Raw genomic sequence first — 72089 nt, forward strand, 5'->3', positions numbered from 1 at the left:
AGACTTTGATGTTGGGAAAGTGTGAAGGCAAGAGGAGAAGGGGACGACCGAGGATGAGATGGCTGGACAGTGTCATTGAAGCAACCAACATGAATTTGACACAACTCCGGGAGGCGGTGGAAGATAGGAGGGCCTGGCGTGCTCTGGTCCATGGGGTCACGAAGAGTCGGACACGACTAAACGACTGAACAAACAAACAAAATGAAATAAATGAATTAAAATGAACAAAAAGGAGAGAAATGTCTGCTTTGCTGCCACAGAAGTGAAGAAAGCACAGCCACAGCTAGCAAGCAAGTAGCACACAAGCACCAGCCAACAGCAACTGTTCTCACTCTGGAGAGAATCAGAACAGAAATGGGAAATGGCTGTAGGGGAAAAGCTTATAAAGCCTCTGTAAAAGTTACACCCTCCCACAGCACTTTCAGCAGCACTATTGGCTGCATAACATGCCAGTCCAGGGTCTCCTGGTGGATCAGAGCTTCTAACTGGCATCAGCAAGCTCAGAGATGGCATAGAGAAGCCCTCAAAAGGATAATGAATATAGACGAATGTTGACGAATTGTTGACGAAAAGTTATTTTATTGGATTAAAACTCCTAGACTCCTAGCCAGCATAGCTATAATAAATAATAATAATAATAATAATAATAATAATAATAATAATAATAATAATAATAATAATAATAATAATAATAATAATAATAATAATAATAATAATAATAATAATAATAATAATAATAATAATAATAATAATTATTATTATTATTATTATTATTATTATTATTATTATTATTATTATTATTATTATTATTATTATTATTATTATTATTATTATTATTATTATTATTATTATTTTCAAACTCTGTGAATTTTAACTGGTCCCAGACTCTAGCTTGTTTTTTCTGTAATTATCTATGATGCGTCTCAAGACAAACAGTCCCATGAGTGTGAAGAGGCAATCTGAAAAGGAATGGAAAAAAAAATTCCAAAACCTTATGTTAATGCTGCAACTTTAAATTAGATTAATTGTTCGATGAGTCAAGCAAAGTGAGAGCTGATTAATCAGCAGGGCGAATTCAGAGCTTGGAAGTAACACGTGAATATAGTGCATTAACATTTTTACTTTCACATTAAATGAGAAGAGAGTATATCGGCTTGGAGAAAATAACATTGTAAAAGTACTGCACTAGCACTAAATCTGGAGGCATCCTAGTTTCTCCTCTTTAATGCAAAAGCAATTGTCATTAATGCATTAAATGAGCACATTACTGCTAAACTCTGGGTAAATTATACAGTGGGGTCTTGACTTGAGAACTTAATCCGTATTGGAAGGCGGTTCTCAAGTCAAAAAGTTTGTAAGTCAAGTCTCCATTGACCTACAGTGCATTGAAAACCGATTAATCCCGTAACAGGCCGTTTTTGTTCCATTTTGTTTTTTTTTCTGGTCTGTAAGTCAATTCTCAGGCTGCAAGTCAAACCTAAATTTTGTGGCCAGAGAAGTCTGTAACTCAAAAAGTCTGTAAGTCAAGCCGTCTGTAAGTCAAGGGTCCACTGTAACTGTTGAAGGTAAATCTTAAACATGCAGGCCTAGAAATTAAGGAAACATATTTCACTTATGATGGTTCTAGTGAGGAATGAACACATATTAAAGATGGATTTTCCTGATAAGATTGATTGGAATGTCTCTCCCAGTCTTCCTAAACAGAGAGCTGGCAATCATTCAGCACCGTGGTGTTGGTTGAATGACTGGCAACTCTTTGCTGACATGACTGGGAGAGAGATTTCAGTCAGATGAAATCTGAAACAGCACCTGTGACTTGAACTCTGCAGCCCCCATTTTGAAACTTACTTTTGACAAAGGAACCTGGCCTGCACACTTGGCTGTTTTTGAACTTGCATGGAACTTTTTTTCCTGCACCATCCACTGCTCCAGGGTGCCCGCCCTGATGAAGAGCTCTACAAGTTGAAAGTTAACTTCTGTTTGTACTTTTTTAAGTGATCCAGTATATCACCCACCCTCACCTACGGATTCTGCAAATGACCACATTGTTTTTTGCTTTTTTTAAATCTACAGTACAATAAACAGATGCACTTATCTGAGTAATTCTTTGATTAGTTAAAACCCAGATGGCTGATCAGCTAAAAGTATTTAAATAATTGACAGAACAGATTTATATCCTATTCCACCTGTAAGGGCTGAGAAGGGCAAGCTACCAAGAGGTAAATTTTAAGTACATATAAACTAATGACATAAAATTTAAAGTTACAGCTAACTGGTTTGTGTAGCTGATTTGAATATGGATACTCAGGTGGAAATGTCCATCTCCTCCTGTCAAAGCATCAGTACACAACCTTCAGCAATGACAGAATTTGTTAATGTTCTTGGGAATTTTAACCAACCATTATGTGACCCAAGTGGAATCATAAAGATGGATGCAAATACAAGATACATTTATTCAAACAGAAAAGCAGGAAATGTTAACAGAACAAGCAAAAGAAAAAGCACTACCTGCATGTGTGTTCTAAGTTCTTACATGGGTTTAAATTATGACTTGCCCAAACATCACATCAAAAAGTTTTCAGAAATCAAGAGAATAGATCAGTGATGGTGAACCTTTTTGAGCCTGAGTGCCCAAATGGCAACACAAAATCAACATTTATTTCAAAGTGTCAACACTGCAATTAAAACCCAAATACTTAGGTTTTAGTTTAGAAGAAACAACTGCTTCTGTACTGCAAGGGATAAATGCTTGGGTTCCCCCCCCCCCCGGGGCAGTATTAACAAAGAAATACTTACCAGTACTCCAATCCCCCATTGGGCTAGACCGGTAATGGTCACCATTGGACCCCTCCGCCGGACCACTGCACCAGCACAGGGGAGTGCCAAAATCTAGGATCAGAGGATGGGTAAGTATTTCTCGATGGAGACTTACAGCTTGCGTGCCCACAGAGAGGGCTCTGTGTGCCAGCTGTGGCATGCGTGCCATAGGTTCACCATTGCTGGAATAGATGATCCCCAAAGTACTTACAGTACGTGAAATTAAACATCTTGCTCATAACTTGTGTGAGTGAGATAAGAAAGAATGTGAAACTTAACCAGCTCTATAAGAATATTGCAAGGTAAGGAAGCAAGTTGTACCATAGCAAATGTCAAAGAAAGATGACTACATAAATATTGATTGCACATTACCTCCAGGTGGCCCTTTTTTCACTGAAAATGGGTTTCGTTTGCATTGGTTCACCAGGACGTATTAACTGGGCCATGGGGTAGGAGCAGCTGTTCCATGTATCACTCATTTACTTGAGTAGGTGCATGATAAGGAAGGTCACCACATCACTTCTTCAGTCGTTGGTGGCAGGATCAAGGATGAATGCCCCCGGGGCCAAAAGCAACAATCACAGCCACTGCAGACAGAGAGGAAGGGGAGCCCCTACATGCAATGGGAGAGCTCCGTTGAGCTGGGAGGAAGCAAATGTTAGCACTGCCAACAGAGACTATTCTGCTGGCAAGAATTTATTGTCACTGTCAGGAATTAGTCACTACTCCATTGTTGTTATTCTAAAAAAGGACAGAGCTGGTTGCTGCTTTTTCCTTGGTTGACCTTAAAAGTGGATAGTTGTCATCTTTTAGAGAGAGAAAAAGAGGCAGGAGCATTTAAACAAAAATAAAATTTAAGTATTGTGGCTGTCTTACTTAATGTGCTCTCTTAGTCAGGAACAGAAGACAAAGCTGTGGATCTGCATCAGCCTAAAACTTAAGGCTAGACCTTTGAGATCCAGATATCGAAGCTCTAGTTTAATATTAATCCCATTAGCTAGATGCAGTCCCATTGCCTGGATAATCATCTAAGTTTTGCTTTTGGGGGACACATTTTTAATATGCCTTCTTGGAATCATCATATCACAGGTTTCCATTTCTCCATCCTGCTGCACTTCAGCAGTTTAATGAAAAGAATGCACATTATGGTTACTTCATTACCACATTTGCTGCACGCAAAGATGGCTGTCCATGTTTGTTTGTTTAACTTCAGTTCCCAGAAGCTCCCAACCAGCATAGCCAAAGGCAAAAACTTGAGAAATTGTAGCCCAAAACATCTGCAGCCACCAAATAGTTTCCCTCTTCTATAGCTGCTGAGGTATATTTTTAATTATTAACATATTGTCAATATTATTACATTTGCACATTTTTAATCCAAAGGAAAACATGTCTCTGGTTTTACAATCAGCAGAGGCCAGACTATAAAAGTTTAGAAGAATACAACACGGTCAAAGGAAGAAAATCTTCCACAATGTGTCATGGTGGTTGAAGAGTCCAGAGAGATCTTTTCAGGAGAGACACGGGTCCCTATTTTTATCTTTAAAAGCCTGGAGATGTGACTGAGCAGAACATTTTGTGTAGGTTTTAAAAACAGAGCTTATTACACTGTCGGGAAATGTTTTGTTGACGCTGACCACAGTAAAGTGTAAAATGAAAATGGTGCTTCTTATAGTAAAATGATTTGAAGTCTCAGGAGAGCAAGAGAAGGCAAGGCGCATGTCACACCATCTGCTCCGAGAGAAGAATTTTGCAAACAAATCATTCTTCTCTCTTTCTAAACTCAGTGTCCATAGATGGGTTCCATATACCACAGGATTTTGGACCTTGCCTACTGCTTCATCAGCAAAATGTTTTTGCAGTCATAGCATCCAAGGAGATGTTACATTTCCTCCTGTAAGATAGGTGCTAAAAACAGTTAGTGCTATTGGAAGACCACTGAATTTTGACAATTTCAGCAGCATCTCACCGTGCTCAAATTAAAATGCTAATTAGCCACATAGCATGTACACCCAGGCAGCCAACTGGTTGGGTTCCTTCAAAAGGCATACAACTGTATTATTATTTTACTCTGCTAATCTTACATTCCTGTTGCTTCTTATATGTATTTCATTTTAGATGAGATTTCTGGCATTTTTGAGCTATGGGTTTTCTCGCCCTGGCTGTTCAGTCGATGCAAAGACAAGCTGGTAACAACCTTTGTAATTGAATTCAAGGTAAGACATATAAAACCTAATATTATTTTTCAGTCATTTTTACAACCCAGCATTTTGCAATGTTTACCAGCCTCACAATGTCCCTGAAAGACTACTGAGATTCTCTCTTCATAAATGGGAACCGGAAGCCTGAGCCTATTCCTAAACACTTGCATGATGCTCAAGTGGGAGTAGATTCTAACACTGACATCTGAATCATTTTGATTCAGATATGAAGTGGACCAATTTTAAGCCTACTTTGACTTGAAAAGTGCTATTTTCAAACATATGGAAATGTTAAATAATACAGAGTGGCCTCAAAGCAAATGCCCTCACTGCTCCTAAATATGGTGCACTTACTACCACAACCCCTCTCCTCCTCTGTCATTGTTAATGCTCTTCCAGCTCACAGTGAGTAGAGCCATATTTATTTAGTCAACTAGCCAAGCAGCAGGAGTGGTTAGTGGTCAATGAAGACACACAGAGAGCCCAAACACCACCCTCTTAGTCCACTTTAATTGGTAGGGGTTGCTTGTACTTTTTCCTTGTTTTAGGTTTTTCTACAGATACTTTAACACTGATTTGATATAGCACTACCGTGTTTCCCTGAAAATAAGACAGGGCATTATATTAATTTTTGCTCCCTCAAAAAAAAGCATTAGGGCTTATTTTATTTTTATTTTCAGGGGATTTTTTTAATTTGGAGTAGGGCTTATATTACGAGTATCCTGAAAAATCATACTAGGTCTTATTTTCAGGTTAGGTCTCATTTTCAGGGAAACAGGGTATGTATTTGCGAAGGCTTTCACGGCCAGAATCTAATGGTTGTTGTGGGTTTTTTGGGCTCTTTGGCCGGGTTCTGAAGGTTGTTCTTCCTAACGTTTCGCCAGTCTCTGTGGCCGGCATCTTCAGAGGACAGCACTCTGTGCTCTGGTGTAGTTTGCTTGGGAGTGAAGTATTTATGGCTGTGAGATCAGCTTTTGTCCTTTTCAGGAGACGGGTGATTAGTGTGTCTTGTTGTGGGTGTATTGTTGTGATGAGGAGGAGAGATTATCTGTCACTGTGATTGATGGATGTAATTAGGTGGTCTTTTGTGTGTAGTGATCACCAGTCCTTGTGGCTGGGTAGAGTTCGTTGACCTTTTGCACACTGTATTTTTCAGAGCTGGGAGCCAAGTTTTTTGAGTTTCAAACTTTCCTCTTTTTTGTTGAAGTTCTGCTGGTGCTTGTGGATTTCAATGGCTTCCCTGTGCATTCCGACATAATGATTGCTGGTGTTGTCCAGTATTTCAATATTTTGAAATAGAATTTCATGTCCAGCTTTAGGGCATGTTCAGCTACGCAGATTTTTCTGGTTGTTTTAGTCTGCAGTGTCTCTCATGTTCTTTGATTCTGGTGTGGATGCTTCGTTTTGTGGTTCCAATATATACCTGGCCACAACTGCAAGGTATCCGATATACTCCTGCAGTGGTGAGGGGGTCCCTTTTGTCCTTTGCTGACCGTAACATTTGTTGTATTTTTGTGGTGGGCTTGAATACTGTTTGTAGGTTGTGTTTTTTCAAAAGTTTCCCCATGCGGTCCGTGACCCCTTTGATGTATTGCAGAAATACTTTATTTGTGGGCGGCTGTTCTTCTTCTTCAGTTTGGTGTTGTTTTCTTGGTTTGATGGCTCTTGTGATTTCATTTTTGGAGTAGCCATTTGCCTGTAGGGCCCAATTCAGATAGTTGAGTTCAGTGCTGAGAAACTGAGCTTCACAGTTCCGATTTGCACGGTCTACCAGTGTTTTGATTATGCCTCCTTTTTGCTGTGGATGGTGGTTGGAGTTTTTGTGTAGGTACCGGTCTGTGTGGGTGGGTTTTCTGTAGACCTTGTGTCCCAGTCGGAGGTCAGTTTTGTGTAGGACCATGACATCTAAAAACAGGAGTTGGCCCTTGTGGTGACGTCCCTCTTTCACGTCACAATGGTCAGGACACTCTCTCATTCACACTTTATTTACGCTGCCACCAACCACTCCTTCGTAAGATTCTTCAGACAAATGTATGATTTTAAAAATAAAAACTTCTATTTTATTGATAACAACAGAAGGAATGGTAAATCACTTTATCAACTAAAATAAAAAGGCAATCAGTAATAATAAAGTATCCCCTCATACACACTATCACTCAGACCTTAACTCTTCATAACTCTCAACTCTAACTCTACCTCTCCATAACTCTTAACTCTCTAAAAACTGTCTCACATCATTCACTCCCCCCCCCTTATATACACAGCTCCACCTCCTGGAGTCCCACCTCCTGCTCTGCTATAGGCAGATGGGTTCCAGCATAACCATGATAGGCAGGTGACGTCATCGCAGCCGTCACAGCCCTCTATTTCTTTTTCCATAGTGAATTGTATATTTGGGTGGGTGCTGAAATTCTTCCAATTTTTCTTCACTGTGGCTCCAAATTGCAAAGGTGTCATCCACATATCGGAACCAGACTGTAGGTGCAAGGGGTACCGAAGCCAGGGCAAGTTTTTCGAAATGCTCCATGTAGAAGTTTGCTATAACCAGGCTGAGGGGGCTCCCCATGCCCACTCCATCTGTCTGTTCATAGAATTCATCATCCCACTGGAAATAGCTGGTCAACAGGGTATGTCTGGCAAAAACACAGACCAATGTTCCTGCACCTGAAATCACATACAAAGCACGGGGGGTGGGGGGCAGCATGTGGGGACTGTGAAGCCAAAGCAGCTAAGGAAATCCTGGGAAGACATCAGGGGACAGATGCAAAGAGATTCTTCCCAGCCCTCCAGCAACCAAATGATCTAGCAATCATTCTAACAATTAGACAAAGTTAAAATTATTTTGGAGGGGACAGGAGAGAGCCCCCAGTCACAGAGAACATCCCCCACTTAAAATATTGCCTTCAACACCACCCTGTACCTGCTTGGATTGCTCTTCTACAAGCAGTCACACACCAGTGTGATCCAATGTGAATGTGTTCCCTTTTTTTAAAAGTGGAAGTCCTAGCAGTGGAGGAAAAGATCCAGATAAAAAGATCAGGCTGATTAATATTGAACTGTACTTTGTGTGGCCAGCGGAAAAGACTACCAATCTGCCCATGTCAATCCTGGACCAACCCTGCACTATTTTTTGGGCAGTGGAGTTGTCCTTTTCATGCTGGATAACCACATATAGGATTGCACTGCACAGGGCCTTATGTGGAGAAGGAAGAACCCCCTGAAATCAACAGTATTTATTTCCAAGTAAATACCTAATTTGTGAACCCATAAATAGGAATCCATTCATGATTCATGGCCTGCAATAAACCTCTTCAGCAGACAAGCTAAAGGCAGTGAAATATTTCATTTGTTGCGTGAGTTCCTTGTGTTTAATCTTGTGTCAGTTACCTTGTGACCTTTCTATGTCTGTTCTGTATGTACTGTACAGTATATGTCATTCCGTCTCACTCCTCTCCACAAAAGCTCCTATTACAATATACTGTAATAGTCTTTAAGGTGCCACGTTCTTATCTTTTTGTTTTGTTTCTTTGGATGTTGCCTGACAGGCTTGCACAGATTAACCCAGCGACCTTTTCCAAAACTTCCTTGTTTGTTTTTCCAGAGACGTTGTTGCGTTTGCTCTGTTGCCCTATCCAAAATAGATTTTCAGTTTTATCACATTTACTGTCATGTTTCCAATGATTGGATGGTTTTGTTGCATCTACAGCTTCTTTTCCTTTCAACTGTGGCTATCTTGATTTAGATTTGCGTCCAAGTTTCTTTCTTTTTCGGTTTTTTTTTGGGGGGGGGGCACCTTGGATTTTTCATGTTTCTCGGCTTTCTAATTTATGTCTTTGTGGGTGGTGTTGAATTTTAATTGTTGTTAGCCGCTCAGAATTGTTCTTTTGCTTAGTTTTGATCGTGTGTTGCAATTTTGATTTTGACTTTTTGAATAACTATTTTGGCCAATATTTTCTTTTAAATGTGATTGATTGTTTTATTGTTGCAAACTACACAGAGTGGCTTTGGAGACAGATGGGCACTGTAGACGTCGGATAGATACACAGAGAGGTGCCCCGGCCTTTTGCAAAGCTTCCCGGCCCCCATTAACATCTCTCTGCTCCTGCCTCAGAAAGGGCCACCAAGGCCTCATCCTTCTGTTCTGGGCAGTCGAAGGAGTCTTGTCGCGCAGCATCTTGGGAATTGTAGGCTGAGAGAGCGCGTGTATCCACAGGGAACGTCGGGAAACGGAGTCAATCCGCGATGGCGCAGAGAACCCTGGGAATTGTAGTTTATTAAGTTAAAAGAATGCATACTCCACACCGTCCTAGCCGAGTGTTTTGAGGACGTTGGGACCCCGCTCTGAAAGCAAGATAAAGGAACCGCTTGAAAGAAGTAAATCCATCTTCAGAAGAGCGAGGGGGAGGGGAATAAAAAAAAGAGAGGATGTCATCCAATCAGCGCACGGCTTCGCGCAGAAGTCCTGCCTCCCGTCTTCCCTCTCATTGGAGGGCCTGCGAGCGGAAGTGGCGTCGTCGTTGTATCGGGGCGGGCGCTATGGCGGAGCTCGGGAGGTGGAGGTAAGTGGACGGGAAAGTGCGGAGGGAGAGGGTTAGCTGGGAGGGGGCTGTTTGGTCTCCGCCAGAACCTGGGCCTTCTCCGTTGCCTTAGCGACGGGAAGCGGAGTGATTTTCCGACGGGCCGGGAGGACCACTGCTCAGGCCTCTTCCTCGCTTGGGCGGCCGAGGCGGAGGAAGCCGTTCGGGCCTTCCTCTTCGTGCTCCGTGCTCCAGGATGGCTTCTTGCGGGAAGCGGTCTCTTCGTATGTCCCGCCAACACGTGTAGGTCAATACACACGTGGGCACGCATACGGCCGGGAGGCGACCCCTCCTGGCTTTGGTAGGAGGGCGGCTCCTTAGCTGCCCCCGCCTCTCTCTTCCGTGCCCCTGTGATATTTATTTATTTCATATATTTTTACCCCTCCTTTCTTCTTGAAAAGGACCCAAGGCGGCTTACATTATTAAAAAGACAACATTTAAAAGCTAAAAATAAGGAGTATCCCACGGTGGTTTACCTCATTAAAAGACCATGTGTAAACCTAAGAACAAGGAGTATATAATTAAAAAAACTTATTGGCACATTTTTTTTCTCTCCCGCTTCCCCTTTTTCTTTCCTACCTAAGTGGGTGCTCTTCTTGGGTCATTTTAAGGAGAAAGGCGGGGTGAAAATATTTTAAATGATAATGATGCTCATGATAATAACTGATTGTGAGCGTAAACATAGGTGATTTCTTTTTGCACTGCATATTCTATCTCCGGCAGGCAGTGTGGTCTCATGGACAGAGTGGTCGATTACGACTCAGGAGACCTGGGTTCAAATCCCTGGATGCTCACTTCTGGGGAGGAGGAGGGGTAGAAATGGTAAAACTTTTCCTGAACATCTCACACACCCTGAAAACTTTATAGGCCTTGCCCTAAGTTGGATGTGACTCAACATATGCTATCCCTCACTCTGGGTTGATTTACCTTGGCAAAAGATAGTTTTGCATTGAAGAGGAATTTGGCAAAAGTTAGATCAGCAGAAAAAAGTGTTCCTGAATGCAGAGACCTAGATTCAGAATAATGAGGACTTGCACTGTTTCCTTGGAAACAGCAGTCTTCTTGCAGGGAAGCAGTGCTTTTTTGGGTGGCCCTATTAGTAATGGCAGCAGCTGATTTTTGTAATTCAGACTGCTTTCAGTGGTTCTTAACCTTGTTACTCAGATGCTTTTGAACTGCAACTCCCAGAAACCCCAGTCAGCACAGCTGGTGGTGAAGGCTTCTGGGAGTTGCAGTCCAAAACTCCTAAGTAACCCAAGGTTAAGAACCAGTGCTTTAAATGATGGCTTGTTGTATTTCTCGTTAATATTTTCAGTGGAATATTGTCCTTGCTATGTTGTGCTTAAGCAGAAATGGGCAGGTTGTGATGTTTCTGATGCTTTGGACTGCATCTCTCATCATCCATCACAGTTGCCCATGGTGACTAAGGTCAGCGGGAGTTGCTGTCCATAGGCCATGTATGTATAAAAACATAACTTAAAATTAAACAACAATCACAAAAAAATGGTTCCAGTAATTGTGTTGCAAGTTTTATATTCTGCAAATTATTTAGTTTCTGCCATTAGGGCAACATTCCTATTTTTCAGTATCATCCAAGTATTTTGTGTAAGAACCATCTTCATCAATCTTTATGAACATGAACCCACAAAATACCAAAAAAACAGAATCTTGGACTATTTCCTCTGTCACCCCTATTCTCCGTTGTTATTGCTATAGAGCTTGGTGGCAATCCAGGGGAAGGGGAAGGGGGAGCAGGTGCTGAGTTGTTGCATTACCATCCCTTAAGTAGGAAAATTGGAGACCACACTGAAAAGGAGGAGAAAGTGATGAGAAGATACTGTGAGCAGATAGTAGGAAAGCAGCTTGGCACATTTGGGTATTCAGTGTCTCAAAATCAATTTTATTTTTATTCTCGCATGCAGTGATGTACCTAGTGTTGCCTCTCTGATTTACATCACATACCTCAAATATGGGCCACCACGACAAACCTATCTTCCCAATACTTGTTGAGAGTTTCTCTCTCCTGTGCTGTTTCTTACCTTCTCTCAATTCTCTGAGAAGTTTGTCTGCAAAATTATAAGGATGATATTTGCTCACACAGAGAGACTGTTAGGTATACACCCTTCCTCTCAGACTTTGCTAGTAAGATATTTTTCCTGGCGTTACAAGGCAACAGGCAGAACACAGAGCTGTTTTCTTCTTGCAGGTTAGGATATCATTAGATTCCGACCGAGGTTTCTCTCACTTCTGGAAAGTTTGGGGAAGGAACAGCTTTGCAAAACTTGTTTTCCTCTGCACTCCTTTTTGCCACATCCTCACAACCCTATACAACAGATATTAGGGGATGGACATACTATAGGGGGGAAGCAGAATTAGTGAAGATTACTTCCTTCTGTGTTCAATCAACAGAAGAGTCCCACTTGATCAATAATAATAATAATAATAATAATAATAATAATAATAATTTATTGTCATTGTAAGTATATGCACAGTATACCCATACAATGAAATTCACAGACACCCAGAGACCAGACACATGCACACACATAAAATTCCCCAAACACTCCCCACCCACTAAAAAAACCTCTTGCTGATGGAAGGAGCTGTGCTGTCTCTGGGAAACGTTTGATAAACCAGCACAAAATCTTTAAATTGCCACTGTTCAGACATTTCACTCCCCTTCTCCCCAACCTTGGAATGCTGTGATGTGCAGTATCTTTAAAAATATACTTTATGTATGCATGTATGTATTTGATTTTTATACTGACCATCTAATGGACAAACTACTTTGGACAGTTTATAAATTAAGCAAAGCAAAGCATGCTGCTTATATACTGACCCATAGCGCTTCAAGCACTTTCTGGTAAAAGGCACTCCTGGACACAGCTGATATACATGCTTCCATAGATAGTGGCTTAAACACAAATGAAATGGATCCAGACTATCATTTTCTTCCAATAATGCCTGCAGCTGATCAGAGACCACCCTCTCAATTAACTTGCCCCAAAAATAACTATTTGTGATGGTTCTGTAGTTGTTTAGATCACTGGTTCTTAACCTTGGGTTACTCAGGAGTTTTGGACTGCAACTCCCAGAAGCCTTCATCATTAACTGTGCTGGCTGGGGTTTCTGGGAGTTGCAGTTCAAAAACATCCGAGTAACAAAGGTTAAGAACCTAGGGTTTAGATCATCCATCACCAGATTTGTTTTCTTAAGAATTGGCCTTATTATCATGTATTTTAAGCAGGAGGGCATATGGCCTTCCTGAAGAGACAATTGATGACATGGGTGGCCCGTTCTACTGTTATATTCTTGGCAGATTTTAACAGCCAAGATAGGCAAGGATCTAAAAAAAGAGGTATTAGCTTACAGTTGTTCATTTCCTGAGGCCTTAATAATTGAAACTGATCCAGTAAACCCCGACTAGATGGTGCATGATTACACTGTTCAATGTGATCTGTTGGGCTAAATGACTCAAGGTCTTGACGGATGCATTTAATTTTTCAATCTGAAATGGGCTGCCAGTTGGTTGCAGTTCTGTATACTTTGTTGTAATGTTTGCATCTGTCTAACATTTATAAAGTTGCAGATAACTCAAAGGTGAAATAGTTGTGTGTAAGAATGAATTGTAGAGGGTGGTAACTGTGTGTACTTAGTCCTTATTTTGAATGATGTTCCTGACAGCTTATAGGCCGTCTCTTTGGGGGAACTTGGTATAAAGAGCTTCTACATCCATCATAGTTAGGATGGTGTTGTCAGGGAGATAATGAGTGGAGTGAAATTTCCTTAGAAACTGTGGTATCTCTTACATACAGTAGCTAGGTGCACTGGTGGCATATGGTTTGAGGATGGAGTCCACAGTGACAGTATTAATGTTCGATACAGTGGCTGTGGTGGGGTTCCCTGGTTTGTGTATGTTTGATAGCAGGTGGAAAGTGGCTGGTTGAGGTTCTTGCAGTGTGTTAGTCAGAATGTGTTCATATATATTTTCAGGGAAGTTTTTCATAAGGTTTTGTAATTCCTTTTGATAATTGTCATTTGGGTCTCTAGTTAGGAGTGAGTTGGTAGTGTATCCGTTATTATTATGGAAACATTGAGCTACACACAGAAGAGTGAGAGACAAGTACCCAATTCTAAATTTTTCCAGAGGCCAAAAAGTAAATGGTCCCTACCTGGAATGGGACTGCTTGAACCAGGTGGTGGATTGGTAATCAAATTTACTGTCACCATAACGTCCTGAGAAACAGTACTTAAATTACCAAGAATATTTGTTTTGATTCTCATCTAAAAAATCTTTAATGAGGGTTCATGCTATATGCCCTGTTTTCCCAAAAATAAGACAAGGTCTTATATTAATTTTTGCTCCTAAAAAAGCATTAGGTCTTGTTTTCTGGGGATATCTTTTTTTTCATGTGCGGCATTCTATATTTATTCAGATACAGTCCTGTCATCATCTTCTGGTTGCTGCACAATGATGGAGGCTGGGGTTTCACTCAACTGGGGCTTATTTTTGGGATAGACTTATATTACGAGCATCCTGAAAAATCATACTACAGCTTATTTCCAGGGAAACAGGGTATTAAACAAAAGCTAAATTTGTTAGCTTGTAGGTGATCTACTTTCAGAGCATAGTTATTCCTGTTTTAAGAATTTTAAGAATTTCAAATAAATTTTGCTTTAAAATTGCATTCACAGGTGAACTGTTTTTGGCAGAAGAATAACATAGATTTCCCAGCTTGATTTCTGTAAAGTGATTAAAATCCTGAAGTACATTGAGAAGAAAACCATGAAGAGTGGAGTGGCACAGGTTAACGTAAGTAGTATTTGTAATAATAATAGTAACAGTTAAAGAAAAGGGTGCATTCTTTGTTGACTCATGGATTTTGCTTCTTGAGGACACTTTCACATTGTGTTAGGGCTTGTTTGCCTTTCAAGCTCTTTTCTAAATTGAATCAATTTAGAAATCATATGGTGTCTCTTGGGAGAATTTTATATTGATAAGCTGTGTTGTATCTTGGTTGAGTGGTCTGCACTGGCTTTGTCCTCTGCCCACCCTGCCCTCATCCTGAACACTCACCCTTGCTGCTGGGGGTGGGGGTCTGCTGGCTAAGCTCTTTGTCCCATTAGAAAGTTTGATTGTTTCTGTCCCTTCAAGAACGATGATGCAGTTGTCAGCTGCCCAGTTTTCCAGGCAGCCCTACTGGTTTTTCCTGGCTTCTCTCTGCCCATTTTAAACTTTGTTCCATGAAAAGCTGCCTGGTGAGGAAAAGTAGGAACAAATAAGACAAGGACCTTCTCCCTGCCTCCCAGGGAACAGATGGAACATTCTTAAAGGGGTAGAAGCAGCTTGCCCAAGGAACAAGCAGCTTTGAGAGCAGACCCTTCCTCTCCTGTGCTCATCCATACCTCCTTCCTTCCTGCTATCTGTTCCACCACCTCCACTGGTTACCCAGAGATAAAATTTGCAGGGATGTACGTATGCATAAGTGAATCCAGATTAACGTGTGCTAAATTAGATGACCCTCTGGCAGAACAGTAGTCTAGGTCACTTTTCCAACCAGAAAACATGCTTCCTTAGCAAAATAATTCTGTTTACATCATGGAGACACTTTATTTTAAACATTTTTTTGAGAAGCATTACACAGTTCTTTTTGTCAGTGGGACCAAGCCCTTACTTGGACTGGAGTTTCTCTTCATTTCTAGGTGGGGGAAGAGTGGGGAGAAATTCAGTGGTAAAGGTAGGAAGAGCAGCACAAGTCTGCAAATTTATCTTGCTTTCTTATGCAGACAGTATTTCTTGATGGGAAGGCTTGTGTGTCCTGAGAATCATGAATCCTTCTGCAAAAATGGAAACCTGGGAAAGGACAAGGGAGTGAAAGCCAGAAGCCAAGCAGTGGCTTCAGCTGTTCCTTTCTTGGTGCTGTTGTGGAGGAAGTTCAAGCTGATGGGTGGCTGAGGAGCATCATATGCAATCTGCCCTATTTGCTCATGTGCCCTTTCTCTGGAAAACATGAACACTTGCTTGAAAGCAAATAAACAGAAAGCCTAGCAGGACAATCAACAAATGGCAGCTGCTGCTTGTCTTCATTAAAATTTATGATTTAAATGGTAGAGGCCTGACCAGGTTACCCATTAAACCCAGCAATGCTGACAGTAGGAGCTGAAGGTGCATTTTGTGTGGGGGGGTGGGGGGGCTATCATGTGGTACAAAGAAAGCTGAAACATGCCATTTATATCATAATGTGCAGTTACTAGCATTGGAAAGGAAGGATCATTTTCTGCCCTGTGTGTGGATGCCAGTCTTTGCCCTTGGGACCTTTGTCCTGCAGAACAGGTGTTCTATTGAGCATCATCCTATTGTGCTGTAGGATTGGCCTGAAAAGGATCACACGTTCATGTGTATCCACGCTGCTTGAAAACATCATGTCGTAAAGATTTTCTCCTACATTGCTATATGCCTCTGAAAGTGAATTGTCTGGTAAGAAGTAGTGTAAACTTATGAAGGAATGCAGGATGGGAACAAAAATCCAAGTATTTCATGTTTTATCTGAATGTGTTACTGCTTATGATAGAACGGGGCTTCAAGCTTAGTTATCTCTTGTATAATTTTTCTACTTGAAGTCTGGTTCCAGTTATGAAAGGAGAGAAGCATCCAGTCCTCGCCAGAGAAGTTCTTCTCCAGAAGACAGGTAAAAATTATTTTTGAATTATTGCTTGGTGTTGCTGAGATGCTATAGAAACAGTGATTTTGGAGATGGGTTTTTTGGTTGATTATAAGAGGAATGGTTTTCCTAAAATGGGCCAGTTTGGGGGCTGTGGACACATTTGGAAGCAGTTATCAAAGTTAATATGTATTAAACAACAATAGTGTGTATTACTGTTTCAAGAATCAGATAATTTGTGGCATGAAGTAAATTACATGCTGCCTCTCATCTGTTACTGATATGAAAAATCAAGAGCACATGTGCAATGCTTGTCTGGTGGTTCCCCTATCCCTTTCAAAGAAAGCTAACCACAAAGTTTTGCCTTCAATCTCAATACAGGTATGCAGAGCGTGGAAGATCTCGGTCACCACAAGGCAAAAGTTATTCCAGCCATAGTAGACCTGACCGGGAACATTCAGAAAGGGGACGTTATAGTGACAAACACTCAGAATCAAGGTGAATGTTGAGTGCAGAAGAAAGTAAAGTTCATTGTTTAGCTTTTAGCAAGACTGATTTTTTTGTTCTGTTTCACTTTCAAAATAAGTATAATAGAGTCTTTATGTAGCCCCAGTGTGGGATTTTTCAAATATTACAGAATTGGAATCTGTCCAAAATATTTTTTTTAACCAGAGCACTAGGAGTACCAAGGTTACTTCCATTGCCACCATCCGTTCTTAGATTTCATGCTACTCTGTGGGTAGTCTTGCTAAACAAGCATCTATTCTGTTCTGGCTGCCTTCAGATCGTGTTCCCTGTAGCCTTACCACCACTCTCATTGCCCAGTGAAGAAATGGGAAGGGACTCCCAGTCAGCTAAGACATCCACAGCTAAATCAAAGCTGGGTTACTCCCCAGGCTATCTCCACAGGAGTGCATATGAGTCAGCCCGAAAATATATCATTAAAAGATTATATGATATTAGTATCCAGACTACCATGGCATCTGTAGCTAGCTGCAGTTCCATATGATATACAAAGGCCTTTCCTTGCCTTTTGGAAAGCTGCCCCCATATTGATCATTTATTAGTACTCACGAGCGAAGACACTAACTCTTGCAATATATGGTATTTTCCTACCTTTAGGGGGAGAGAGAGACAAGAAAGAGAGAGGGAATCTGACCGAGTAAGGTACAGGAAATCCCCTTCCCCTGACAAAAGAAATGCTATGGAGAAATCAGCTGTATCTCATGATGAGCCGCCTCCAAAGAAGAAGAAGGAAGGTTTGGATCCAATTCTTACCCGCACTGGGGGTGCCTACATTCCTCCAGCAAAGCTTCGGATGATGCAAGCACAGATCACTGATAAGAACAGGTATGTGAAATGTCAGCACTGTATTTTAAAATTGGAGTTGTCCACGTACTACACCTAGGTGTGTTTTGGTGCTTGGTGCACCTGATGCTCCCACCTAAACTGGAAAACATGGAGCTGGGGTTGCAGGAGGGGGTGGGGGCAAAGAGTTGGCTGCATGGAAGCAACCTTGTAGCCTGGCATGACAAGAGCTTGGAATGTGAACTTTAAAAACCAGTTCATTTAACATTGGTAGTTGGAATTGGAGAAATGATTTTTTATTGTTTATGGCAAAGAGGCATGGAATCCAATTTTTATTATTAGTAACCCTTTGATTAAATTCTTAGAGTTTCTAAAATGAGCTGTGAGATTTACACAGAATGGGATGTTTGGTTTCCCCTGTTGCTAGCTAGTGGTATTTCTTGCTGTTGATTCCTTGAAAAGGGCTAGTTATCTTGTGTTAAAGATGCCTTCCCTAACCTGGCACTTAATAGGTGCATTGGCATGCATATCTTTCCGTTTGATGGCTTAGGCTGGTATGATTTGTAGATAAAGACTGTCTCAAAGTATGAGATCTGGCAACTTGTTCAATCAAGGTTTTGTCTCTGTTTTTCCTGTCAGTCTGCATGCCATTGATTCAGTGTCTGGACATCATGTATCATTTTGACTAGATTGGAAGAGGCAAATAAACAAAGGTGTTCTCCTTCTAGTTGGAAGACACTAATTGACTGTAATAGTGAAATGTAGCAATAAGTAGCTGGAAAAAATCAGCTGGTGAATAGGGGGTGGGAAACTCTTAATCAGAAATATCTTGACTTCCTCTGTGCACATGCATAACTTTGTGTGTATATGTATTATTGAATAGTTGTATCCAGTACCTCCTCACTTATTCAGAATCAAGAAACACAGCCTGCAGAAATAATTGCTAGAACACAGTTTTTTCAACGGCTGGGGTTCCTATGTTTAGTGATTGCCAGCTTCAGTTTCTAACACACACAGTTGTTCCCTTGCTGTCCTGTTCTCCTTGAAACTACTCTCTGCAATGAATAGCAAGGTAGATTTCTTACTTGTGGCATCAGAGAAGTAGTGAGTGATATTAACCAGCAAATTTAGTTTACTGGACCCCTTTGGGAAGAGGAGGAAATTAATTGACATATGATTAATTAAATGCTGTCGTTTCTGAGTTGTGATAGCGAGTGCCATTAGTCAACAGGTTAACTTGTTAGCCCATGTTGTGGAAGGAGAGAGAGAAGAGTCAAGTAATTACCTAGTTGTATTCGCGAAGGCTTTCACGGCCGGGATCTAATGGTTGTTGTGGGTTTTTCAGGCTTTTTGGCCGTGTTCTGAAGGTTGTTCTTCCTAACATTTCGCCAGTCTCTGTGGCCGGCATCTTCAGAGGACAGAGTGCTTCAGAGGACCAGAGCACAGAGTGCTGTCCTCTGAAGATGCCGGCCACAGAGACTGGCGAAACTTTAGGAAGAACAACCTTCAGAACATGGCCAAAGAGCCCGAAAAACCCACAACAACAATTACCTAGTTATTTTCAAGTTCTGGGCAAGACTAATGACAGAGAAATCCTAAGTTGGGTCCCTACCATCGGTCTCTAGACACTGGTGGACTATAACTCTCAGAATCTCTGGCTGTTGTGGATGTTGGATGGGGCTTTTAGGAGTTGATATGCTGTGCAGTGTGAGGCCAACACTGCCCTTCTTGGTTCACTTTCCTGATAACACTTTTTGACAGAAGACAAGTTACAATTAGAGATGCTAGTTCATCCTTCGGATAAACAGGTGTTTTGTGGTCCCCAGCCTCCCCTCCTCTGGTGGGTGTCCACTCAGAATCAGCGCCCAGAGATGGCGGGGCAGGGAAGCCGGGGCGATGCATCTTGAGTGGGCGCCTGCCGGAGGAGGCAAGGCTTGGAATCGCCAGACACCTGCTCATCTGGAGGACAGACTGGCATAAACTACTGGATCAATAGTTCATGCCTGTCTCTATTCAGTGTTAACGATGATATTTATTTACAATGAGTTTTAATTGATATAGTTAAGTACTCTGCCATTTGCGGATATAAAGCTGAAGTGGTAGAAGACAACTCAAATCGATTCTATGTAGTATATAAAAATACCTGAAGATGTGCAATAATATATTGAGCTGACTAATTGATATCATTTCTAACTAGTTTGACTCTTAACTATTTGAAACAGCTTGGCATATCAAAGGATGAGTTGGGAAGCACTGAAAAAATCCATCAATGGTCTTATCAATAAGGTGAATGTTTCAAATATCGAGAATATTATCCATGAACTTCTTCAAGAAAATATTGTAAGAGGAAGGTAAGCATCAAGTTTATACAATGCAATCTTCTGCTCAGCTTATAATTATGGACTACGTTTCAAGCAATTAGAAGACTTTAATAACTGTAGGCTCTGTTCAATTCAAGTTAGAACTTCCACTGTACATACAATGGCATAATCGTAATTTGATGCTTCTGCATTTGAATGTGAACAGGGGTAAAAATATTGCAGAATTGCAAGCAGGCCTTCCAAAGCAAAGATATCAGGTTATTGATTACTGTGTATGAATGTTAAAGCTGGATGTGAAGAAAGCCAGCAGGAACAAAATGTATTTAGTTCAAATGTAGTGTGAGAGGAGATATTTACATGGGTTGCTAGCAAAACAAAATAAGTAGGTGCCAGATCAGATTAAGCCTAAACCCTCCTAGAAGCAATAAAATAAAATAAAAATGAGAACAGCTAAGCTGAGACTATAACAATTTGGGCACATCTTGAGAAGACAAGACTCATGACAGGAAAGGCAAGAAGACTGGGAAAAGTTGAAGGTAGCAGGAAGAGAGGGAAACCAAGAATAAGATGAATTGACTCAGGAAGTCAGAGCTTTGAGTTTGGATGAGCTGGGCAGGGCTGTCAAGGATCTAGGTCACAAATTCATGGGATTGCAGCCAATTTGACAGACCATAATAACAATGAAAGTGGGTGGTTCTTTTTTAAAAACCTCCAAATTAGTATTTAATTGGAGAGTTTTAAAGAAATCACTCGTGCTCCTGCCAATTAGAGTGGTTATATTCTGATTTAGGGTTACAGCATATTTTAGATCTTTGGAATGACTGGACGTAAGTACAAGGAGCTATTTGCTGCACTGCAGAAGATTAGAGAAGGATGAATTTTTAATCGAGAGGAAAATGACCTGACTGAAGGAAAATTAGTGGCAAACATTTAATTGGTGTTAACTGTACAATCACAGAACATACTGCATTGATGAAAACATCAGTGCACCCTTTACAGTGAGATGTTAATCGCCTTTACGGCCAATGGCATGGACTTCTAATCTGTTAATTATGCCCTAATTATCAGTATCAGCTTCATCAGCTGTCAGTTTTACTCTGCTTCTTCGAAATGTGATAGCATTGAGGTTTAAATATTGGTTGAAGCATCCCTTAATAAACTGTAAGGGGGTATTAAGAATGGTTTCATTTGGCTTTCTTGTCTGTTCTCCATTTGTAGTATTTTTAATAAAATATAGTAAATCTTCCAAAAGGTTGAACACTCTGATTTGTTAGAACAAACAGGCTCCAGTGGAGTAACTGGAATTGCTGGAAAGGGGATCCTCCTCCTTCCTGCATCTACCCCCCCCCCAATTCCTTAAAGCTTTTGCAGAGAGGTCTGAGGAATCCTTGGATCACTTTTTTGGGTACTGCAGAGTGTAGTTGGGGTGTGTGCGGGGGAGATAATATTTATGCTAGCATAGCTTTAGATGTCTATTTCCTGTTCTCTAGAACAACAGTGGACGGAAACTAGATTGGACTGTGCTAGATAATTTGCAGTAGATTCAGCAACCATGTCCAATTTCCAGTTGTTAATTTATTGTATTTAATTCTTTAAATTCCTCACATACCATCCAATTGGCAATGACCCCAGTATGGTTTGTGGAGGTGGAAATAAAAAACTATGCAGAATTGTAGATTGAGAAACAGGTAAATCAACTAAAACAGAACCAGACATTACAATACAGTGGTGCCTCGCATAACGGGCGCCCCATTTAACGTCAAATCCGCATAGCGACAATGTTTTTGCAATCGCTTTTGCGATTGCCTAACAATGTTTCCTATGGGGGAAAATCGCTTTGCGATGATCGGTAAGCTGTTTCGCTTACCAATTTTCGCATAGTGATTATTTTTCCCCTGCTGATTGGCAGTTCCAAAATGGCTGCCAGGTAAAACAGGGACGGATTCCTCGCTTACCGGGCAGCTAAAATGTGCCGTATGGAGGATTTTCGCTTAAGAGGTAAGTTTTAAGCCCGTAGGAATGCATTGAAGAGGTTTCAATGCATTCCTATGGGGTTTTTAATTTCGCATAGCGACGAAATCACTTTGCAGCGATTTTTGCTGCACGGATTATTGTCGCTATGCGGGGCACCACTGTATTGTGATATTAAATATGAATGCTTTGTAGAAACAGCAAAATGACTTACCAGCCAATTTAATGCTGCAAAATGAAGAAAGTACAGGAAAAAAAATTCTGTCTATGGCAAGACTGTGAATTGTATTCTGAGCAAATTCCTCAGTTCAGACTTCCTTACTATTAAAGTGTTTATTTTTTGTGCCCCCATAAACTAGTGCATCTCGGGGTAAGTTGAAACACCAAGCCTGAAGTCTACTTGCCCATTTTCTAAAGTTCCTTTGTTTATGTTTACAGGCAATGACAATTGAGTGAAAACAAGACCTATGCTCTGGAATGATTTGTTTCCTCCTGTAGTGTAATGTTCGGTCATTTGCTTGTCTCATTTTCTTAAATCATAATTAGCTCTCAGTGGAGATGACTGCTGTGTCACAGACTTATTGCTTCTGTAATAAGGCATAAGCAGTGGCATAAGATGAACTGCTAATCCAAAAAGATCCTCTTCTGACATGCTTCCTAAGTACTTTAATTAAAACAGATTGTCAACAAGCATGTTGCTCCAGGATGCTGGCAGCTTTATAAGTATCTTATAAATAAAGATTTAAATGTCATCATGAAAATAAATTTATAGCTGAGAAAGGAAACAAATTATATTTGCTGTAATTAATTGATTATTTAATTTTTTAAAAAAATCATGCTCCAGTTGTTTTCTGATTGCATAGTTATATCGTAGCCATACCATTTTTGTAGTCGATCTACAATATATAGCAGTATTGCTTTTTTAAATATGCAAAGTCAGTAATTGCTTCTTGTATTTGTTTTTAATTTAAAAGCAAAACCAAAATATTTTTAACCAATTTTCTTCAGTAGCAGAATTTTCTTTTTCTTTTTAATGGTGGAATTGCTCCAGTCACTCTCGACTCTGAATGTATTGTTTTTTAAATGAAGTAGTTTTTGCCATAAACTGGGTCTTTTCCATAAAAACATTAATGTACCTTTGATAGATGGGCAAACTATATGTAGTTATTTGGAAATACTTTCCACTAGGTTTTATTTGTTACTCCTGTTAGGATGATATACAGGAGTGTTTTTTGTTTGTTTTTTAAGCAAAGAGCAAAGAGTTGTTGAGCATTGCTTACTAGAACGCCCTGGTATATTATTTTGCCTGTCTGTGTTAGTGCTTGAGCAGTTTATGATTGCAGAATAGATCCATAGCGAGAGGGATAATGAATATTATGTAACTATAATTGGCAGTTCAGAGTTGATTAAATAAAAATCCAAAACAATACCACATAGAAGTACCTCTCCTTCAGGCCAGCTTGTTGAGACCATAGGAATACCCATTACCATTTTTTTAAAAAATGAGTTGGATCCAGGTCTAGGTACCAGTCCTCCAGTAGCCCAGAAGTGGCACTTGGAGAATATTGGGGTGGGGGGATGCATTTGGTATGAGGAAAGGGTGAGTCCCAAGTACTGGGCAGTGGTGCCTTTTTAAGGAAAGTCCCTCTTCCAGAACTGCATCTGTCTAGTTCTCATCCTCTGTAACCCGAGCCTGCTGCATTTAGCAGTATCCCACAGCTCTCTGAGGTTGGAACAGGAATTGTGAAGAAAGAGAGGGATCAGCATCTGGTAGCTCCATTACATGGGCCAGAATCTGGATCTGACCAAAGATATCTCTTCCCCCTCCCTCCTGAGAAAGTGCTTGCCAAGGCCTGTATTCCAATTGAGGTCATTCAAGATTCCTGTATTCTCATTTACAGGGGATTACTTGCAAGATCAATTTTGCAAGCCCAGAGTGCTTCACCAATCTTCACTCATGTTTATGCAGCAGTTGTCGCAATCATTAATTCAAAATTTCCAAATATCGGAGAACTGATTCTCAAGAGGCTCATTTTAAATTTTCGTAAAGGATACAGAAGAAATGATAAGGTATGTTAAGAAGAGCTACCATGCATAATCATAGGCTAAGGTTTATTAAGCTCTTCTGTTTGTAATACTTAAATACTGCTTTCTGGAAATGCCGTTCTACTCTGAGATTTTCCCCCCTCACATTACTGTGTTCTGAAATTGGGTATAAATTATGTGGTCATCAAGGAAACACAGATTATCATATTTTGAAGCCAAAAATAATAAAACATCCTACGGCCCTCAGCACTAGCAATATAACATAGATATAGATATAAAGGTAAAGGTTCCCCTTGACATTTTCAGTCCAGTCGTGTCAGACTCTAGGGGGCGGTGCTCATCCCGTTTTTCAAGCCGTAGAGCCAGCACTTGTCCAAAGACAATTTCCGTTGCCACATGACCAGTGTGACTAGGGAACGCCGTTTTACCTTCCCACTGAGGTGGTACCTATCTATCTACTCGCATTTGCATGCTTTCGAACTGCTAGGTTGGCGAGGAGCTGGGACAAAGCGACGGGCGCTCACTCTGTCGCATGGATTCGATCTTATGACTGCTGGTCTTCTGACCTTGCAGCAAAGTCTATGTGGTTTAGCCCGCAGCAGCACCACTTTCCCTGACAAACACACACACACACACACACACACACACACACACACACAAAAAAAATTTCAATACTTTTTAATGAATTTAGAGTTTATTGTAGTAAGAACAGAAAATCATCATCATCATCTTAGAACTGCAGAGGAAGGAACCCTATGAATCATTGAATCCAGTCCCTGGATTCTGAACCTCTGGCTCTGCTGCCAGAGACCTAAACGTATATATATAATTTAGCAAGTAAAATTGTATTATTAAATTTATTAAATTTAAAAGTATGAACATTGTAATTAATGAAGCAGCAAACCACTGTACCCTAAAGCAGTGGTTTCCAACGTTGGGTCCCCAGATGTTTTGAGACTGCAATTCCTTGAAGTCTTCACACTATATGTGGTGGCTGGGATTTCTGGGAGTTGCAGTCCAAGACCAACTGGGGACCCAAGGTTGAGAACCAGTGCCTTAAAATATAAAATACAGTTAGAGTTTGCCACTTTGAGAAAGGAGAGTGAAATAATTGAAGACGGGTAACATCAAGACTGTGGTAAAGAAAACAACATTTTTGCCATTTGGGCTTAGAAACAATGCAAACGTCCTTTAATTCCATTAGAAGACAGACAGTGGCATGACTTGCCACTGAAAAAGTCATCCCACTTTGGCTTGCATCGAGTGTACCCTTGACAAGAAGAGGTTAACAAAATTAGATTTGAGTTGTGTAAATCTACAGCACAGAGGGCTGTTGTTTACCAGTAGTGTAGATTTTCTAGCATATAACCCATCTACTCACTTGAGTGCACTCTGCTAACTACGGTTTCACTCAGGAGGCTCTGGCGTAGGCCTTGTCAGATGCTAGAGATGCTCATGCTATCCAGTTGCACTTCTTTGAGAGGGAGTCAGGATTCAGACCAGAGCAGGTTAAGGAGCATGGTCAGCTTGCCAAAGTTCTTTTGGGGCTGAGAGCCCTAGAAAATGGGGAAGGCTGCCTGGTAAGCTCATGTGTGGCCCCCAGGGAGGCAGTGCCTTTATTGTCACCATACTGGATGTGGACCTCACATCCCGCACGGAGGGATATGGTTGGGTGGTTGATAGAATGAATAAAACATGTATGACTTTGTGCTAAGAATTGAACCCCCCCCCCCAAAAAAAAAGAATGTTGTAACGTGTACTCTTAGGGTAAATCTGTTCTCAAACTTCCTTTAAGTATAAGAGAGATCTACAAAAACAATATGCAGTAGTACAGGAAGATCCTGTACTACTGGATCACCTAAATGTTTCCTGGAATCTGTTGCTACCTGAGTTAAAGCAGCCTGAAGAAGACTGACAATTGGTAGCTGATGAGTAGACTACTTCCAAGTATTCTCCATGCAGTCCGTTTCCACTGAGTCTGCATAACCTGTTTGCTGCAAAAATAATCATTGGTTTGGAGAAAAAACATTAACTTTCTAGAGCCAAGTAAATAGTGTTGGTTGTAACCTTTTAAAACATAAGAACAAATGCAATCAGTGTCTTGTATCCAGATGTGGTCATACTTAGAGTGGACCCACACAAGCTGCTGGAAATTCTTAGGCATAACAGACTTAAATCACATTTATTCAAGTAGGTCTGCTCTAAGCATGACTATTTCTGGATATGCTTCTCTGGCTGGGTAAAACAGATTCCCTGATCCCTCCCCTAAAAAATTCCAATAAAGGAAATTCTTTCTCCCCCCCTTTTTTTTTAATGAAAAAATGTTAGATTTTGGGGTAAACCACTTAGGGGTTTTGAATCAAAGTATGAAAAAGAATAAAAGCAGACAAAGAGAAAAGAATAGATACCGTTATGTTTCTGTTTTCCAGCAACTGTGCCTAACATCTTCCAAGTTTGTTGCACATCTTATGAATCAGAACGTGGTAAGAGAGTCTGTATTACTTATTAATAGCATATATGTAATCATTCGGTTTCTGATGCTAAAGCACATCTAGTGGATTTTTGCCTTCAGATATTCAAATGTGAGGTTTTGTATTTAGAGTTTAAGAAAACAGTCCTGGAGTTGACTTGTGATTTACTTTGCCAGGTGGCCACATACAGACACCCTTACCCAAATCAGACCAGTACCTTGCAAAACTCATGGCAGAATCAGACCACTAAGACTTGAGCATTATGCTTCAGCAGAAAAGTACCAGATACATTCAGGATGTTTAGTAGAAAGAGCAATTGTTAGTGTCTCTTACTTGATTATTTATTTATTTAAAATATTTTTATCCCACCTTTCTCCTTAAAAAGTCTTTCATAATGAAGAGCACCATCACTTTGCATTCTTGTTTATTGGACTTGCTGGTTTTAGTTTTCAACTCTATTGACTTCTTTATCGACCAGTGTCACAGACTTCAGATGTGTTTCTCAAAGATGGGCAGCTGTCCTCGTCTCTTTATGTGTCTGGGTTTCCAGGTCTAACTTGCTTGGTGGAGGAGGGCATGTATGTCCTCTGTTCTAGTATTAGAAATGAATTTGTTACAGCTTTTTATCATTTAAGCAAAATCAGCTCTGATAAATTCTGCTCTTGCTACGCAAGCAGATGATAGCAATATAGAGCAGGATAGGCAAGCCCTCAATCTCAGCTGCAACATTTATCATGCTCACTTATCAATTTCAAGAGCTGACTCCCCTCTCGCTGTGCCAGCCCACTGTGCACATCTGTCACTTTCTTCTGTGTTAAAACAGACTTTGACCCCTCTGCCAGGAGTGGAGAGACTTTGGTCCCTCCAAATGTTTCAGATTACAATCTCTGCATTTCCTTATGACCATCTGTGGTGGCTGGGGTTTTTGAGGGTTCAAGTCCTGCCCATTTTGGAGGGTCAGGTTTTCCCCAGTTATGCTCTCCACCCTGCTATGAGCAGCAAAGAATAGCTGCCTGAATGATGTTCCCTTCAACGAGTGACTTGTGTATGTGGGGCCAGAGGCATGCAAGTAACAGTGCATTGCCTATAGACTCTGCCAAAACCACTAGGAAGCAGGCAGGTTAAAGAAATATTTTGTCTTCATCTGTGGAAGTGCCTACCTGACTAGATCCAGTGTTGTTTGCCCTTGAGGTTCACCTTAAATTGGAGGTACAGTGGTGCCTCGCAAGACGATTAATTCATTCAGCAAAAACGCTGTCTTGCAGAAACATTGTCTTGCGAAACGCGGCTCCCCATTGGAATGCATTGAAATCTATTTAATGCATTCCAGTGGGGAAAAATCATCCATAGAAAACATCGTCTTGCGAAGCACAACAGCGGCCGCAAAAACCAATTGTCTTGCGGATTAATCCTCCCGCGAGGCAATCGTCTTGTGAGGCACCACTGTATTTTGTTAATTGATAATTATCTATTTGGATATGCCCAGTGGAGCCTGATTTTGAACTATCAATTCTTTGACTTAAAGGCATTGAGCAGTTGTGTGTGTGTGTGTGTGTGTGTGTGTATGTACGTATGTATGTGTGTGTATGGAGAACCACTGTGTCCACAGTCCCTCTTGGCGTATTTGAGCTACAGTGGACCCTCTACTTAAGGAATTAATCCGTATTGGAATGGTGGCTGCAAGTCGAAAAGTCTGTAAGTCGAATCTCCATTGACCTACAATGCACTGAAAACCGATTAATCCCATAACCAGTGGTTTTTATTCTATTTTTATTCCATTTTGGTTTTTTTTCTGGTCTGTAAGTCGATTCTCTGGCTGCAAGTTGAATCTAAATTTTGCAGCCAGAGAAGTTTGTAACTTGAAAAGTCTGTAAGTCGAGCCATCTGTAAGTTGAGGGTCCACTGTAGTTCCACTGCTCCCTGCAGTAGTGCTGTGTTTTTACTAGCCACTTCAAAGGTATATTTCAAATGCATCCTGTCAGAAGAATATGACTTGTAACAGAAGAGTTTGTGCTGTTCTTTCCGGAAAGGCCCATGAGGTGTTATGTTTGGAAATGCTCACATTGCTTCTGGAGAGACCAACGGATGACAGCATTGAAGTAGCCATTGGGTTTCTGAAGGACTGTGGTCTCAAGTTGACTGAAGTGTCTCCTAGAGGTGTTAATGGTATGTATCTATTGGAGAGAGATTTACAGTATTTTCTAACACCTGTGGTTTTGGTAAAATAACTTTTACTTTGGTTTCATTTTTGAATTGCAGCCATTTTTGACCGGCTTCGTCATGTTCTGCACGAATCGGAAACTGACAAACGAGTTCAGTACATGATAGAAGTTATGTTTGCTGTGCGTAAAGATGGGTTCAAAGATCACCCAATAATTCCAGATGGACTGGATCTTGTGGAGGAGGAGGATCAATTCACCCATATGCTGCCTTTAGAAGATGACTATAATCCAGATGATATTCTTAGTAAGGATGATGTTGAAAAGAATTTTTCATTCCATGTTATTTCTTTCCTGCTCTCCTACAATGTTGGTAACTTTCTGTTCTCTTTTTGTGAAGATGTGTTCAAGATGGATCCTGATTTTGTGGAGAATGAAGAGAAGTACAAAACGCTGAAAAAAGGTGTGTAAGTAATTTCTATTTCAGTTTTGCACAGTAGTTCTCCTAAGGAAACCCACAGTAACTCTGTAACCATTTTGTGCCAGATATTTTAGATATTTATACTCAAAAGCAGGTGACTTGACTATTTCTTTGGTTTACAAAAGTAATGCAGAAAACGAAAGGATTTTTGTTTGGGTCAAAATATAGGGAAAATATTTTGCTGGTCAAGCATTTCTTAATTGTTCTGCTCTTTAAAAAATCATCCTGTTTCTGTCAGGACTAAGCCCTCACTTTCATGCATCTCAGTCTGATACCCTGTGCTTTTATGGGTAGTACAATCCTGCACATATATGCTGAACAGTAATCACCTCTTAAGTTCAGTGGGTGTTGCTTTCAAATAAACAATGATAGGATTTGAGCCTAAGACTGCAGCCATTCTTGTTTCAGTTCCAAAGCATTCATCTGCTCGATTTGGAGGAAGATAATTCTAAATGTCTCACCTCTCCCAATGAAATGGGGCCTTAATGGTTTCCTTGAATTCTCTTCTTATTGTAGAAATTCTTGATGAGGGTGATAGTGACTCAGGATCTGGTGAAGATGTTGGAAGCAGTGAAGAGGAGGATGAAGATGAGGAGGCTAATGATGAGGATGAGAATGAAGAAGGTAAGAGGGCAGTTTAAAGAAGCAGTTGTAGGAACTAATGGAACTGTGGCATTGAAGTGTTACTGGACAGCAAAGTGACTTGTTTTAAATTCTATTGTTTCTTATTTTAGATATGATATAATTAATTAATGTATGCTACTACATCAGGCTGGAGTTAATATTTATGGGCTTGTTTGAAGGCTGAATGAAACATATTAATAATATATATATTTCACTGCCCTCTTTATCCTGAACAGGGGGCATTTCATGCATTCTCCATGGGTAAACTCCATCAAATGACTCATGATTGCCTTGAGTCAAAACACTACTCCAAGGGGTACCCAATGAGATTTTTTTAATTTGCAGGGTGGATTTGATTTAAATCAAATTCATTTAAATTTTAAAAATTGATTTTTGATTATTATTGAATCCTTGGTTTTTTTTTATCCACCCTTAAAATTTGGCTGTAAGGCTTCTGTGCCATGTCACAATCTGCTTTTGAAAACTCTAAAGTTCAAAACTGTTCTGCCATTTGATTTGAGGTTCTGATGTTCATGAAACATAAGCCTAATGGTTTCTTGGACATTTAAGAATTACTTCTATGTTGTCTGTTTAAGAAAAAAAAATCCAGCTTTCCATTTTCTTCAACTTCCATAGTAATTTCCTCCCATACACCAACCTGTTTGTGTCATTCCTTTATTATGATCAACAGATTAGATAAAAATTAGTAACATAATTTCATAATAATGGGAATTGTTAAATACAAATTAAATATACACTGTGTATGATTTGTGTCATTGTTTCTTATTTTTATGATGGGAATCATTTAGCTCATATGCTGCATACTAAGAGTATACAGTAGAACCTCAGTTTATGAATTTAATGCGTTCTGCAGGACATTATGTAATGCGAAAAATCCATAAACCGAAACGCGGTTTGCTATAGTGCAGGGGTGGCGCTATAAATCTCCAGGCACAATGCATCCTGGGGAAACTTCCATCATACTGTGGACAAAAACCGTAAACTGAGGCATTTTCTATGGATTTTCATTCGTAAACCGAAAATTATGTTAACCGAAGCGTTTGTAAATCAAGGTACAGTGGTGCCTCGCTTAGTGATCGCTCCGTTGAGCGACAAAATTGCTAAGTGACGGGGTTTAAGTGATCGCAAAAGCAATCGCTTAGCGATGGTCCCTATGGGGAAAATTCACTTTGCCACGATCGCAGGGAAGCGATCATCACAACGCCCCCATTTTCAGCCAGCTGATCGGTGGTTTCAAAATGGCCGCCGGAAAAACAAAATGGCCACCCGCTGTGTTGCCTTGCTTTAGAGGCACCGAAAATAGCCGCCCCTATGGAGGATTTTCATTCAAGGTTAGTTTTGAAGCCCATAGGAATGCATTAATGGTGTTTTAATGCGTTTCTATGGGCTTTTTAAATCCGTTTAGTGATGAAATTGCTTAGCTACGTTTTTTCCTGCACGGATTAACGTCGCTAAGTGAGGCACCACTGTACTACTGTAATTGTAATAGCCATTTTCACAAAATACTGTGCTATACTGTATTTTACTTATTTTTTATGCTATGGCTGAAACCCTGTTGCTTAGCTTAGTACATTGCACTAGAGTAGGCCCATTAAATCAGTGAGGATTTGGTGAGTCATATTCTCAGTAAGTTCATTGAGTGAAATGGGCCTACTATAGTTGTGACTTGCTAGGCTAAACAGCAGGATTTCAGCTTTTGTTGTATGAGCACAACCCTGCCCTAATCGATTGTTTTTTAGGTGTGTTGGATTCGCTGGAAGAGTTAAAGCTGTGTTTAAATTATTTCTCTTGCAATCTAGATATAAAAAGTGAAGCTTAGCTGGATGGTATCTGTTATGAAAACCACTGTCTTTTCCACACATGCATGAGCAAGAGGCATATTTCATTGAGTCTGCACTGACATCAAGGACATTTGCATTCTATAAATACAAACTTTATTTTTCTATAGAAAATGTTCTTTATGACTTTCGGAGTATGTTTGATACAAAAAAAGCAGCAAAACATGTCTTGTCAGTCAGCAATCAGTAAAAGTAGGTTTTGTTTTTAACTGGCTGCATTGTGGATATAGATCCTGCATATTGGCAAGGTCCTGTTCTTTTAGGAGTACTCTTGGGAAAGGAAAATAAACTTCTGATTCCAAGCAGAAAATAGAAATTAAAAACGGTAATTACAGAACCCTGTCATCACTTGCATTACTCATATGGAAACTCTGGAGGCCACTCCCATAAAAAGTAGGACAATTGACTTATTTCAGAGTCTTGGTTCTAAACGTGATATGATGTTCTGTCTCTATGTCTGATCCCTGATATTTGTTGGTAGAGGAAGATGCATGTACAGATGCCCCACACATACAGACACCAGAGGTATACTCATTATTTTCAATGTAGAACCGGAATTGCATGCACAGATCTTGGCTGTCCTTTGATGAATGGGGCAATCTCTGTGCCCAAGAAGATGCTTCTGCCTGAAAGGTTGGAAGCTTAGGGCCCATTCTTATTTGCAACAGGCAAGCAGTGGGGTCTTATGGAGGCTGATTTCCTTCTCCTTTATCATGTACAGCTATGTAGTCATATGTGTCAACAGCTGGTTCCTTGACATTTTTGTCAGTGTTTCTTCTATGAACACAATTCCAAGGCTGGTTATGCAACAAAGTTTCTCTCCATGGAAGAGAATGCATTAGTTTTGCTGATGCCGGTGAAGGAGCAGCAGGTCATCATGCTACAAGGTTTACATTCTTTTTAGTAATTTGACTTGAGATTATATGAAGGGGGTGCTGACCGGTATTGAGCCTTACCCAGAAAAAATTGAGCTAGGAAGCTGTAACTTTCACACTGTTCTACATATTCTCCCAGGAAGTCAATGCCCTTGCAACATCTGTCCTGCAGCTTCTTAAGTCCCTGCAAATAAAATTCTTCCGACTGCTGGTGTAACCACTCATTTGCAGCATTATTTGCCTCCAGAACACTCCCAAATTGTTGTCCCTTTAGGTGTTTTTTTTACTTTGGGGAACAGATGATAGTCAGAAGAAGCCAGGTTGGGAGAATAGGGTAGATGGGGCATCACTTGAAAGCTTGCAGGAGGTCAGTTTTGTGATTGTTTCACCTTCAGTGTGTGACGAGGCGTTGTCATGCAACAGGATGACACCTTCGGAGAGCTTTCCTCAATGTTTATCCTTGCTGCTTTTCCTCAACTTTGTCAATAAAGCACAGTAATATTTTGCATTAATAGTTGAACCTGTTGGACGTAGTCCACCAGCAGAACTGCCTTCTTATCCCAAAAAACTGTTGCCATTTGCTTCTGCACCGACCTTTGCACTCAAAACCCCACTCTTTGGCCTGGGGAAAACATTGTGCCTCCATTCCTTAGACTGTTCCTTTGTCTCAGGATCATAACAGTAGATCCAGGTCTCATCACCATTTACCAGTTTGCCCAGGAAATCTGACTGATTTCTTGCAAAATGTTCCAAAGCAGCTATTAATGACTGCACAAGTTTCATCTTTTGTCTGGTTGTCAAAGTTTGGGGACCCACTTTGCTGCCAGCTTTCTCATTTCCACGTTGTTGCGGATAATGGCACCAACTCTTTCACATATTCCTAGATATGTGGCAATACTTTTGGCTGATATTCGGTGGCCCTCCATGATCATGTCATGGATGGCTTTCACATTTGCAGGCACAGAGACAGAAACAGGCCTTCCACTGGGTTTCTCACTTTCAACACTGAAATGGCCAGTTTTAAAAATTGACAACCCAACATTTAACTGTTACAGATGAAGGGCCACTGTCATCCATAGTTTGTGACATTTCATCATGGATCTGCTTTGCACCTTTCCCTTGGAAAAACAGGAATTTGTTTATGGTCCTATGCTCTTCCACATTGAACATTTCTGGAGGTTCTGCCATGTTCACTTTGGGCCTGAAAATGAAAGAGAAGTTAAAATCATAGGTACAGTGGTGCCTCGCAAGATGATGTTAATTCGTTCTGCGAAAATCGCTGTCTTGTGAAAACATCGTCTTCCGAAATGAAGAAGTCCATTGAAATGCATCGAAACTGGTTCAGTGCGTTCCGATGGGCTGAAAACTCACCGTCCAGCAAAGATCCTCCATGGGGTGGCCATTTTCGGTGCCTGTAAAGCAGGGAATCCGTCCTGAAAACACAGCAGGTAGCCATTTTGCACAGCGTGCGGCTATTTTAGAACCACTGACCAGCTGTTTCAGAATCATTGTTTAGCGAAAAATCGGTTCCCGAAGCAGGGAACTGATCATTGTTAAGCGAATTTTTCTCATAGGAACATCCTTTTGCGATCGCAAAAGCGATTGCAAAAACTTCATCGTCAAGCAGTTTCGTCATTTAATGAGGCAATTGTTAAGCGAGGCACCACTGTAGTTGATTTTTGCACCATTGAATACAAATTGGCCAATTCACCTTGCAATTTACAGCTTCCTAGCTTATTTTTTTTCTGGGTCAGGCTCAATACTTGTCAGCACCCCCTCGTATAAATATTGACTTGTATCCAGCGATGGCTGTGTGCTACCAGAAAGCATTTGTGTGCATGCAAAAAGTGCATCTGTTTTTCACCTATTCCTCTTATGAAATGCTGCCTTCTGCGCCATGTTCACACACCTTTCAGGAGCAGATTGGCAGAGAGCATAAGAGCAATCTTCAGTCTGTAGAGGAAGTTCAGCCAGACTTTGGAGTCTCCCTTTTTCCCAGCAAAGCCATGACTAGATGCATAGTATTCTATTGTTTATTTTATGTGCAATTTATTTGCAAGCTCTTAAATAGTAATATTTGTAAGGCCTTGAAATATAATCTCTTACTGTATTTCTGAATGTTCTTCCCCACGTTTTTGCTCCCCCAGGACAAAAGGTGACCATCCATGATAAAACAGAAGTTAACTTGGTTTCCTTCCGGCGGACCATCTACCTTGCAATTCAGTCAAGGTATCGTTCTCAGTTCTGCATGGGGTCCCCCTAAACTAACACTGCAAATGCTTTTTAGGCTAGCACTTCCAATGTGAGCAGACTGAATTTTAATTCTAGAATTCTTAGATCTGAAACTTTAGGAGTAGAATGTGTCCCATGCCTTTAGGAATGGTGTTAAAAATTATAAATCTCTGGGGCAGGGGTGGGGGAGGCTTTGATCCTTCAAATATTTTGAACTACAACCCACAATTCTTTTAGAAGAGGTAGCGATGTTAGCCTGTGCTAGCATGTGAGGCAAAAACAAAACAAAAAGAAGACAAAAATGTGGCACCTTAAAAACTAACTGCTCTATTTTAATGTGAGTACTTGGGGGACATATCCACTCCCTCAGTCTGATTTTTTTTTAATTTTGTTTTTGCCATAATTCTTTATCACTGGTGCAGGGCACCCTAGCTGAAGTCTGAAGCCTCTAGATGGCCAAAGCTTCTCCTACCTCCGCTTTAGATTGGAGGAAGAGGGAATGTAAAATTTAAAAAATGACACAGGTAACACTAACTGTAAGAGGGAGGGATGAGATATACAGGAGAGATGTAAGAGTTTTGAATGAGTTAAAAAACTTTGTTAATTAACAGGATATGTCACATAGGAATATTTTTCCATGGGAGGACATGCTGAAGCATTTCAGATGTCCATTATGTTGTCATCTGTTTGGTTATTAGACTCAGTACATTTCTGTTTAGCATGATGTTGTAGCAATGATGACTCAACATAGGAGTCATCTTGTTTTTAGTCTGTCTGAAAATCTATTGGTGTTGGACATTGTTCATGTAATGAATGCGAGCTGGCTACAACAGAATTGTTTTTCAACAAATGTTGTTAAAAGCCTGCTAAATTCGCTATGCTTTTTAAAATTAAATGTGAGAGAAGGAGAAATGCTGTGGTAGAGATTTTCAGTTAACTGCAGTGGCAGTACTGAGTTGTGCATATTATCTTTTTAAACAAACTGCCTGCAGTTGTACCCATGATAGCTTGCTTACTCCAAAGAGTCTAAAGTCTGTAAAGTAGCAACCGTCTTCTAGGCTTAGGTCAGATAAATGGAAATCTGAGGCAGGGGACTGTGGTGTGGAGCTTCTGATACTCTTCAAAGGGCTTTTTTACATTTAAAACTTGGGGGTAGTTAACATAATTCCCCTGTGTGTCTCAGAGCAGCTGTCAATTTGAGGTGCTTTTCTTTTTAAAGGAAGTGTCTTTTAGACCCACAGAATTTCATCAATCCAATGCATGTCAGCACAGAAATGTTTTAAGCTGGTACCATAGCAGGTTCATTCTAAATACATTCCTTTTTCCCTCTTTCCAGTTTAGACTTTGAAGAATGTGCTCACAAGTTGCTGAAGATGGATTTTCCAGAGAGCCAAACGGTAATTCTCCCTTGGCTTGCTTTTCTTTTCTTGGGAGAAACCTCTCCAACACCCCAGTTCGTATATTGACACAGTTAATCATATTACATAAGATACTGGCCAAATCAGCTATCTTGCAAGTCAGCTACCTTGAAATTAAAATGGTATATTTTCCGGAATAATCCTATTTTTGGCTCATGGAGTAAGCGAAACAGTAGTTAATGTTGTTGATTTTTGCTTCTTACCCATAAAATGCCCTTAAAATAGAATGCTTAAAGATGACGCGGCATTGTTCTGGTTGTGAAAATGTTTGCTTTGCTGGAATGCCTTTGTGTAACAGATGAAAAGTACTGAGGCTGAAAATTTTTAGTTCTGAGAACAAAAGAGAACTTTCCTCAGAGCTGCATTTTGTATGTTACTTTGCTGACACCACTTGATAGTGTCACAGTATTCCACTCACCTGCAAGAAGTCAGGATGAACTCCAAAGCTGTTTTACAGCTTCCCATGGAACATACACATACTTTATCTCTCTCTCTCTCTCTCTCCTCCTCCTCCTCCTCCTCTTAGGCCAAAGGAGGTATGCTTATATGTGAGCCAGCACCCCTCAATAGCCATGGGGTCTGTCTATGTGCATGTATTGGAGAATACTTGTTCAGGACTTTCTTGGCCTTCTGCCCATTATGAATCAGTGGCTGAGATCCAGTAGAAAGTCACAACTAGAGTAGGCCCATTGAATTATTGGGGATCTGGTAAGTTAACTTCTCCATAAGTTCCATCGATTCAATGGCTCCACTCTAGTTACGACTTACTAATGAATTTCAGCCAGTGGCTCACAATTTAGTGCTCAAGCAACCAGCCTCAGAACTATATGCTTCTTCAGCTTACCTCTAGAGCAGCTGGGTGGAGGAGAGTGAAAGCATCTCCTTCCTGTTCCTCACTGATCATGGTTTTCATTGTGTCCAAAAAGGACAAACTGTGACTGAGTTAAATTGTTCTTTATAGAAACAAGCCAGAATAAAACTGGTCCTGATTCGTAGAATCATGCTTCAGCATTATCTCTACAGTCTGAGATGGCACAATGATGTGAAATCTCTACCAAGGCATCCTTTCCTCCTTCCATTTCTCTCATTTCCACTTTTATCACTCATTTGTATAAGCCCCCCTCCCTCCGAAGTAGTTACTAGCTGGATATCTACTATAGTGGGCATCTCCTCTCTTTGTGGATGGATAAGTGTGAACAGTGGGCACAGCTTTCCCAACTCTGTGTTATATTTTCTGAGATAAAGGCAGCAGACTTGTAGTGCCTGCATGTATGTAGCTATTGTAGTACCAAGATGGGAGAGTGGTGGGGGAGCCTCACAGACGGCATTTCCTTTTTCCTATGTCCCCCCCCCTCTTGATCAATGCAAAGGACTATGGAGTGTGAGCTCTCCAGTGGTGGCTGAACTACAGTTCCCATCATCCCTCACCATTGGCTGTGCTGGATAGAACCAAAGGGCATGGTAGTCTAGCAACACTTGTGAGGTCCCATGTTCTGCAGCCCTGTGTAAAGACCAGCAACCATTGCCCAGCCAAAGCTGTGGAAGTGTTAGATGTTAAAATAACCGGCTGGACTGAGTAATATTAGATAACCACATCTTGAACACACTTCTAAGATTATTTATATGGTATGAACTCTTCTCTGTGTGCTAAATCTATATTACTAATAGTGAAAGTGCATCTGTGTTCAGTTAGCCATTAAGCATGCAGATGATTGTCACTTGCCATGCTTATAGAGCCCAAACATTTAGCAAGTTTAAGCTGTTTTTCAATAATGTTCCCACTCTTTTTTTAGTCATCCATTTGTATTTCTAGTTTCAAGTTTTTAGTGCTTCATTCCTTTGTGTTCTGTTTGAGAGGAGTGTGTGGATACAGGAGATCTGTGGGTTCTCCTTCTCTGGAATGCAAGAGCTTTGCTGTATGATTTGTCCTCACAGTGATTCCAGCATTAGTTGAAAATACTGAGGCAGAAGGGATTAGTTGCATTTATTTTAAAGGTATGGGGAATATGATAATTCTGTCTCTTTTAGAAGTCAGTTCCGCACTAGTGGGTAGCACGCAGCTCATCTGTGCATGTGAGTCATCCTAATACTCCGAGTCTTGTGGGCAGCTCTCAAGTCCTTGTATGCCAGACCTGCAGCTCTTTTAATTTAGGCAATCTTGATAATGGTACTTAAATAATTCAAAGCTTTTTTGTGGGCAGAAATGGGGCCACCTATAGTATAATGTGAAATATAATGTAACGTGGTGCTGCTTAACCTTTATGTTTCTGAATGTCACTGCCAAAAAACTTGGATCCGGACTTTGTTCTCATCAGTGGGAGAGAAACAAGCAATGTGTGTTGATACCTTCTGCAACCCTTTGAATCTGGTAAACTGTTCAGGAAACCTGGCTAGAGCAGGGTAGGAGACTGACTGCGAGCAGGATCTCTCCATTGGATCAGAATTGTTCCATGGGCAGCAGAGCTCCTCTGATTGTGGAAGGCAAAGTTGGAATCCAACCTGAAATACAGTATTTTCAAATACAGTGGTGCCCCGCTAGATGCTTACCCCGGTAGACGACAAAATCGCTTCACGATAAGTATTTTGCGATTGCTATAGCAAAACGGTGTTTAGATGGGGAAAATCTGCTTGACGATGATTGGTTCCCTGCTTCAGGAACCGATTATTCTCTTTACGACGATCAAAACAGCTGATCGTCAGGTTTCAAAATGTCCGCCCGCTGTGTTTCCCCACTGTGTTTCCTCGCTTTACAGGCACCAGAAAATGGCCGCCCTATGGAGGATCTTCACTTTACGATGAGGTATTTCAGCCATTGGAACACATTGAACAGTTTTCAGTGCATTTCAGTGGGCTTTTTACTTTCGCTTGATGATAATTTCGTTCTACAACGATTTTGCTGGAACGGATTATCGTCGTCAAGCAGGGCACCACTGTAGTCCCATTGTATTGCTACTATTGAGCCTAAGGTCGGTTCTTTACTGAATTGCTAGAATTATGGATCTCATTTGCAGTTGGAAGGAAGTAGCTGACAATTCAGTTCAGTTCTGCTCTGATTGGTCAAAAGTAGAAATTAAGTTATGAACAAAGGAAGATGCAGTTAAGTAAACAGAATATTATAAGGGAAATGGCCAGTAGAAGTAAGCAAATGAGAGTCCCAGAGGCAGTAAATTAGCGGTGCCTGCACACTTGACCAAGTAGCCAGATGCTGTTTGGCATTGCCTCCTCTTAATCTGAGGATCATCCTCGATGCTTAGCAAGAATGAAGAGTGACCTGATGGTATAAAATACTTCAGGGAGCAACTTACTCAGTAAAGAAAACCAGGTGCTTGCAGCTTCAGTTAAAAAAACCGAGTGGAGAAAATTTAGAAATAGTGTGTAACTGCAGTTGCAAAAAATCCTGTACTTTCAGTTCTTGCTTTGAGTCTTGTAACTTAGCAGTGTTTGTGTCAAATGTGTTAAGTCAATTTTGTTGACCTCTGACTTAATGGCGACTCTATGAACAAGTGATTTCCAAAACGTGCTGTCCTCAACAGCCCTGCTCAGCTCTTGTACAGCTTCCTTCAAGCCATCTCGTACTTGGTCTCTTACTTCCTGCTGCCTTCAAGCTTTTCCATCAATATTGTCTTTTCTAGAGAACCTTGTCTTCTCATGATGTGCCCAGAATAGGACATCCTCAGTTTCATCATTTTTGCCTCCAGGGATAATTTTGATGTGATTTGATTTAGGACCCACTTGTTTGTCTTTTTGGCAGTTTTTGCTATACACAAAGCTCTCCTCTAGCACCATATTTCAAACACACCATTTTTTTACTTTCAGCCTTCTTCACTGTCCAGCTTTCACCTCCGTACAATTTCATTGTTAGATATTCCATTTCATTTTGTTCCAACCGATATCCCACTAGAAGGACTCGAGGCAGCTTGTTGTTGTCATGTGTCATCAAGCTACCTTGGACTTCCAGAATGTCGTATCATCAACAGCCCTGCTTGGCTCTTGCAAGGTTACTTGTTATGCAGCTTTATGAATGACTGAAAAACCTAACAGGAAAAAATAATAATTTACAAGATTAAAATATGTCAGTAGTAACAAGCCACTTATTCGAAACAGTTTAAAACCAATTAAAACAACCTCATTGAAAAGTAAAGTGTACTGTCCACTATAATCCTTTTTTTACCAGGCCGTCCAGTTACCAAAATTGTGTTGGGAAAAAAAATGCCTGCTGATTGAGGGGCCAGAGGAATGGAGCTTATCTAGTCATGTATGGGAGACGCTTCCATAGTCTGGGCACAGCGACTGGAATGCCCTCTCTTGTGTCTGCAGATCTCAAATGCTTAGGATTTTGTGGGGAAATAGGGTTTTTCAAATAGCCTGGGTGGAAGCTGTAGAGGGCTTTACCTATAGGTTACTTTGACTTGGGGCTTACAGTGGACCAGTAACTAGTGAAGCCAATGTAAGAAGAGTTATGTGATTCCTGTAATCAACCCTGATCAAGCAGTCTGGCTGCAGTATTTTGTACCCACTGAAATTTCCAAACAGTCTTCAAAAGGAGCTTCATGCAGAGAACTTTACAATCCATTCAGGATGTGGCTGAACCTTAATCATTTGTGATGCCTGTGAGTTTTATCACCACAGCCAAGACTCCCCCAATACAGATTGACTTCCTGTTCCACAGTCTTCCTTTTGTTAGACCATGAGCATCTATCACCCCACAGAGTCCTCCAGAGAATTAATTGTAGGCAAGGGCGAGCTTGCTTTAGTATGAATTAGTATTAGTTATTGACAAAAACTGCAAGTTGTAATGTAATCAAGATACAGTATGTGATGCCAGCTATGGTTTAAGAGGAATCACAGTTACTGTTAACATAGTTAAGGTTGTTGGGTGCGAACAAGCCGGGGAGAGGCTAGAAGAGAGAACAGGTGGTGCTGTGGCCCACCCACTATCTTTAAAACTAAGGAGAATTGGGAGCCTTCTGCCCAGTGATATCCTGCATCTGGGAGTAAAGGAAAAAATTAGCAAAGACCTTTCCACTGACATGCTCGCCAGCGACATCAGTGTCTAACCCAGTGAATAAAGCTCTCAGTTATAGGAGAAGGCACACACTTAACATGGTTTTGTCGCTTCTCTTGTCAAATAGCTCATCTGTATATTGTGGGTAGGGTGGGGTGGGATGTACCCTAAAGCAGCGGTCCCCAACCTTTTCGAAACCGTGGACCATTTAGGGGAGCGGGGCAGGGGGCACGCTCACGCACATGCATGAAAGGGCAGGGCGTGGCACACTCACAAGCATGCGCTAAAGGGCAGGGTGCGCTCACCCCAGAACAACATGCAACATGACATTATTTTGTTCTGTGACTTTGCAACATAAAGCTTACACATGGCTAGCAAACATTGAAGTATTTGTTTATTCCTTGCATGTATATGAGCTCAATGACACCGCGCTCGCTTTGTGCTCGCTTTGAGGTGCCCCGCCACCCTGCGCATGGAGCTTGCTCCTCCTACCCAGTCCATAGCCCCAAAAAGTTGGGGACCACTGTTTTACACGATTCAAAACACGTCCAAAGTCAGCAAGTGAGTTTAATGGCTCAGCAGGGTGTAAAACCTTAATCTCCCAAATCTTGGTACCAGTAGACTATGCATCATGAATATGTTCAGCTGTTTGTGCTGGTTCAAGAGTTTGCTTTACCATAGCATTTTTATTTTTAATGCATTCTGCTCACAGACCTGCCAGTAACTTCATAAAGCCAAAATAGGATTAGGCAAAAGCATTTGGCAACTCAAGCAGAAGAGAAAGTTAATCTTTTAAAGCTGCAGTTTGCCACCACAACAGCTGTGTGGCTTCTTTCACATCATTTCTTCAAAATAATTGAAAACATTATAATATTTAATCTAGACGACTGATGCTTTGGGTCTAACCTCTGCTTGTTTGTTGTTGTTGTTTAAATAAGCTTCCAAGAGTGTCTTTCCAGGCAAATCTGTTTTTCTGTGAAAAAAGGAAAACTTGTTTACTGAAAATATTCTTTTAGGAAATTGTTGTAATATTTAATTAAAATGTTAAATATTGAATTACTTCAGTTCAGTTAAGAAGGCAAAAAGTGATTTGTTCTGCAAGTCAAGCTGACTTCATCAGCAATAGCATCAGCACTTGGCCTGTCTTGTTGTATGAAAACTGATTGACTGCAACATTACTATAATTAATAATAATGTTCCGTCAACTCAATTCTGGTTTTTTGGCAACTCCTTCCAGGGTGTTTTAGGTAGAGAATTACTCAGAAGTGATTTCCCATTCCCTTCTAGGGGCGCCCTAGGACTGTGCAACTTGCCCAAGGCCACACAGGCTGGCGCTTTCCTCAGCAAGCACAGTGCAGAATCGAACTTCCAACCTCTGGCTCCACAACCAGACACCTAAACCACTGAGCTAAAGCAGTGTAAAAATATACTGTACTTTGTGGTATATAAACTAATGCAGTATAGTAAAAAAGAAAGATATTTTCTTGTAGGTGTTCTTGGAATCATAGAGCAGTAAGGTGCCTCGAAGGCTCATTGTCATTAGTTTTGTGTAACATGCAATAATGTTAATGGTTACTTGTATTGAATCGCACATTGTGCTGAAAATAATTCTGAAAACGATTGTATAGAAGCAAAAAAAGTAAAAAAAACCACTGGGTTTTATCCCTTTTTGAGTAATAGATGTTTGGTTTTAAATAACCTGTTTGAACAATTCTTTATTTTGTGGCCCTTGTGCATGTTAAGTTTGTTTATTTGAGTGTATTGTATGTTTTTGCCTCTGCGCTTTAACAGGCTGTACAAACAATGCATACAGCTGTGACTTTCAGTTTTCAAAATATATTGGTACATTAAAGGAATTAATTTTACTTTAATTTTGGAATGTGTTCCATTCAGTGCACTGCTATTTTTTCAAAGCATCTTTTTTTCTGTCTTGCAGAAAGAACTGTGCAACATGATACTCGACTGTTGTGCTCAGCAGAGAACGTATGAGAAATTCTTTGGCTTACTGGCTGGGGTGAGTTGCTCTCTTTATGTGTGGCACCTGCACATGCGTCTCTCTTTCAGGATTCATTGCAAGCAGTACTTCCACCATCACATGGTGACATTGCATCTGTGGCTGAGCCACTGCAGGTGAAGTCTTCATCTTGAGGACGCAAATTTGTTTCTTGGTTTTTTAAATTTGAAAATGTTACTTTTGCCTAACACAGGTTTAACAATTTAGAATAATTATTAAATAAAATAAAAATGGATCTGATGTGTTTCATGCGGGGGAGGCATTTTCAATCCACTTCAGATCCTTGTCTGGAAATCCGCTGTGGGATTGCTAATGGATGATGCAGAACTTTGGAGATAAAGCTGTAGGGAGAAGGGAAAAAGCAACAGAACCATCAACAATTCAGTCAGAAGTGGCACAGGGACAAAGGCATGCCTTCATTCACAGAAAGCGTACATAAAAACATGACAGTTTTTCCTTTCCTCTTTAATTATTCACATTTTAAATTCAACATACAAAATCAAACAAATTCAGCTTTGACCCCAACAAACACATGCATGAAAGGAAAGTGTTTTTGATCAGTGATAGAGACATCATTAATTTCCCCATCCATTTGCTTTTCCCAGTGCTTGCTACAAAGTCCTGCCCCAGGTACTGGCAGTAGGGTGCCTGTTTTTTTGGTGGTGGTGGGGCTATACAGATGTTTGGACACAGGCCAATACTTTGAAAAGCAAGACCATTGCAGTGTTGATGCTGTTTGCCCATTTAGTCCCGGTGCTCTTGTGTATACATGTTGTAATGTCTGTTTTTCCTTAACTGTGCCCTTTGTTTCCAGCGTTTCTGTATGTTGAAAAAAGAATATATGGAATCATTTGAAGCCATTTTCAAAGAACAATATGATACTATCCACCGGTTGGAAACAAACAAGTTGAGGAATGTTGCTAAAATGTTTGCTCACCTTTTGTACACAGATTCTCTTCCTTGGAGTGTAAGTAGAAAAGGTGTCTCACCTTGCGTTGCGTATTCGGTTTCTGAAAATCAGAATATTCTTGTTGCTTGATCTATAGCAGTGGTCCCCAACCTTGGGCCTCCAGATGTTCTTGGACTTCAATTCCCAGAAATCCTGGCCAGCAGAAGTAGTGGTGAAGGCTTCTGGGAGTTGTATTTCAATAACATCTGGAGGCCCAAGGTTGAGGACTACTGATCTATAGGACACCACTTTAGTCAGTTGAAGTAGAACTTCATATCATGGGCTGAACGCCTTGTCTATTTGGCCACTGACAAGGACGATGAGAACTTTGACTCAGACAAACTTCACTTCAAAGTAAAGAAAGTTCAGCTAACGTTCTTATTTGGAACCAGGACTGCACACCAAAATGAAACTAAAAGTGTCAGTGATTTGCAAAGATAGTTGCTAAATTATCTAGTGCTTGTGTAAATTGGCCAGAGGTCAAAAAGGAAAAATAGCAGGGGTGGGGGGAGTAAATGGGATTAACTTAATTGATTTTGAGTGTTTGGCATTAACCTACCACTTCTTCCACTGGCAGGTCCTTGAATGCATAACACTAAGTGAAGAAACAACTACCTCCTCGAGTAGGATTTTTGTTAAAATATTTTTCCAAGAGCTTAGTGAATATATGGGACTTCCTAACCTTAATGCAAGGTTGAAAGACGAGTAAGTAGAAATTTCATATCATAATATCTTTCCCGTGAGGGGATTCCTATTCATTTTATAGATATCTGATAATATTTCCATTCTCATTGAAAACAGAGTTCAAATAGTGTCTTCATGTTTCTTCTTAACACAGTAATTATAGCGCTATGGGAGCTGAACATCCATGTTTCAGAAATAACCCCTAACTGAAGTATGGTTTCTTACATAAAATACTATGTTTTTTTCTTTTTTTCTTGTTTTTTCCCTTTTTTGGCAATTATATGTGCAAATGGGTAAGAACAGTAGAGTTCTGCTTCTGTAACTCATAGGGAAGCAGATTTTGCTGGTTTCTTGAATTCAGCCTATCCCTCTGATAAGGTTTGAGTGGAAAATTCAAGAAAAGTATGGGAAATGGTGCAGGAGGAAGGAAAAATTAGTAAAAAATTCTGCAACCTTTCCCTCAGTGGAAGTCTCCTCTGGATTGCAGTCCCAACCATGAAAACATGGGTATTTTGACAGTCTCATGTGGTATCACCATGTTGAGGCATTCCTTGCCCTGTAGGTGTAGAAATGCTTTTCCTAAGATAATGCTTGTTGTTTTCTGTTTATGTTACTTGAGATTATTTAAAGCTAAGCATGCTTCCTAGATACTGCCCCATAGTGCTTAAAGCTCTATATCTTTACCATTTATTTATGCAGGCTATTCATTGCCCCCCACCCCCAGCAAGCTAGGTGTTCTCTTTACCAACCTTGGACGAATGGAAGGCTGAGTGAACCTTGAGCCCAGGTACCTGGGATTGAATCCTGGTCATGAGCAGAGTTTTGATTGCAGTAGTGCAGTTTAGCCTCTGAGCCACAAGACTCATATAAAACTGCTGCCTGATCCATAGGACACCATTTTAGTCAGCTGAAATAATTTTAATTGACTGATCTAACCAGTTTTTACTGACATTTCCAAAAAGCATCAGGTTGGTATTGGATTGAGGTATCTCTTAAATATGGGGTGCTGAAGCTAATAATATCATCTTAGAGTCATTTCTTTATCACTGTTTGTATTTGAGGCTCTGAACATACCTGTTCATTGGAGAATGCCCTGGACAAAATATTCCTCTGTATTTCTGTGGTGAATCATTTTGAAGTCAGGGCAACTAACAACAACAACAAAAAAAAAGACCAAGAAATGTTTCCTTAAACCAAACTAACACAAGTGCACATCTAAAACAAGCCAGAAGTTAGCCCTCTCTTCCCAGACCAGACTGCTTTCCAGACTCCAAACACCAGCCTAGGAGAGAACCACAGGCCTCTGTCAACCATCATTACTTCAGTTTAGTCTAGATTTCTGGCTTGCTCATATTTACAACCAGACAGCGAATAAGCATTGACACAGCAAGACCTCACATGAACTACATCTTTAATTAAACCGTAAATGACTGATGTTTACCATTGATTGCATGTTAAATAAATACCAGAGAATGATCCTTCCACATCCTGGAAAGCATGATGGACATGATGCATCCAACAGTCTTCTATGGAATTGTTGCTTTGTTAATCCCAAAGAACAGTCGACAAAATAGGCAAGGAACTTTCCTGTAATGGATCATATAGAAATGTGGACATTTGTAAAACACAAGCATTTTAAATTAGATTAAATAGATTGATATCAAAGCAGTATTTCTTCTGCTTTTGAACAGTGCTGTAGTAGAACCTTGCCTAATAAGCAAGTCTCACTCACTTTCAGATGAAGTGCACATTTGTTTTATTAATGAAATGGTCTGGGAGAACCGTGGGCTGCCCAGAACTTGTGCCTTTAGATAGATCACATTATTTTTTTAGATCATCATTTAATGAGGTTACAAATAATTAAATATAGTTTATACACATGTCAGTGGCTTTCTAGAGAATTAGTTGAATCCTAGATAATATGTTTATAGTATAAAACAGCTTACAGTTTCCAGGTTCCATAAACTATATTTATTCATCATGTATTTATTGAGGAAAATTTCTTCCCTAATGTCTTGCCATAGCAAGAATTCTTTTAAGTCATTTGCTCCTATATTTCTATACCTGTAGCTGGTTTGTATATGCATGTGCCCTATTATTGTTTCCTATGGAACTGATATTAAGTTGGAAGGAGTGTTTATGGTGTATTTGACATTTTAGCATCTCCTGTAGATCAAAGTAAGTTGTGGATGCGCAGGATTGGAAGTATAATTTTTACGTTTGCTTTTCAACAGGACTCTGCAGCCATTCTTTGAAGGATTGTTACCTCGGGATAATCCAAGAAATACGAGATTTGCCATCAATTTCTTCACTTCAATTGGTCTTGGTGGGCTAACGTAAGGAAGCATGTGATTTTATAATATAGAGCGCAGTTCTTGGAATTCTGGCATAATGCCAATCAGTATAGCCATCCCCGATGGTGTTTGTATATGTATAGGTGATTTGGACAAGCATGCGCTTTCCTTCCTTGCTTCCCTTTCCCTCCTCCATTCCTAGATAGCTATCCTGAAGCGTGCCATTCCACTTCAGCCCTGGGCACTCCAGTTCTTATAATCCCAAATCATGAGGTCAGTAGCCCAGAGAATATGTTCTGGACTCCAGTGCATGTACTCTATTTGAAAATCCCTTTGTGGAGGCATGAGGATGTTGGCATGGTATGCTTTGTCGCTGCATATCACATGGATCAAATTGGAGACCAGAAGCATCCATCCCAGGCTGCAGGCTGTTATTACATCCCTCTATCCCAACAAAAATTAAATGGAGGGCTGAAGCAATGCAGATAGGGACTGATCCAGTGTCTCTCTCTCTCTCACTCACTCACTCACACATACACCATTCTGTGGCCCTTAGTGTTAGTTTTGAGGATCTCTTCCCCCAAAACCACTCCACCCTCCAAAATTGCTATGAACTTTGGAGCACAGCAGAGAGCATATAAAACATCCAAAAAAGTAATTGAATTGTTCAGATTGATTACCTGGCTTATTAAATGTGTTTAATTAGAGATGAGCTACGCGAACACCTGAAAAATGCACCCAAAATGATCATGACACAGAAACAAGATGTGGAATCTTCAGATTCGTCTTCATCTTCAGAATCCGATTCATCAGGTCCAGAGGAGGATGCTAGCAGCAGCAGTAGCAGCACTTCAGGGTCTTCTACTGGATCATCATCTGACAGTGAACACAGCAGTGACTCAGGTATGAAGTTCCACCTGTGATTCATCTTTTTGTCTTTACTGTCCCTGGTCTGAGACACTTGCACGAGGGAAAAATCGTGGTGGCAATTTATTCGTGTCTTTCTGTGTTTGAAGATGGTGTTGATATTTTGCAGTGGACCAGACTTTCCTAATAATGTTGCCAGACTAAAGACTTAATAGATGGTGCATTGTAAACCCTTTAAGGAGTATTTGTGTAGTAGTTCTCTTTAGAGACAGAATTGCCCATTAATATAGGCAAGTTCACAATTTTACCTAACACTTACCTGTGTGAGTTGAATAAGTCATATCACCTGTTTGGTGACTGGTTCCTCTTGCTTACCTCAGTATGTCCTGCTATGTTCAGATGGGCTTGTTCTCTAGTAAATGTCTCTGATATTATGTGATTTTGTCTAAATAATATATTCTTATCTTCCTGATCACTGACCGTTATATATTGTTGTTGTTTTCTGGTAAATGTGTTTTAGGATTGTAGCCTTAGCAGATTTCTTTGGAATAGATAAAGCGAGAGTACCTTGTTCTGTGATTCATGTGCATAGTCGAGAACAGCATCCTTTGGGTTGGGAGTGGAATGTAACTCTGTACCTACTCTTCAGAACTCTCTACCCATGGGCATTGCTGGTGTCTAATTTATAAGGTTTTTTATCTGCTCATTTTGTTAAGTGTAGCTCTTTTATGCTGTATTAGTGTGCTTTCTGATGCAGGAACTATCAATTGTAGTATTAATTAATGCAATTCAGTATACTGCTACTTGTATTCTGCTTCCTTCTGTTTATAAAAGATTCTGCTGCTGCAGGATGCCTTCCATGCTATAATCAGCATATTTGAATAAGTCATCCTTCTGATTTTCCCCCCATTATCTGAAATGTACTGTACAGTATAAAGAACATTAGTAATCTAAATAGTGCCTGCTTAGTCCACTCTTGAACATGCAAGCACTAAGTTGTGAGAGCAGATGACAGCCCAGCTTGAGCTTCTGCATTCAAAAAGCATACTGTTTTGGGGGAAAAATTATTTGTTGATGGTTTTAAGAGCAAAAATCTTCTAATTCTCAAATATAGTACAGATTCAGAATGTTTGAAAAGAGGTCTACTGCAGTTCATTGTAAATTTGCTGTATATTCCTATTACTAAAAATTTAATACATCAGTAACGCCAGAGTACTAAAGGAAAGCGTAATGGAACAGGGTCAGAAAAGTGGCATTTCAGCAAAGAGCCAGATGGCTTTTGTAGAGACAGCTGCAGCTAGACGGGGACCAGGGAGGTAAGTCCTTGGTGACAAATTAATAGAGTCTGTGAGTCTGAATGTCCCTCATTTTTTTTCTCATACTGTGTTGTGTTTGCTTTCCATTGAATGCATTCCGTTCTAATATTTGGTCGCTTTCCATGTTGGTCGGGGGCAGGTGTGTGTGTGAGAAAATGATTCATTGTAGAGACATTTTGATAGTCTCAACAGTACAATGTTTTTCTTTTCTATTCTGTTTATTTCTTTCTTTTGCACTGTGAGCAGAAATATTGCTCGAATGATTATGCACACCTGTACTTAATACAGCTTGGTATGAGAGAATCAGCTTCTGTCTCTTTGCAGTGTTTTGTCAAGAGACCCTTTAAAGGCTAGGTTAGAGCTTGCATTCAGACTGTACCCATTCATTTTAATGTCATTTTACAACAATGAAGGCATCACAGCTTGTCTGAGGCAGTTTCTTAGAGTTTCCCCCAAAGTGGTGCCTCGCTTAACGATGTTAATTGGTTCCCAAAAAAAACATTGCTATGGGAAAACATCGCTAAGCGAAACACCATTTCCCATAGGAATGCATTGAAAACCGGTTAATCCGTTCCAATGGGAACGGATTGCCGTCCTTAAGCGAAAATCCCCATAGGAAACATCGCTAAGCGATACAATGTTTCCCCCATTGGAATGCATTGAAACGTTTTCAATGCATTCCAATGGTTTTGCGATGTTCGTTTTTGCAATTTTAAGTGTGTCTTAAAAGGTTCAAAAATGGTTTTAAATGCTTGGGATCGTTAGTGCACCGTCTAAAACCTTTGCAAACTTAATTTGGCTTTGATCTGAGTTTGTTAATTTTTGGTGAATTTTTTTCTCCCCCATTGGAAAGCATTGAACTGTCGGTTTGACAGCTGTCAAACTTAGGTTCAATGCATTTCAATGGGGGGGAAAATTCACCAAAATTAATGAAGACTCAGAACAAAGCCAAATTAAGTTTGCCAAGGTTTTAGAAGGTGCACTAACGATCCCAAGCATTTAAAACCGTTTTTGAACCTTTTAAGACACTTTAAAAATAGCGAAAACGGACCTGTCAAAAGCTATTTTTAAAGTGTCTTAAAATGTTTGAAACCTGTTTTAAATGCTTGGGATCGTTAGTGCATCTTCTAAAACCTTGGCAAACTTAATTTGGCTTTGTTCTGAGTCTTCGTTATTTTTTGGTGAATTCCCCCCCCCCATTGGAAAGCATTGAACTGTCGGTTTGACAGCTGTCCACTTCAATAAGAGTTGTTGCGCTGGATGTACGGTAGATCTGCGGGTTCCCTCTTACCTAGTAAGAAGAAGACAGATCTGGTCAGTGTGTTGTGCAGCATCTGTCGTAGGAATATGAAAGGTCAGTTTTTAGCATTGTGCTGCGTAGTCATCTTTTTTGTCCCAGCAGTAAATCTGCTGTTGCTGATGGCAGACTAATTTTATATACCTTGGCAGCTCATTTTTTACTTGCACATTCTTATAACGGCACTAGCAAAAAGCTGCATTCCAGGACATGTGCAAATAGTTGCAGTGTCTAAGTGGTTGTTTCTAGGGAGAAAATGGACAATATTTGCAATGATAGTTTTAATGTTGCTTTCTAACTCCTTGTACTGTATATCTTGAGGATTCCAGCTTTCATGACAATTATTTTCTAGGGAGTCGCCACATTAATTTGTGGCAGCAAAAGTAATAGCCTTGTGGCATCTTAATGATAAATTAATTTATTGTGACTAGAGGCTTTTCCAAATGATAGTCTACATGCATGAAGGGTTGTTTTCAAAAATAAATGTTCATGCATTTTTTAACATATAAACATAGTTGTCAAATATATTTTGGCATCTCTTTGATGCGCAAAACCTGGTATGCAGACTGTTAATCACTTGCAACTAGAATAGGCATATTATATAAGGTGTGGTCTTTCATGACTTGGCTCCCTCTGTTGAACAGGCTGCTTAACCTTGATGAATAGGAATCACAGTTCTATTCCATGGATGAAGTATTTTGTCTTTTCTGCAGTATTTTTGAAATATGGAATTTTATTTGTTGCTAAATTTAGTAGAATGAAGGTGACAAGAGTAAGTATTTTGCAAGTTAAACGGATCTTAATTTTGTTCATTTGAAACATCTTAGTACAGTCCTCTGAAGGAAGCGATAGTGAGAATTGCTTAGTGATTTAGATATCTGGCTGTGGAGCCAGAGGTTGGGAGTTCGATTCCCCCACTGTGCCCTCATCATAGGGGCTGGACTTGATTATCCATAGAGTCCCTTCCAGCTTTGAAGTTCCAAGATTATGATGATGATGAACAGTGTTACATGGATCTTTTTTTTCCTCAGCATCATTGTCCAAATCAGAGAGCAAGCTAAATAACTCTAAATTGTTTAGTTGAGATTATGAAAAGAATGTGTACCTGTCATCCTTTATTCAAGCTCCATGACCAGAAAACTACTTGAGAATATGGGAGATTGTTAAAGTAGCCAAAAGCTGGTCATTTGCCTGGTTGCAAAGATCTCACCATACATGCAGAAAGCACTTCTGTTGAGTCACTGATCTTTTTCCTTTGTTTGTGCTGTGTTCCATTTTTATCCTCAAGAGTTAGGAGAGCCTCCAAAGCAACTTATGAGGGGAGGCAACTGTTCTCTCCCTGTGTGGGATGTCTGAGTTCAAACTGATATATTTTGACATGTGGATTAAGGACAATGCATAGATTAACTTTAAAAGCTAAATGCCATGTTTTTGATCCTTTCAGATATGAAAAGGAGGAAGTCACAAAAGAAGAAGACATCAAACAGTAGTACCAAGAGGAAACAGGGAAGTAAAAAGAAAGGGCTTGAAAAGAAGAAAGAGAGGAGGGAGCCTGAGAGGGTAAATGGGGGTGATCGAAATTCTGGAAGGAATGCTGACAGAAATTCAAGAGACTCATGTCGAAGAGATGAAGCCTCACAGAAGGTCTCTTATGACAGAGATTATTCCAGTGACAGAAACAGCTACTGGAGTGGAAAGGACAGGGATCATGAAAGACAAATGCCTTTGGAAAGCAAAACTAGCCACTCTAAACAAAAAAGAGCAGAAAGAAGGAATTCTTTTTCTGATGAAGAGAGGAGGGACAGACACCATACTAATGACGGTGAACTCCATAGACGAAGAAGGAACAGATCAAAGTCAAGAGAGAGACTCCATAACTATCCCAGTCCCCGGGAGGATCAAGAACAAAGCCGATACCTGGATCAGTTGAAAGAGTCCAGGAAGGGGGAGGGCCGGCGAAAACACAGGGAGAGCTCTCCACCCAGGCGCAAATAATTCTGGTAGAGAGATTTTGTTGGTGAAAACTGTATTTTTATGACATATGGAACACTTTTTAAAAGGACCTTTTGTACAAAATGCCTACAAATACGTGGAGCCTTCAATGTTTTTAGTACCCCATCTTTTTATGATCATTGTTAATGCTTTAAGCTTTCCGCTAAGCTGAAGCTTAGAGGTCTTTGAATCCAAGAGAAATCAAATCTAGTTTATTTTGTCAATAAAAAACCCCTGAACATTTGTTTTACTGAAATGCTACTGTTTTGAAAAGATCTTTGTACATTTTATTTATACATTTTAAAAATGCTAAACATTTCCTTGCTTGCCCCTTTTTTAGGCAATTGTCAGATTTCAGTATATTTGTTAAGAGGTCTCACTTCAAGAATAACAAGTTCTTTGTATATGCCAAAATTTTAAAGATGTGCACAATGGCAATTGCATTTGGTTTGAATTGGGTTTGGGTGTTTTTTTTTTGTTCTTTAGTTTCTTATAAAAATGTGGAAACAGACAACTGAAAATTCTACAATATTTTTCATAACTTTTGGTCCCCACTTGCCTGATTTTGTTGGCTGTGGCATAAGGTTGAAAGATCAACTGATCTGAGATTTGATTTCTTCGGCACTTGGAAAAACAAGCATAAACTACATAAACGGTGGTAAGAATTTGTTCATGAAAGAAATTTTGCTCTCAGCTAAAAACAGTTGTGAATAATAAACTGAGCCATGAGGTGGATAAAGCTTCTGTTTTTCTTCAGAGCTTAAAACTGTAGTGTGATGAAAATACTAGAATTCCCAGACAGAACAGTGGAAAAGCTGTTGTAAATGTTGTAAACATTTATTCTGTGATTTAACAGACTGGGGGGAAAACACAGAAAAGTAATGCATATCATTTAAAAAACATGTTAATGGATTAAAAAAGACATCTATGAAGATGTATAGCATTTTCCCCCTTTGGCTGAAATGTTTGAATCTATAATTAAGACCTTGAGATCGGTATGATATTTTAAAATCATTGTTCAAGACCCAATACCTATTCTTGGTGCTTTCTGTCTAAAGGTTAGAAGTCCCCTATTACTGTTGTTATTTTTTTAACATGACATTATTAATGGCATTTAGTTGAGTTCTTCAACTATTGTATTAAAACCAGTAGCTTGAAAAAAGACTTCAAAGTGATCAAGAACCTTGTTTTGGCAACCAGTCATATAAAGTGTTATTTCTTTATAATCTTTTTAATAATGCATTGTTTTATATATTAACTAAGGCCTTTATTTAGCTAGAATAAGGGGATGATATTTATCTGCTAATGAAGGTAGGTGATCTACTTTGTTTAAGCAACATAGACAGTAGCTCAAAGTGAAGCAAGCTTGGAAGGAAAGGGCTTTGCCTAGATTGGTTTACTCTGGTCTGACAGGAAAGTGAATTTGTACAAAAGAAGAATGAATGAGCTTTATTAACATCACAGACCAGCAGATATATCTAAATGTAACTATAACACAAAATTAAAATGAAAGGTAGTGTAAGATGGCGATAATAATATCACATGTACACAATCTGTTACAATATAACTAAATTAGATGAGGCCTCCTTAGTTTCACTAGTGAAACTACAAAAGAAGCTTTTTCCACAATAATTTTCTTTTTTGCTTCTCAAATTTTCAATAATTTTAGCTCCTTTTGTAAAATTATAGCCATGTGTAGGCGGTTTTTTTAATTAAACATTGTAGAAGGAGCTTTTTCACCTTAATTTTTGTTATTGCTTCATCTCCCTCTAATGATGGCTTATTTCTAAATTACTGAATGAGGATTTACATACCCTTTAATTGTTTAATTCAAAGAGCAGAACAGTAATTAGTGGATGACAGGGCTCTTTGGCTATTCATCTAACTTGATCTGCTTAGGATCAGCATTTTCTCTGACCCCATATATTCCAATTTAATCCGGAGAAGGCATATCAAAATACTTACATCATAAAGTGCAGACAGCTTGAGTGTAAAAAGATTTTTTTTAAAGTTGTGGCATGTCAGACTATTAGTCTTGGAAGCAGTTGCTGGGCTATTTTGTGGTGGTAGCCACAACCAACCCCTCTTTGATTGCTCAAGAAAGAAGAGTAATGGAGACCAATAATCACTTAATAGCACAGGTTCCCAACCTGGGGGTCACTAAGTGTTTTCTGAGGGGTCACCACAATGACTTTTAGTTGCAATTATTTTTTTGCATTAAACAAGGTGAACTTGTTTTATTTTAATCCTCTCAGTCCACTGAGGCTACTTAGAGTTCTGCATCATTGTTTCTGGCCCCCTTTGGGCAGCTTTTCCTTTCATGCAGGGGCATCATCCCCTCACCCCCTTTGAGAGAGCTGCCCTCGCCCGCATCTCCCTGCTCCTCCACGTCCACCTTTGGAGGACTGACATCAGCCCTTGGGACCCGAGTGTGAGGCCAGCTCCAAGAGGCCTGAATGAGGCAAGCGTGCAGCGCCTGCCAGGAACACAGGCCCGAAGTGCCGGCAGGATTGAAAAGGAGTTGCTGCCATGGCAGTGGCACCTTTTGCTCTGCCCGAATCTCCCATTCTTCCGGGTGCGGCAATGGCGCTGCCTGAAAGGGAGAGGGGACCCAGGCAAGGAGATGCCTCCAGGTCGCACTTGAGTCCTGGAGGAAGAAGGCAAGGGAGGCAAAAGGGAGGGGGGAGAACACTCACTGTTGCGGGGAGGCATTTGTTTGGGCTTGAGGGGGTGGGGCTCTTCGCGCAGGGGGCTTTTTCAGGTGGAGGAAATGTGAAGGGAGGACATTTTCCACACCTAAAAAGATAAAACTCAAAGAGTATTGACATGACTTTTTTTTCCTCAAAACTTTTACCTGGTAGAGGCAGATTTACAGCTCCCCCCCAATTATGTATTATTATATTTTAATGTGTTCTCCTTAACCCATTAAAAATGCCTCTTTATGCATATTTGATGGGAGTGCTTGCAGGATACTTGGCTATTAGGAAAGGGAATCATGACTTGAAAAAGGTTGGGAAACTCTGCTTTATAGGGTACAAAGCAGACACTGGAATAGATCCAGTGATCCTACATCTTAAAATGTCCAGTCTGGCTGCTTTCCATGAAGCCAATCCCAAATAATTTTCATTTTTAATCCAGGAAGAATGTGTTATGTTCCTAATTTAAATTGGCTAGAATCCAGTGTGACAGTTGGCCTCCCTATGTAAAAGAGTGATTGATGGCGTGAACCAGCATCTTCCTCTTGTGCATTTGTCTTGCTGAGGTTTCAGAATGCCTGAATATGACCTATGAAAATTTAGCAATTGGTACATGAATTTGCTTCTTCCCATTCTTTTCTTTCTCTACCATATCATTAATATGAATTGTGAGCTTGAGGGTAGAGGTGGTGTGTTTTTAGTATTTATATGGCACTTAGTAAGATTTAGATGCTTTATAAATGATGAACAATAGCTTGTTTCCTAAGAGCTTTATTTAGCTAGTATTTCCCTGTTTCATTATTCTGGGCGGAAATAAAGCAGTAAACAAACAAGTGTCAGCAAACAGAATTACAGTGGGGTCTTGACTTCAGAAAATCCGTATTGGAAGGCGGTTCTCAAGTCAAAAAGTCTGTAGGTCAAGTCTCCATTGACCTACAGTGCATTGAAAACTGATTAATCCCGTAACAGGCCGTTTTTGTTCCATTTTGGTTTTTTTCTGGTCTGTAAGTCAATTCTCAGTCTGCAAGTCAAACCTAAATTTTGCGGCCAGAGAAGTCTGTAACTCAAAAAGTCTGTAAGTCAAGCCGTCTGTAAGTCAAAGGTCCACTGTAAGAGAAAGTTTAATGTTCTCAGAAAAGTATAAGAAAAGCCCAAAACCTTCAACCTAAAAATCAAAATGGAAGAATTTGTCAGTAATAGGATGGGGGAGGAAAATATTTTCATGGCATTTTGCTCATTTGCTTTGGCTTTTTTACAGCCTTGACATTTTCTGCTGTTTCTCCTTCTGTTTGAAATGTACCTGGCTTTCAATCAGTACTATACTTAACTGTCTGGTGAAGCCACCATTTTAATTTTTAATGCCTCAAATACATAGGATGCTACGTGATCTATTTCTCATTGCTTTAATCTTCAGAGTCTTGTTACTGCTCCCAATTATACTTAACAGTGAGCATGCTAGGCTTTTAAACTTAGTTAAGTTTTGGAATTTAATATAAAATGGAACCACTGTGACTTGATCAGTAGATTTCTTGCTTATAAGTGTGGCATTTCAGATTTTTGCCCTGCTTTGGCTGCTGGAAAATCCCCTCAATCCTGCTAAAACTATTGACACAACCGTAGTAAACAAAATGAGAACACATGTTGTCCAATTGCAGTGGCAGAATATAGACACACCTCAATGTCTGTGGATCCACTTCCAGATCTTTACGCACCTGCTGTGTTATAGCCTCAGTGAGAATGGCATCTTCTCTGCCTTGTAAGTGATGCCATACACTCACTTCATCATTTCCTCTGTCCTGTCCTGTCCAAATAATGTGAGACAAGCACCTCCCTGATTTGGAACAGGTCTTCACATAATTATTTGCACTCCAGATAGTGGAAAACACTGGTCCCTCGCCATGGTGTAAGAAAGTTAAAATTCCTTTAACTGAAAAAGCACTTTACTGTACAGTAATTTTTGTTCCCTGCCTTTTGCCCCACCTACTGCTAGGATGGACCACTGAGAACTTTTCCAAAACTGAATTAAGCACACTCACACCCATGAAATTATGTTCCCCCGATTGAATTTAAATCTTTAAAGTTACATTGGGAATACCAGGTGTATTTTTTTTCAGGTTTAAAAACTTTAAAAAGACTTCTGTATTCACCTTTCCGAACATAGAAACATTTGTTCTTGCGTGATGTGATGTGTACGTTAAGCTATAGCAGAGGAGATGGGAGTGGTACTGTTTGCGTAGTGCTGAAACAAACCAATGTGGAAATACACCTAAAGTCCAGCGGAATTCAGTGGGGCTTGTTTCTGAAGAGACGTGTATATAAATCACACTGCTCTTCTGAAACATTGGCGGTATACAAACTCTGCATTTCTCTCTCGGTAGACTCCTGCCATGGGATATTTTTACTTGCTCTCCAGGAGTAATCAATGGCTGAAGTTAATTGGAGCTGGATATACACATCAAGATAGGGCTTAGCATTCAAAATACCCATGGCAGTCTGTGCTACTTTCTGGAGGCTGCCTCTCTCTCATTACCAGTGTGGTAGAGGTAAATGATTGGTTTGGGGAGAAAGGGCACAAAATTATAACCAAAGGTTACTTCATTTTCTGGGGCTGTATAATCTAAATCGCTCTCGATTTCACACTATTTATAGCTGATCTTATTTCCATAATTGCAATGCTTGTAGTTTTGTGTAAAAAGAAACATACACGTACACAGGGAGAAAAATCTTTGAAAGGAGCTCTATGTTACCCTATGGATGAAAGAGCCATTTTTCAAGGTCAGCTGAACAGTCATTGTTAATTTATAGAATCATTATGGAGTTGCTTTTTGGACAGACGAGATTAATGTCTATTTTAACTTTAGCCAGAACTTTCAAAATCACTTGTTCCCTTCCCTGCTGTTTAATTTCTAAAATGAGAGGTGTCAAGATTATGGGTACTTAACCTATTAATCCCAGATAAATAGAGGCTGTTGCAGTGACTTAGTAGTTAGAGCTTGCCTATGGACTTGCCTCCATTACTTCACTAACTAAAAACTTGCTTAGTTTAATGGATGGAATAGGATGTTCCAGCCCCTTCCTTGCATCTGCCTGTTGTTCCATCCGTTATGGAAGACACTGCCATAGGTAGAGGGTCCGCTGAGTTGTCCTCGGGGCCAGCATGATCATTTAGCAGAGTGAGGCAGCTCCTTAAGCAGCAGGATGTTGGATTCCATGTTGTATTTTTAATGCCAGATAAAATTATTTTGGTTTTATCATTCTATGCCAAAAATAAATTGTGGCCCTGCTGTAAGTATTATGCTCCTTGGCTCAGGGAGGAGCAGGAGTGTCTTTTGCTGTGCAACCTCAGGCAGCAAAGTGTCTGGGACTAGGGCAGATTGTCCTATAAATCGGAAAGAGCTATCGCAAGTCTGCTTCTGTTCCCCAAACCGATTAGGGCCTGAGAAAGGAGATTGAGGAGGCTTCCTTCTTCAGTTATTAATCCTTCCCATGGCAGTCACATTTGAAAGGGCCACAACATTCGATTTCCCCAAGTACTATAGGAATGAATGCTTACCTATGTTCTTTCAAGAATTAAATAAGGTTGCTCCACACCTCTGCCTATTCAAACTGTTAAGAACCAAGCTTCCTTTGATCTACTTACTCCCTTTCTGTATTCTGCTTCTTGGTCACATTATAGCAAGGTGTAGAATACGCAACCTTCCAGTTAGCAGTGGACGCTTGAGAATCTACTCAACTGTCAGATTCACTGGGTGACTCTGGGCCAGTCTTTCTCAGCTTGACCAGCCTTCCAAAGTAGATGTGAGAGAAAAGTGTAGGGGCGGGGTGGGGACAGCAATGTATAACACCTTGAGCTTATTTGTAGGAAGCATTTAAATATAACTAATGCATACTTTTATTTATGAGTGCCTAGGGGATACTCAGAATGAGCCCACAGTGGTGGAATGAGTTCCTTTGCCTTTCCTAACATCGCTTGATTCCGTCTGATTTATTGTAGATTTAATGCTTTTCCTCTGGAAGAATTTCTGGCATGATATTTGTTGCTGAACACTGGTAGGAGGTTGTTGTGCAAAGTCTCTACAAGTCAGGTGGCATGCAGATTTTGAGAAGACACCAGGAAGGAATGAAGAGGACAAGACTGAAGTTGGCTCCTAGTTCCTTACTGAGTGAGTTTTTGAAGCACAGCTCAGTCCTTCAGTTTAATAAGGATGTTGTGCGCAAACAAGGTATTTTGTTGTGTTCTGCACTTGCCTGGACTTGCTGGGAGGAACAGCAGTACATAAATTGGGTGAATGTGTGCATTGCTTCTCACTGGTGGTGTTCACATGAATGTGTGACATGGCCGCCCATGTCCTTTGTGTGACAGTGGCAGTGTTTGCAGTAGTTTATTTATTTATTTATTTATTTAATTTATACCCCGCCTATCTGGCCCACCGGATGAGCCATGAGAGGTTACATAGGCTATGCTGAGTGTCAGTACCTTTGGCGTGGATGGATAATGTTTCAATGTGAAATGAAAGGATGGGAAAGCCATAGACATGATGATGATATCCCTTCAGTTCATCCTTATTTTGTGATGGTGGGAAATAACCAAATAACCTATATGTTTGGAAAAAAATGTGTATAATTTCCTCTTCATGTACATTCCCATAATGGTTTATGCAGTGATACAAATACAAACGTAATATATCATGAAACAGTAGCAGCAGCTGCTGCTGAACTTAATTACCGGTACACTATGGACTTAGACAAACAATAAAATCCTACGGTCTTTCTGAATCCACTGAGATGTTTTAGAGCTGTTAGATCAGGAAACTTTAGCTACAGATCTAAGTCAACAAATTATTGTGCACAGTTAACTTGGTGACTCCCGTTAGGAATGCAGCAATCTGCCAGCTTCCTTTTCCTTCATAAAATTAGGAACCTATTGTTTTAGAATCAGAATTATGAAGTTGAAAGGAGCCTCTAAGGACGTCGAGTCCAACCCCCTGCTCAGTGCAAGAATCTAAAGCAAAGGATATCTGCTTTGTATTGGATGTCTACATTTACCTTGAGTGCCTCCAGTGTTGGAACACTCACCGCCTCTCAAGGTCATTGGTCCCATTGCCCTACTGCTCTAGCAGTTAAAAAGCTTTTCCTGATATTCAACCAAAATCTGGCGTCTTGTAACTTGAGCCCATTGTTGCTTATCCTGCACTTGGGGATGATCGAGAACAGATCCTGCTCCCCTGTATAACAGCCTTTCAAGTACTTGCAAAGTGCTAGCCTATTCTCCCCTCAGTCTTCTTTTCTCAAGGCTTAAACATGCCCAGTGTTTTCTCATGAGGCTTGATTTCCATTTACAAAACTTAACTTTTGGGGGTGCGGGAAATTGTCATGACATTTGTGTTGGAAGACAAGGTTGTGTTTTTTTTTTAAAATGCAGGTTAAAAATAGCAAAACATTTCAGCCACACAACCCTGAGTCAAGCTTATGAAGTCATGCAATATCATCAGTCTGGTTCAACATATAATTCAGTTTTCCTTCACTGACAACCAAGATATGTGGCACTTGCTTCGCTGCTTGAATATACTGCAGCTGGATGACAAAAAACCACTCCGCAGTAGGGACAGGAGGTCTGGATTTGAACAAGGGAACATCAGTTCAAAACTGCATAACTGCAGGAAAAAAAATTTAACAAAATTTGGGTCATTGTATTTTTATTAGGCAAGACATCTGCAGCAGGCCTTCCTGTTCCACAGGATTTGGGGACTGTAATTCCGACTCTGGCTTTCCAAGCCCGCAGGAATCCTGCTTGATGAGGGATACTGAGGGCTGTTGTCAAAAAAGTCACTTTTTCAAGCTCAACTTTTCATTGGAGGTTCCATCCCTTCATTGGAAGTAACCCTGTTGCTCAACCTCGCCTCTACTATAATGTACTCTTAAGCTAAGAACACAGTTTTGAGCTCCATGGAAGATCCAGATCTTATAAACAAACATATGTACTGTGGTCCTGATTATAGTTGTGTTCATATCATGAAATTAAGGGCGTTCTCCAATAGAGTGTTTATTTGACTCTCATCTATCTCACTATTCACAGAATTTTATGGGACATCTCAGTGATATCATCTTTCATTTGTAATTTGAGATTTCCTACAGCATTTTTTCCTGTGCTACAGCAAGTCCATTAAAGAGGGGGGGGAATAACTGCCCAATATATAACAACTGGTAAAATGAAGCCATATATCTAAAAGCACCCTAAGCATAGCAGGCAAAAGAAAGAAAAATTAAAAGTAAAAAAGACAAAAACCTTCTGGCCCCTTAAAGACTGTTATATTTTAATGTGAGCATTAGACTTGGGCTATTCGTATTCGTGGGTATACAAATACGATTATCAGCACCTGAGGTCCTGCAGAGATCCAGCCCTTCCACCCTGCAGTCTGGGTGGCACTTCTTTTCCTCCCCATGCAGCAGACCACTCTGCAAAGAGGCGGGAGGAAGAGTCTCCCTCCTCAGTTGTTGAGTGGTCGGCTGCACGGGGAGGTGGGGAAGCACTGGCTGGGCTGCTTCTGCAATCGGTGCAACTATGCTGACAACAGCCCCATGTGCTGTGCTGTGAGTGGACCAGCTGGTTCAGGGGGAAGGACTGGATCTCTGCAGCACCTCTGATGCTGATGTTCATATTGGTATCTCCAGCGATATGAATACAAATTGCCTAAGTCTAGTGAACTTTCATGGACAAGTCCACATCTTTACTCATATGAAGTAAAATACAGAGGCCACTTGAATCCTTGGTTCTGCTGGATTTCAGTAGTGTATAGTACCATTAACATGATGTTCTTCTGGGTTTCATCTGGATTTGGCATTGCCTTGTAATGGTATTTGCTCTTACTGGAGAGGGGAGATCAAAATGGTGGTGCTGGGGGAACCCTCACGGAATCAAGAAACATAAATTATCAGCTGTTTGAAACGTTAGGGGCAAGAATATAGAAGAGCTGGCAGAGAATTAGTGTCTTAAAACAGCAGATGGAGATGTGCTTTTTTAAAAAAAAGTCCAGAAAAACCCTAGGAAAACTGAACATGTACAAGGGAACTGGCTACTGAAGAATAAAAGTAAATGCACACAAATTGGTTTAACAGCAATAATCTACATGTTACGGAAATTTGAATGAATAGAGGCACTCCAGCCTGCCTACAGAGAATTAGTGTCTTAAAACAGCAGACGGAAATGTGCTTTTTTAAAAAAAAAATCCAGAAAAACCCTAGGAAAACTGAACATGTACAAAGGAACTGGCTACTGAAGAATAAAAGTAAAGGCACACAAATTGGTTTAACAGCAATAATCTACATGTTACGGAAATTTGAATGAATAGAGGCACTCCAGCCTGCCTACAGAGAATTAGTGTCTTAAAACAGCAGACGGAAATGTGCTTTTTTTTAAAAAAAATCCAGAAAAACCCTAGGAAAACTGAACATGTACAAAGGAACTGGCTACTGAAGAATAAAAGTAAAGGCACACAAATTGGTTTAACAGCAATAATCTACATGTTACGGAAATTTGAATGAATAGAGGCACTCCAGCCTGCCTACAGAGAATTAGTGTCTTAAAACAGCAGACGGAAATGTGCTTTTTTAAAAAAAAAATCCAGAAAAACCCTAGGAAAACTGAACATGTACAAAGGAACTGGCTACTGAAGAATAAAAGTAAAGGCACACAAATTGGTTTAACAGCAATAATCTACATGTTACGGAAATTTGAATGAATAGAGGCACTCCAGCCTGCCTACAGAGGTACAAAGAACAGTGGATGAGGATACAAATATACATCATCCTCGTTCACATCATCATTCTTGCCCAGGCTTGGATTGAATAGATTCCTGCTACATGTTTGATCTGAAAGGCAAATAATCAGGAACCATGAGTTGTGCATTGTTATAAAAGGATCTGAGCTGGGCCAATGTTCAAGTAAAAGTAAACCCCAAGAGTATCTATTATTAGTATGTGTTTCACAGCTTTAAAGTTGGAAAATACGTGTTAAGTGTTGTCCCTCGGAAGCACTAAAAATAATTTTAAGGTGAATTTATATAAATGATTGTATAGCAATGGTTGCTCTTCCTATGGAACAGAATACCAGTGTACGAAGGAAATCACTAGATCACTGTTAATATATGGCTACATTATCAGTGTAAGATACTGTATGTCTCTCTATATTTGTTTTCCCCCTCCAGCACCCACACCCTCACTCTGACAAACATCAGCTATTGTGAGGATCACAACCATGCTCAGAGGGGAGAAATAAGTGGACATGAAGCTACCATTAGGATAGAGAATGGAGAGTCAGAATGGTTTCCTGTAGGCAAAGGTGTCAGACAAGGGTGCATTTTAACCCCTTATCTGTTCTTAAGGTATGCAGATCGTACCATCTTACTAGCAGAAAGGAGCAATGACTTGAAACAACTACGGTGAAAGTTAAAGAAGAAAGTGCCAAAGCTGGACTGCAGTTGAACATTAAGAAAACAAAAGGCATGGTTCCAGAAGAACTATACATAACTTTAATATTGACAATGAAGAAACTGAATGAGTCAGAGATGTTTTTATACCTTGGTTCACTCATCAATTAAAAGGGAAAGAAATCAGAAAAAGACTTGAGACTCAGAAGGGCGTCAGTGAAGGAACTAAAAAATTTATCAAGTCAAGGATGTGTCAGTGGAAACCAAGATCATCCATGCTCTTGTATTTCTGATCACCATTTATGGGTGTGAAAGCTGGGCCATTAAGAAAGCTGACGGGGTGGTGGTGGAATGATTCAGTTGAGATATGGTGCTGAAGGAGAGCTTTGCAGATACCCTGGACATGCCAGAAAGACAAACAAGTGGGTCTTAGAGCAAATCAAGCCTGAACAATTTCTGGAGGCAAAAAGGATGAAACTGAGGCTATTGTACTTTAGCAACATCATGAGAAGTCAATTTTCTTTGGAAAAGACAATAATGCTGGGAAAGGTAGAAGGTGGCAGGAAAAGAGGAAGAACCAATACGAGATGGATTGTCTCAGAAAAGGAAGCCACAGGCTTGAGTGTGCAGGAGCTTAGCAGGGCTGTTGAGGAGGGGACCTTTTGGAGATTCCTAGGGTCACCATGGGTCAAAGGTGACAACACATAACAACAGCAGCAGCTGAGATTATGGGTCTAGCCAATAAAAAGTTTGAGGTGCCATGACACGGAGACCCATGGCTCCATATACCACCTGGTACAACCAGCAGGTCCAGGCCAGGAGAAGCAACAAGCTCTTAACTAAACCGGAGGGATTTCCCTCCCTTGTACACCTGAGAGCTAAATGGTGGTCTACTCTCGTTGTTCTCACAATAGCCATGCAAGGTGAGTTAGGGGTAGGAATCAGGGAGCATACTTTATGATTAAATGTGGGTTTGTATCCTGTCTTCAGAATCCTTATCTTCCACACCACAATTATTTCACCTGACGGGATAATCAGTGAGAGTCCAGTGGTCTCCGTTTAGAATAGACAGACGTTCAGGCCAAAGATCAGGAATATTTTAGCATAAACATTAAGATAGAAGTGTTTTCATGTCCTGTTATAAATGGAATGGTAAACTGTGTGTGTGTGTGATGTAATTTTTTTCATGCTATTAAAGTAGAGTTGCAGTTATCCAAGAGCACAGATTGAAGTACAGAGGAAGTGTTATCCAATCAGCTCTAAAGTGCTTTGCTTTGCCAGGGCCGAGCTGCAACAAAAATGGATTAACCAAGGAGACTTCTTGCCTCCCATTTAGAATCCCATCCTCAATCTAGGCAGCCTAAATATCTGTCTGACTAGTTTAAGGCCACTTTGCCCTCTGATGCCTTGCCAAACACAGCCCCACTGACATTGCCTCCAAGGGGACTCTTCGGAAAAATGATTTGTGTTCTGAGATTCATCAACTTTCTCTCTCCCCCCCCCCCCCAATTTCTTTTGTATGAAAGCAGAGCTGTGGCTCCAGAAGTGGCAGAAAGCCTATCCATTTCATAGAGCAAGCAAACGAATGTCAAAATTCACCCAAATTCTGGTACTTTGAAAAAGTTTTCATTGAGAGCACCCCAACCCCACTCCTTCTCATAGCTGTCCCTCTCCTTTCTGGCACAATGCCAGGGCTTTAGTTTTTACACAATCCAGGGCACTCTTAATTATCCTGTTGTGTAGCCTGTGCAGATGGTCGGTTCACACCCAATTGGAGCTATGCGTGGTGTTATCTGAGGTGACAACCCTGTGAGGGGCTTATGAGATTTCAATGGATGATGGGAACCCCCCTCCTTTCTTTTCATTCTCCCTGCCATTTTTTTGTCTTTCCCTATTGATGCAGCACTATTCTAGATAAGTAAGATACGTATACAGTATTGCCATCTATTCTAGATAAGTAAGATATACAGTATTGCCATCTATTCTAGATAAGATACAGTATACAGTATTGCCGGTATTATGTGTTTTGTTCAAGACAGATGCATTGCTGTTTCGCTATGTCACTTACTTTACGGAACAAAAACAAAAGAGGAAAGTCACCCCAGCCTGCTAAATGACAGCAACGGGAAAAAGTGGGGAAGGGGCTGTGTTGACCCCACCCCCTAAATTCATTGACAAGTGACAGCATCTCCCGCCCCAAATATTTTTTCATTTAGTAGTTGCTTGGGGGGGGAAGAGATACAGTATGTGGAAAATAAATAAAAACAACCACAGAAGGAAAGGGAGAGCAACTAATGAACCAAGTCCATGGGTCCTGCTCCACAAGGCAGCAGAGCCCCAGCTGAGGAGAAAGTTGGGGGAAAGGGGAAGGTGATCGCTCTTCTGCCTCGCCAACCTTCACCCAAAGCTTTCCCCCTACCACCAGTACTGCCGCCATGAGCTGCCTCCTTACATGAGAATAAATAGGGTAAGCTTCACTTGTGAGTAAACTTGCAATCCCAGTCCCTATCTGAACCCTTCACACAGGAGAATGAACATCCCCAGTGTGAACAAAAGTATCGCAACTCAAGTATGAGATAAGGTAAATCGCAACAAAAGTGAGAACCCTTTGAGCACAAATGGGACTGCTCCAAATGCCCCTGTCTGGAAAAGCCCCTAAGTAAATTATTTACATGAGATTGTTTTTATAAGATGTGTCCATCTACAGTATTTGTTTTCTGTGAAACTGCAAGCACTGGAAATAGAATGTTCTGCTCAGATGTGATTGTGTTCCCCATTTAAATAACTAGTTTGTTCCAGTTATATGTCCCATAACCAGATACTAGTAATTATATGAGCAAAAAGCTGTGTGATCAGCTACCTCAGACTCTTTTTTTACCTTTTGTTTCCCATCATGCAGTGTCTCAGATTTTGGTGGGTATGTTCTATTTGGTGTTGTGATGACATGCTTCACACATGCTCCTGGTGAGTGTGGACATCTGTGCAAGGGTACACCCTCTTCCTGACTGAGCCCCTCCTTATTCATATATCTGGTCTACCCAACTGTCTCTCCTGTGCCACTATCAAAATTTTGCTTTCCTTGCCTCACAGCTATTCATTGCCCCATAGGCTGCACAATAAGAAGGCTCACAAGTCATCATGCTGGTGCTCCACTTCCTGCTCTACTCCAAATTCCATGATGGACCCAAACATGTGCACCCACTGGCTCTCTGTCCCCAGTTCCCTCCCTTCCTGTCCCACTTTGATGTGTCAGTTGCACAAGGCTCATACCAACACAGTAGAACTGAACTGATGAGCCCTGGTGGTGACAGGTGGGAAATAGGTACAGACCAGTGCCTAGATCTTAAAGCTGCTTCACATGGGAAAATGAAATCTACTGCTGCTTGCCTCACCTGGAGAAGCTTCACAATTCTGTAAGACTTCAGCTGGCACCTGACCACCTGATCACTATACCTGTTAGTGGTTTGTGAAGCAATGTTTCCAGTCGGTGGCCCCCTTCAAATGTGCCAGCCCACCCACCCCCAGCAGAACCATCATGCCCCATTGAGAATGGCTGCTTTGGAGTATTGTCCTGACATGGCCCTGAATGCAATCTTAAGGTTATTTTAGATGATGAAGAAAGATCATTGCATCAATTCAGTTATTTCCTGAGGTTATGTGGCTCATATAAAATCAGGCTACATGCAGTATATTTTTGTATGCTTCCTTGAAATTGACCTCAAGAGGGTTTTTTTTTTTTTTGGGTGCGCAGGTCTTCTCAGAAACACCAGAAAATGTTTACAACAGTTGCTCTGGTCCACAACCTCAAATTTTGCCAAGAGAAGCAGTACTGGTGAAAACACTGTATTTTCTTTCTCTAATTCTGAGTAATCTTTGAAGCATCTGCTCCATCATTTGCCTTGGATGTGGGCCACTTGACTGTAAAACCATGTTAATACTCCCTTCCATTACCACTAATGTTTTCAAACAGTTTAGCAGGCTTGCTGTACACTCACTCGTTTTGGATTCGTTTGAGGAAATGTATCATTATGGCAACAGCAACCTGATGCAATACAGGGACACCATACACTCCAACCAACTGGAAACCACTTGATTTCACTGGTAAAGTGAAGCCACCTGTTCTTAGATGCAACTTGCTGAAACAGACACAACAGACACATCCCCTCTTCTGGATGACCTTGCATCCCTCTTGAAAGAGCAGGTGTCTAGTGTGGGGATATTCCCTGATCCAGTTCCATCACTGGAGGCTTAGCAGGCCCTCATTGGCGCAGAAGGGTTTTTCCTAGCTTCAGCTTCCTATGCCAGACACAACTGCTTCTGGACAGAGCTAGCTTAGCCACTACTCTTAGCTCTGGTCTGGCAGCCTCGGATTTGCAATATTCTAATGGACTTTACATGAATCTGGGCTTGAAAGGGAGCTGGAAATAATACCTAGTAAATTACATTTCTCCCCAACGTTTACAACTGGCAACATGTATATATTATTTACTTCCATATTCTGGGTTCCTCAACGTGGCTTACATATTACCATCTCCCTACATGATCTTTGCAACAACCCTGTGAGTTTGGTGAGAGAGGGACTGGCTCAGGGGAACTCAAAGAGCTTGATGGCTGAGTGAGAATTTGAAACCAGGACTCCCTAGTCCCAGTCCAACACTCTAATCACTACAAGGATGGTTAGCCATGGCAGTCACTAGCCAACACAATGAAGCTGTCAGCAACTACGTAATGCTGCATTGATTGCCTGTGCCTCGAAACTGAACGGATAAAGCCCTAAAGAACCTGGGGTCCAGGAATCTGAACCAATAGGTCTTCCTATAAGAGCCGGCCAAAGCTCTTAGGTCTGGAGGAGAAGTCAATTGCATTATGCCACCACTAGGGGCAGACAAGAAGTTGAGGTAGGCTTTCTCTATACACCTGACATCAAGTGTACTTTTAGATATCGCCCAAAAGGTACACCTGGCATCAACTTTACTGATATGTTGGTACCTTTCTGTCTACCCAAACATTTGTGAATCAGCCATGAATAGGACTGGATTTCTCTTGTGTATCTGCTGGTTGCTATTTATTGTATTATATGAGTTCTGATTCACTGTTTTTAATACTGTTGAAAATACTATTCAATACCTGTACTTACCCTGGAGTTTTGTAAAATCAGTATAGGTACTGATTAAACACATAATCAGTACCTATATTGTACTTTTTTGTAACTGCCTGTGTCGCCCAACACACTTGTCACAGCAAATCCTGTTTCTGAGTCTGACTTTATTGCACTCACCCCAGGAAATCCAAGCAACAACTCCCAAGAGCAAACGTGAAGAAGGTGACCCAGCCAAACCTATTCTGTAGCCTGAAGGGGGCCAGTGGAAGAGCAGGCCAATGGTTGTAGCCACCAGTGTTCATTGGCTGTAGAGCAATGAGTCCTCGGACGGTTTAGACTCCCAACTCCCTGAATCCTGGTCATTGCCCATCCTGGCTGGGGTTGCGGGGAGCTTGGCATCCAAATGTGAAGAACCGCGAGGGTGGAGACAAATTTATTAGCCTGTGCGTGACCCCCCCCCTTTTCTCAGGAAGTTTTTAACTGCCCCCCATGAAACCATCTGTCTCCCCACCACCACCACCACCATGTGAGTGCAGGTGGGCCTGTTTCCTTCTTCAGTTCGAACCGGGAGCACGAAAACGACTGCTCTCTTCCTGGGCAACACACGTGTAGTGTCTTCACACCAGCTATTTTCCGATGCCGTAGATCCAGGGTGGTGCGCGTGTAGCCCTCCAGAGGATGCTGGGAGTCCGACTCCGATCGTTCCTGGCCACCGACTCTGTTGGCAAGCGCTGAAAGGGGAATGGAAGGCAACCACCCCTGGGGGGACCCACCCACCGGGTTTTCAGGCCAAGGGGTGAAATCCACCCCATCAGGTGCATCAGGAGAAGTTTGCCGCTTCTGCCAGCTCCGAGGTCGTCCGGAACCAGGTGTCGCCAACAACGGGAGGCTGCCCTTCCCCCTTGCCGGCGCGTGCTCCTGAGAGGCACACAGAGAGGTGCGCGCACACACACACACACGCTCCGGGTGTGGGGGGGGCGCTTCACCTGGGAGGGGGTCGTTCAGGGCCAAGCGGAGCGCATGCGCAGGGAGGGAGGCAGGCAGCTGGCGCGCTCCTTGGGTGTCCCAAGCTGGCGAGCCGGAGCCGGTGGGGGGGCCTCCGGGGAAGAAGCTGCGGGTGGCGAAGAAGCGCCAGGCGGCCGGATTGAGGGGGGCCCCCCGACGGGGGAGCGCACGCGCCTTCTCGGGGACTCTCGGTCGAGGTAAGAAGGCGGGCGGGCGAGCCGAATCCCTTGAAGCCCCGGCGCTGGGCAGGGGCGCGCGCGAAGTTTGAGCGGCTCCTGGAGGTGCCGTCAAGTCGGTCTTCGTCGTCGGTCTGAGAAGGGAGGCAGAGACCGGGCGAGGGACGGAGAGGAGAAGCGCGCCGCGAGCTTGCCTAGCCGGCGAGGCGCCCCTTCGAAGCTTGGCGCGGGGCATCCCGGCGGGCTGCACCTCGGGGGCCCTGCCCCTGCCCTGCCCTGCCCTGCCCTGCCGGGGCGCGCTGCCCCGCGGGCTCTGCACGTGCCAGCCAGCCCTCCTCGTCCTCCTTTCCCTCCCCCCCAACCCCTCTTCTCTTCCTTCCCTCCCGCCCGCTTGCTTGGCATCGCAGCCCTGTCTCGCTCGAGGCAGGCGCGGGACTGGCCGCGCGCCCCGTTCCTGAAGTCGGGTCGAGAGCGCATCCGCGCGGCGGGAGGCGGGCGGCGCGGTCCTGGCGGCCGCAGCAAGGGCGTGAGTGAGTGAGTGAGTGAGTGAGTGTGTGGGGGGGGGCGCGGCTGGCTGCCCGGGAGGAAAGGCTCTCTGGAGAGCCGGCTCTCGCGCCCGGTGTTGGTGGGACGGACCGCGCGGCTCGCCTTTTCGCCTCGCTTGACTTTCGGAAGAAAAGCTCCCGCCGTTCGCGGAAAGGGGGGGGGGAACTTCCTCGGCAAAGGAGGAATTAGCCTACTTTAAGGAATCATCCCTGGTGAGCTAATTACGAAGCATGGAGTTTGTGCGTGTTTGTGTGTGTGTGTGTGAGCGCGCGCGCGCGTGTTTTCAAGGCCCACAGCGTTGGCGGGAGGGCAGGGGCTCCAGCGACAGCTCCGAGGGGGCACCCCTGGGTGGTCTTTGCCCTGGGTGCTGATGCTTTTAGGTGTCGGGTTCATGGAACCAGGTTTTTCTCTGGATGGGGTCAGAGAAGAAGAAGAAGAGCGGTGCGGGAGGACCAGAGAGATGGGACTCTGCCGAGACAGGTCCCACTCAAGGAGAGGCCAAACGGGAAGGGGTTTGAGCACCCTTGGTTGGTGGTGCTCATCAGAATGCCTTCTCTGTTTATTTAAAATAGTTTTTTTCCCCCCTACCTTTCTCCTTAGCCTGCTAGGTGGTGACAAAGAAGCAAATAGGAAAGTGGGTGATAGTTTGTATGATAGGACAGTTTTGACAAGGAAAAAAGTACTCAGAAACCGAAACAGGCTTCAGGAAGGGCTGAAGCAGCAGCTAGTTCTGGACAGGATTATCCTATAACAGTGCCTTCTAATCTTCTAAAATGCACTCATACACACGCCAGCTCCCCATCCCATTATTTCCCTCCCCGCACACCAAAGGGAGCTGTGTTGTCAAGAAAGGTCTGAAAGTGATTATGTGTATGTGTGTTGGGAATTTGTTACCATACAATCAATTCTATAAAGTAAGTGCCGGCACTCGGCTATTTGTTCACAACAAGTTCAGGATAAATTTAGAAATTGTTTTTCTGTATTTAAACAATACTTTTTGTTTAAAATTCTCTTGGAAGCCATGAGATGTATGAATTAGGTAATAAAATAGTTATCTAGGGTTGTACACAGGAGTCCACAAGTAAATGATTGCTGATTTTTCTAAACATTATCAATATATAATGTGACTTGGTTTATGTGATTTAATTGATCAAAATACGTTTTCTTTGCCGGATGCCTACTGATCTGCAGATCAAATACTGTATTTTAGGATTCCTGGGGTGAATGCTTTAGGTCTGAAGGGAAGAAGCTCAAAGTATGGGATAAAAGGTGCTACAGCATGCTGTCCCCGGATCCCTGCTTAGAAAACATCTGGCTAGTAACACATGGTCCTTCAGACTCCACTTTAGTTAATTGCTGAAAGAAGTAATAAGTGTACAGGCTCTTCTTCCATCATAGCTGTTACTTAATTAGTAGAGGGTATTTAGGTTGACCCTCTCCCAGTCTCTGGCTGGTGCTATTATGTAATCATGTTTAGTTATAACTACTGTATCCCATCTATTATGCTAAAGATATGTTATAGTGTTTTTTAAAAATACACATGCTTGATTCAGAAAGAGACAGTCTTGGTATTTAAAGATAGAATTTTGCTAGGAATATATGAAGAAATTACAGGGCATTTTAATAGCACTCTTTGAACAATCATCTAAGCATACTAATCTCAGACATATATGAATGACTAAGGGTCAAGCAATAATACAGT

At 41.1% G+C, this 72089-nt stretch overlaps 2 protein-coding genes across 5 annotated transcripts in view; both read left to right on the forward strand.

Moving 5' to 3' along the window:
- Positions 1–9491: 9491 nt before the first annotated feature.
- CWC22 (CWC22 spliceosome associated protein) lies at positions 9492–53176 on the forward strand. The gene is made up of 20 exons (XM_020804113.3): positions 9492–9574; positions 14288–14405; positions 16214–16281; positions 16636–16752; positions 17377–17604; positions 19785–19913; positions 23756–23924; positions 26330–26383; positions 28402–28537; positions 28631–28837; positions 28931–28993; positions 29528–29635; positions 34517–34598; positions 35938–35998; positions 42961–43038; positions 43853–44005; positions 44565–44692; positions 46906–47007; positions 47672–47868; positions 51890–53176. The coding sequence occupies exons 2-20, from the start codon at positions 14379–14381 to the stop codon at positions 52438–52440; spliced, it is 2658 nt and encodes an 885-aa protein (XP_020659772.2). The 5' UTR covers positions 9492–9574; positions 14288–14378; the 3' UTR covers positions 52441–53176.
- A 16562-nt stretch (positions 53177–69738) lies between these two features.
- ZNF385B (zinc finger protein 385B) overlaps positions 69739–72089 on the forward strand; it is a 302949-nt gene continuing 300598 nt past the window's right edge. For 2 of the 4 annotated variants that reach the window (XM_078393837.1, XM_072980833.2), the window contains exon 1: positions 69739–69862. The gene's annotated coding sequence lies outside the window, so the exon portion shown is untranslated. Of the gene's footprint in view, positions 69863–70389; positions 70600–72089 lie in introns of those variants that run through there. The other 2 variants (XM_072980858.2, XM_078393842.1) reach the window with 2 other exon arrangements.

Source organism: Pogona vitticeps, chromosome 1 (genome assembly GCF_051106095.1).
Source record: "Pogona vitticeps strain Pit_001003342236 chromosome 1, PviZW2.1, whole genome shotgun sequence".
NCBI lineage: Eukaryota > Metazoa > Chordata > Lepidosauria > Squamata > Agamidae > Pogona > Pogona vitticeps.

What these genes read in the sequence shown, in the direction of transcription:
- CWC22 (XM_020804113.3), top strand. Translation starts at nt 14,379, where the DNA reads ATGAAGAGTGGAGTGGCACAGGTTAAC. An exon ending in GATACAGAAGAAATGATAAG is followed by an intron (nt 23,925 to 26,329) that starts GTATGTTAAGAA and finishes TCTGTTTTCCAG; the next exon opens with CAACTGTGCCTAACATCTTC. An exon ending in GTACAAAACGCTGAAAAAAG is followed by an intron (nt 28,994 to 29,527) that starts GTGTGTAAGTAA and finishes TTCTTATTGTAG; the next exon opens with AAATTCTTGATGAGGGTGAT.